Genomic DNA, 71,754 nt, shown 5'->3' with positions numbered 1-71,754 from the left:
GTAGATACGAGATCATTAATTGGATTTCAAATCCCGAAGACCAGAAGATCCTCCAATCTGTGTGATCCGATGGATTCAGAAACTTTTTTCTAGATCTGTGTCCAGATTCATATCTATAGTACCAATCCTTGGCATTTTACATGTAAACAAAAAGTTGCCTTCTGCCTGGATTGTTTCATGCAATACACTAGGATGCTGAGTTGGCAACCTATGTAATCTTTTTCTATCATGAAACAAACATCAAATCAAATCAATCATGGTGGGGTGGGAAAGTGTCTAGCTAGCACAAGTAGGCCTCATTTTTTCGCACTACCAACTACTTTTTATACATAAATTCATTGATATCTTCTTCAAAACAGTTTTTACATGAAAAACTTTCACATGGGCTAAGCCTACAGTACTTTTTAGAAAATCAGTGCTCATTCTAATTTTAAACATTTCCTTACGTAGAATGAAACCAAGCAGGCCTCAGTTGAATCTAGTCCACAAAAATATTTTAGAACCAGATTGAAACCTACATCACCAAATCTCATTTAGATTTGGCGTATTACAATTAAGATTTAGATTTGGATCAAACGTTATAACTGTACAAGTGTCAGCTCCTAACCCAAACCAAATTGGATCCTACTCTAGACTTGACATGATCCCAACCCGGTAAAACTTATGAGATTCAGCCAGTAGGATCTCGAGTCCAAATTGGTAAAATGGAAGACTAAGGAGTAAGTTATTCACTCTAGGAATAGAAAAGCGTTCCTTCAAGGAGACAACCATAGAAATTTGGAAAAAATCCTTAACAAGAATTCACAAGATGAAAAAAACTATTAAAAAAAAGTAATCTCACACCTAACAACCAGAAAAATCCGAGAAAACAAAGCATTTAAGAGGGAGATTGCATTTAAAGGTGTTGGGTCATCCATATATATATATATATATATATGAGAACTGAAAATATGAGAACTAATGTGTGAACCACAATGTTTATGAATTTTTTATTTTTTTCTCATCAATCTAACCGTATGAATGTGATCTACACGCTTGTTTCATAAGACCATGCTCTTGAATCATTGGCTCATATTCTTCACAAATATTCAAGCACTCAAAAATCAATTTTTTATCAAAAAATACACGATCCAATGGTTGATTCCTAGCAAATTCATCCTGCCAAGCGCATCCACATGGTTGGATTTGCAAAAAAAGTGTTGGAAATGTCCATATTTTCAGTTCTCATATTCTAGTGACTATCAGTGACACATAACATGGAATATATACACTATCAGTGGCACACTAGGGGTGTTGACAGGTCGAGTTTGGTTTGGACCCAAGTGAAACCAGTCTTGGACCATATTTTTGGGTATGGTATTTGGTTTAGACCTAAGTCTAATCGAGTCTTCTATAAGAAAAACCATACCCAGACCCAGCAATAAGAACGGCATGAACCATGTCTGAACCATACCCAGTAAAATAATATTTTTTAATCATTTTTACATTAAAAAATTATGGGTCATAATTGAAACTCAAGTCAGGCCCGAGTCTGATATAAAATTTCATAAACTATACCTGGGTCCATGTATTAATCAGACTTTCAGGTTCAGATTGGGGTCTTCTTATTTGTCACCATACCTGGACCCTATAGGATTTGCTCTGGGTAAACCCGACCCATTGACATCCCTATTTTGCGCTGTATGTGCGCAGACCAGGTCATTGAAAGAGAAGATGAGCTTGCGCATTGCCAGAGATTTGCATTCTAGGGTTCAAGGGTATGTTGGTCATTTTATTTACTACTTAACTATGGTCCACATTTAACCGTGTTAAATTTAACTTTACGTTAATGGAAGGATGAATTTATCTTAACAGTGAAAAAGGAATGGGTGATTTTCGCAATAAGATCAAGACAGGGATGATTATGAGAATAACCATAAGGAATGGACGATTTTAGAAAAATCCCAAGAAAATATCTCGTTTGGTTGTTTCTTCCCTTTGATAAATAGTATCTCCTTACTCATCTCTCTCTCTCTCTCTAGAAATGGCGTTGCTCGGCTCCCTCCCTCTCTCAGAGACCCTAATTTTCTCATCCCATTCTCTCTCGAGCCTTAGTTCTTCCTCGGCCTCTCGTGTTTCTCTCGTTTCTCCCTTCCTTCTCAACTCCTTGCTTCCCTCCCTCCGCATCTCCGGTGCGGCTTCGTCGCGGCTTCCGGCGCGTCGAAACGGGGTCCGAGCGGCTGTCAGAGACGCGAGGAGGGGGAGCGGCGGCGGCGGCGGAAACGAGCCGAGAGAGACAATACTGCTGCCGGGGTGCGATTACAACCACTGGCTCATCGTGATGGAGTTCCCAAAGGACCCCGCCCCTACAAGGGAGCAGATGATTCAGACCTATCTCGACACCCTCGCTACCGTCCTCGGCAGGTATTTGATCCCTCCCTCTTTCTCCCGCACTTTGGGTTTATCCAGAAAGTGGGATAAATGGAGATATTGGATTGTGGAACACATGGGGAGTCTCCCAACTTATCCCAGTTTTTGAGATGAGTGGGTGCGTCAAAAACACTCCCAAAGAGTAATTTCTTGAATGAGTAACTCTTTTAGGGTATTGGGGTTCATAGTTAATGAAAATTTTTAGGGCGATTTATGTATCTATGTTGTTCATTTGCTTGTTTTGTTTGTTTAAAGAGTCTGGGTAAAGTGCTCTTCAAAACCTCATTGTAGATGTCATAATCTTAGTTTTGGATGGAAAAGAGTTTTTTGCTAGGAGAACATGTGGGCACAGGGAAACTATGGAAAACCCGCCAATGGCATAGGTGTTTGATAAATAAAAACCATTGAAAATCAGATATTTCTGATTTAGGGGGATTTGTGCCCTCATAAGTGAAGGATACAGTAAAACATTAATAGGCCAAAATGAAACACGTATCAAGCTTTCTTAGATGCTTAATGATGTTTGTTTATATTACTGTTAAATTAGTATAGTGTGGATTTTTTGAAGGTATGTTACTAATTTCATAGGATTACCATATAGAGCTTCCACCATTTCGTTGTAAATGGGCTCTGGCATATGGTGCATTGAGATTTTCTTAGAAAGAAAAAGATGATTGGACATATATAGTACTACCATTGCAGTAAGCCTTTTCTTGGGTAATTGAGGAAAAACTACGTCACTCACCGAGCCATGGCATTAAAACCCAGTTCCCCATTGCCCACCAGGAAGTACTCGGCCTCCCATGGGTTTCTAAATCTTGGTGACATTGATGAGTCACCCCTACCAAATGAGTGAAGCCCTTGTGTGCACCCTTGCAATAAGCTCTGAAAGCAACTAATTGCCTTTTTAATTTTTTTGCTTTGAAAACTACATTTGTTTCTTCATACTAGTTCATGAGTTTTCTACTAATTAGGGTGCATTTTGAATGAAGCTATGTGTGACATAGTTGACCAATGGCGAACTCGTGACGCAAATTCGGATCACCGGACGCTTGACTCGAGTTAGTGGGTTGACTCAGTAACTCAGATGAGTTAGAACTATGTATTTTTTTGTTTTACTACCCAAATAAGATATAGAAAAAAGCAAACTCCAAGCTGCATAATCACTAAATTTAGCTCATGTCATCAATGACTAAGCTATACAAGTATACTACTATACATAATTGTTAATATTTATGACTTAAAAACATATGATTCTTTATAATAAGTATCTTTTTATGAACATTATGTATTAAAACCACAAAATGCATGACAAAAAAAAACACATAAGAGGCATGTGGATCGGTGGTCCTGAATTGATGATCCAGTTGGGATCCTATTGCCTGAGTCAACTCACTGGGTTTGCCAACTATGATTTGGGAATGTGGTGCATGGCTTCTACCTATGCAAATTAAAATTTTGCTGGGCTCGAGTCAATGTCAAGCTTTGATATTTGTGTATATGTTATTGTGCCAGATATTGATTACTGTAGCATTTATCTTGCTCTGTGCATTTGTAATTTTGGCTTTATTCCTTGTCAAAAGTCATTTTTGAAAGAGTATTCAGAAGGGTTGCTCACATGTTTTTATTGCTTGCATTGAGGAAGGAATTCCCTTTCATTTTCTTGTAATGGGTTGTGTTTGATTGCAGCATGGAAGAAGCAAAAAAGAACATGTATGCCTTCAGTACCACCACTTATACTGGGTTTCAATGCACTGTTTCTGAGGAAACATCAGAGAAATTTAAAGGTGAGCATCTGGAGGTGGTTCTGTTGTTTCATTTGCTTATTGTAATATTATTCCGCATATAAAGCACTTGTCTTTATATAGGATTGCCTGGAGTTCTCTGGGTATTGCCAGACTCATACATTGATGTGAAGAACAAGGACTATGGAGGTAGGTTACTTTATACTAACAGCATGGAATGCATTTTCAATATCTCTATATGAAAGTTGGCAAAAAACATCATCTGTTGATGTTGTCTTCAGGTGATAAATATATTAATGGGGAAATAATTCCTTGTAAGTATCCTACTTACCAACCTAAGCAGCGGAGCGGATCAAAATATGAGAGCAGGAGATATGAGAGGCGAAGGGATAATGTACCCCCTCCTGAACGAAGAAAACCCAGGCAAATTGTTCCTCAAACGGAGTCATCATCTGAATAAGGTAATGCTGAGGTTTTATTTTTGACATTTTCACTTTTGCTCGCATCTCATTTGATTTGAAATCACACGTAATTTCATCTCGGGCATTTTTTCAATGCCCTATGATTCTTGGATTTTCTCAAGATCCTGCACTTTCTCAAGGTTAGTTAAACATGATTGTCAACTGTGATTGTTCTTGCATTCAATCTTGTGAAAGTTGGTCACAAGATTGACCTTGTGACCAACAATCACAGCTTTTACTTTCTCAGCTGTGATTGTTCATTCCCATCTCTGACCAAAGCAAACAAGCCCCCTCATGCGATTCAAAATCACTAGGCAGAGAATGTGATTTGGAATCACATGAAGAGTGAGTAAATTAAGCCCAAATGTGATTTCAAATCTAACGGTCCCACTTTCTCTTGTTTGTTTGCACTTTGCACATAAGAAATGGAGCAAATGAGAATCATTCTCTCATTATTGTGAGCGAACAATCCTCATTTGGGGCCAAGCAGACGTGCCTTTTGTATTCTAGGTGTTTGTAATGTGAGGTTTCTTATAGCTTGGTTAGTTGCCCCATTCTGTTTCATCTCATGGTTTGCTCATGTTTTCGTGATTGGCAGGTATCCATTTCTTGGATTATAATGACAATGGCACGCCAAAATTTTCTGGAGGATTTTTGGATCCCTGAAATTCAAATTGCTTTTCCTGATTTCTAGTTTAAGAGTTAGTTATGGAAACTGTCATGATTTCTTGTGAATGTGTGAATTGTAGTCAGGGGACACCCTCTAAATGTTTTCGTGTTTTCATGCCTCTTTGTGCTTTACTTGGTACATGGTGTCTGTTGGAGCAGCAATCTAAGCTATTTAATGTTTATCAGTTTCCATATCATTGTGCTTGCCTTTTTGTGTACATGGTGTTACCTTCCTTTAAAAGTGTGTGTGCCTCTCTCTCTCTCTCTCTCTCTCTCTCTCTCTCTCTCTCTCTCTCTCTCTCTCTCTCTCTCACACACACACACACACACACACACAGGCAGAGAAAACCAAAAACAGAGAAGGGTTATTACACATGGCTTCCTTGTCCGCAGAAGCTGCTTTTTTGGAACTCATGCAATTGATGATTAGTAGACTGTGAGAAACATTACCGGATCATGCCTCTTATGTTGCTTCTAGTCAAATCTTGGCGTGTTATTTTCAACCTGATCGGAGGGATATATGTGTGTAGCAAGCTTTACAGAAAGTTGGTTAATTGAACTGTTCTGTTAAAGCCCTAAAATTTGAACTGTTAGGCTCATAAATTCTATCTTGGCTGCACATGAGCCTAGTGGAAGCCTAGACTGTAACATCTCTCCATGAACCTTGAAGCTCAAGGCCAAGTTCCTTCAGTTAAGCTTGAGCCCAGCTCGAAATTTAATAAGATTATGTTATTATGATTTTGAACTTTAGAGGGCTTTTGATTGCCACAGGCCTCAACGTTGAATCTGAGATCCGAGGATTAGAGCATAATTACCAAGATATGAAATAGATATGGAAATCAATGTGTGAAGTTGAAATAGAGAAGTGTGGAAATATAGCATAAAGCGTGAAGCAGGATTTATTTTGTAAGCGATTGTAGAAGAAAATAAAAATCAAAAGGAAACATGTGAAAAAGCGAGGGGAAAGTGAGTAGAAAGCGAAAATAATAAATATTAATATAAATAAAACAAGGAAGAAACGGTGGGAATTGAAGTGAGAGGGAAGCAAGGGGGAAACAATTTGAAAAACAATTGGAAATGCCATTTCCTCAATCGGAAAACGAGTTTTCCTATGGGGAAGGGGAAGCGTCACTCCCACTTTGGAAGCATGCTTTCTCCTCTTGTGGCGCTTCCGAATATGTGGAGTAGGGAAGTATGGAGCTCTGGCCCATTGGTCCTTCCCCCCACTCCAATACTCAGACAAAAAACGGTCCAGAGATCTATGCATTGTCCTTAAAATGCGAATCTAAAATATGCATTTTTATGTGTATCTTAGATTCAGCATTTGTTACGTTGGATCTAAAATGGGTCCCTTTATGGGATTTTTTGAGGGTTGAAAAACCAACAGCTTATGTCAGATTTTCAATCCTCAAAAAAACATATTTTTTATGTTAAAAAATATGCTCCAAAGGTTGATTGGTGCTATTTTGATCATATCGAACACATCAATGGGCTCAGATTTGGTGAAAACTACTTCGGTCTATAAGTTCCAACTAAGGTGAACCTTATCCACACGGCGTATCAAGTATTTTCTCATTTAAAATATAGGTGTACAACGTATGATAAGATTACATCTAGCCAGCTCAGTTTTCAAATATTTAAGATAAATGCTTACCATTTTAAAAAAAATTGCTCAAATGACCACGTGAGTTACTTTTCCTTTAACCAGGCTCTACTTAACTCTTCAAAATGGCACTTTTATCCTTTTTCTTATTTGAATTATTGAATGTCACCTTTGTTGCTCATTTTTTGCAACTACGGTTAAGGGCAAAATAAGTACTTTTAGAGAAACAAAGGAATACGGTCGGTCGCATGAGCCATTTCCTAAAAAGGTTGGAATTTGTGTTAAATAATTGAAAACCAAGACAGCTTAACTTAGATTCACCATACATTAGATGCCCATATCAAAATTACCATATGCTTAAGTATGCCATGTGTATCTGATTAAAAAAAAAGTACGAGCTTTAACAAGTTTCAGTGGGGTCCAGCTCAAAGTGGGTTATGAACCGAGCTTGACTGACCTTTATTGAGCTCAGTTAGGCTTGGTGTGCAACCCTAGTGGTTAGCCCAGGCTTAGTTATTCTTCTTGGGTTTATCAAAGTCATAGTCAGAGAGGAGAGGGGATCAGGTCAGTGGTATCCTTTTACTCGTGTATGTATAAGTTTTTGGTGCATACACATATGGTATCAATGAGTTGAAATTCATAGGAGCAAGTTGTTTTGACTTAATTTAAAACCATAGATGTGTTCAGCACATGGTTACTAGAAAAAAAAATGGATGGATACGAGAGAAGTGAGTGTTAAAAAAGTAGTATAAAGCAAGTGGAATGCGGTTATGAAGTGATTATGCAAATACAAGAAAAATAAAAAGAAAACACATGGAAAGCAATATGAAGCACGGACAGAGCCAATAAGAAATGTCATGAGCACAAGAATAAAACCAACATGTAAACTTTAAAAAAAAAATTTATTTTTTAATATGAAAAAACGTGTGAAGTTAGGGAAAAGCGAGTGGGAAGTGACAAAAAGGAAGAAGGAAATGATAAGGAAGCGCAATCGATTTCAGAAATGAAAAATAAAGGAAATTGAGTTTCTGATATTTCGAAAGTGAGTTTGCCAAAGCTGTCCCTCCTTTCGATCAAGCAAGTTTTTCCCTTTTGAAGCATGCTTTCCCATGTAGCAAGAACTGTGGTTCAGCATAATCAATTTGTTAGAGATCAACCCTTAACTCATGTTTTTTCAAAAAAAAAAAAAATTAAGTCATGAGAATTTGGTGGATTTAAAGACGTTGAGTTTTTAATCACCAAAAAACGTGCACACACACAAATTTTGGCGATTCAAAAGTCGATCCCCATCAAACAAATCATTTAAATCACAAGGTTAGATTCACTTAAAAAATATGAGCAACACGATATTGTTCATTTTAACTCATTGTTACTGTATTCGCATCTGCACCGTGTGTATCTATTTATATAGTAGAAATTTGAGTACTTTTGTGTGAATTGAGATTTTTGAGTTTTGTTTTTTGTTTTTTGTTTTTTCTTAAATCTAATTATATCGATGTGATCTTAATGCTTGGTTTTTTAAGAACTGACTTTCAGGTAATCGACTACAATGCATAGGTAAGATTTTTTAAGGCTTAAAAATCATCAAATCAAAACCTTCCTGAATGTATTGCAATGTTTCACATGACTATCCATGCTGGCATGAAGTTATTTTCTATTTGATTATACATTCTATGTGAAATTGTATCATGAAAACATGCTTAAAATGAATGTATCGTGATATATATATATATCAAATCATTACATTCACCATCAATGCATGATAAATTAGATATTTTCTTCATCATAGCATTATTATGATTCTCTTTTAACTAGTTAAGATAATATTCATAACATCATAGGACAAAATGATTGCAAATCGTGAATGGATGTATCGTATAATAGTTGATAATGAGGTGTCACTTAAATATATAGATGGTTTTGACAGTTTTATTGAATTTGCAATGGCAAGTGTCAGTACAGTGGATCCCACTGGTTGAATCAGGTGTACCTGCACGATGTGTAAGAACAATCGATTTGTAGAACCTCATGGCATTAGACATTACCTATACAGGAAGGGTTTTAAAATAATTTTGGATGCTTCATAGTGAAGAATTTTGAAATAATTTTGACGCACGAGTGGATGTGGTGCACGATAATCCATATGTAGATTTGATATTTGATGTTGTAGGACGAGAACTGGATTCTGCTATGGGTCCTAGTGATGTACCAACTGGGGTAGATGAAGAAACAACAAACGATGCAGTTAGTAGATTTTATGACTTACTTAGAGATGCTGATGAGTCACTGTGGAATGGTTGCGAGAGTCACACTATCTTATTTGTAGTTCTTCAACTACTGAATTTGAAGTCAGAGTATAATTTGAGTCAATCATGTTTTGACTGTTTGTGTTTTATTGTGAAGAGTATGTTGTCCAAAGATGAGAAATTGTCACAAAATTTTCATCGTGCGAAGGTTATGGTCAATACTCTAGGTATGAGGTATCAAAAGATAGATGTTTATCCAAATCACTGCATGTTGTATTTCAAAGATCAAGAAAATAACAGATCATGTCTGTCATGTGGGTATCCTCGGTTCAAGCCAAAGACAATGGGCAATGCTAGCACAAGGTCAAAAGAAGTGTCATACAAGTCACTTCGCTACTTCCCTCTCACCCCTAGATTGCAATGACTGTATATATCTTCGAGGGCAGCTAAATACATGAGATGACATGCAAATAAAGTTTGACATGATGAAGATAAGATCACGCATCATGTTGACGAGGAAGCTTAGAAACACTTCAATCATACTTATCAGACCTTCGCAATGGAAGTGAGAAATATTAGGCTTGGTTTATGTACAGATCAATTTAATCCATTTGGGGGTAGATCAACCCTATACTCGTGTTGGCTGGTATTTGTCACCCCATACAACCTTCCTCTAAGCTTGTGTATGAAGCATCAAAATCTTTTCTTCTCTCTATTGATCCTTGGTTCAATGTCTTCAGGTTAAAATCTTGATGTATATTTAAGGCCATGAACTAAAAATATTGTAGGATGACAGTGTTCTCACGTACGGTGCTCATAAAAAATAAAACTTCAATATGAAGACTGTTGTTCTATGGACAATTAGTGACTTCCCTGCATATAGTATGTTATTTGGTTTGAGTACACATGGGAGGTTGACATGTCCGTACTGCATGGAGGATACAAAATCTTTTAGATTGATGCATGGAAGGAAAGCGTGTTGGTTTGATTGTTACTGTCGATTTCTACCCATCGACCATTCATCTCGATGACACAAGAATGTGTTTCGAGCAGGCACAACTGAAATAGAAGGTTCACCTACACGGTTGTCTGGCATAGAGATTTTAAGACGATTGTAATACTTTTTATATGGACTCACAGATGCCCGTAGTGTGACGCCCTTCCTTGGATTTAAAATGGATCACAATTGGACAAAGAAATCTATATTTTGGGAACTACCATATTGGCTGACCTTATTGCTATGACATAATTTGGATATGATGCATGTAGAAAAAAATGTGTTTGATAATGTGTTCAATACGGTAATGAATGTCAAAGAGAAAATGAAAGATAATCCGAAGGCCCGTATGGATTTAAAAGTAACATGTAAATGACTAGAATTGAAACTACAAGAGTACAATGACAAAGTACTGAAACCAAAGGTAAGGTACGTGTTTGGACCAGATCAAGTAAAACAGGTATATCAGTGGTTGAGACAATTAAGATTTTTATATGGATACATCTCTAACATTGCTCGGGTTGTGAAGATAGATGGGAGACAATTATATGGGTTGAAGAGCCATGATTGTCATGTCATCATGCAACAGTCGATTTCACTAGCATTCCATGATATGTTAAAGAAACCTATATGAGAGGTATTATACGAGTTGAGCCAATTGTTTAGAACATTGTGTGCATCAGAAGTTGTAGTAACTGAGGTAAAGAATTTCGAGGATTTTGTAGTCACTACTATTTGTCAGTTAGAGAAGATATTTTTGCCAGTATTTTTCAACGTTATGGAACATGTGATCATACACTTGTCATATCAACTTAGGGTTGGTGGTCCTGTGTAATATCGGTGGATGTACCCATTTGAAAGGTATATTTTTATTTATATTTTTTTCTTTAATGCTATTGAGAATTTATTGTATTATGAGATGTATATTGTTGACAGATGCATGTTTGACCTAAAAAAAAGTTCAAAATAAAGCAAGAGTGGAGGGTTCAATTTGTGAAGCGTACACTTAAGAAGAGATTTCAAATTTCTCATCTACGTACTTTGAGCCTCACATTCCAACACGTTACACTTGCCCACCTCATAATGATGATGAAGAAAAAGTTATTGCGGTTGACAAACTATCGATATTTAAACAACTTGGGAATGTCTTTGGCAGTTGCTAGTCAAGACTCTTGAAAAATCGAGAGCAAGACGCAGCACAAATCTATATCCTTTTTAATTACTCAGATATCGACCCCTACATCGAGTAAATATACATAATATGTTACACTAAGTTTTCTATGTACATGATTCAATAATATAATTATTTGTTAAGTGCATACAATTTGATCTAGAATTGCGAAGAGAACTTTCACATCTCACTGATTCAGAAGTACAGAAAGAACGTGAAAATAAGTTTGGGGCATGGTTGAAAGAGTTGGTAAGGATGATGACATACATTCTTTTCGTGTAACAATAATATGTTACTTAATTGGTCATGTTTACAGTCATTGTTTATGCTTGTAGGTCCACCATGGTGATGTTAATGACCAAGGAATATGTGATTTACAAAATGGTCTGACCAAAGTTGTGCAATGTTACAACAGGTGTATCATAAATGGTTATTAATTTCATACAAAAGACTACGATGTAAACAAGTCAACGATGAATAGTGGCTTGTGTGTCAAGGGTAGCAGTTACAGTGAAAATGAACTTGACTACTACGGTGTTATTGAAGAAATAACGGAATTGACTTACTTAGGCATAAATAACATGGTAACTTTATTCAAGTATCATTGGTTTGATCGTACAACAACAAGAGTCGACAAAGCCTCAGGCATTGTGGAGGTGAATCATAAATCAAGGTTTGAAACATATGAACCATTTATATTAGCATTGCAAGCTCAACAAGTTTATTATACTTCATATCTAAATACAAGGAAGTGAGATAGAAATGAATGGCAGGCGATTTGTAAGGTGAAGTTTAAACTATACCCCGAGTATGATCAGTTATAGGAAGACAAGATTATTGAAGAGGGTGATTACTATCAATAAGATGATATGTATGACTTCTCTTATGGTCAAGATGTCACGCACGGTCTGCATGTCACATCTTCATTGTTCGATGACACACGTATGAAAGAATGTGATTTAAATGATATACCAAGTGGATGACCGCCGAATGAAGAAGAAGACGAAGAGGAGGAGGAGAAAGAATAAGAAGAATATAAAAGTTAAACAAGTGATGATGAAGCATACTCAAGCAAGTGAAATACATCTTGTAATACATACCACATCACTTTCTCATATGCACTGTCTACATGCATAGTATATCTTGCATATCATGTTACATTCTATGCATACTTAGCATGTACATGCACATTTCATGCATAGTTATAAAATTGATTTATGTAGGACCTTTAAATCTTTATATTTTATGCATATGTCATGTTCATGCTAAGATCAAGATTTATGTAACTGATCTAAAAAATATTTTTATTTGTTAGAATATAGTTCATGGAGGTCACAGTGGTTGAGCACCCAGTGGTGGAGGACCAAGTAGAGGCTGTGGGATAGCATTAGGTAGATATATTTGTGTTATATTTAAATATAGGCATTCATTATATTTTTGCTTATATGTTGATATAAAAATTGTTACTTATAAATCGTCTTTATAGGATCCCAGCTCAGTGATAGCCAGTCTGAGCCTTCATTTTCATGTAATGCTTCGATAGGTATATTATTTAAATAATTATATACTTGATTAGTTTAAATATGCATTGTGTGAATTTCTAACTCATTGTTCTATAGATGATGTTTCGCCTGCACATGACCCACCTACACCAGCTACTCATACACATCACGAGACAACGTCGGATGTTGGGTCTTCTCAGTCTGACACACGATGACTCATTCAAATAATGTATATCGATAGTCGGCCATAAGTATTTCATTGTCACTTGTCCAATACTTATTTTATAAATAGTGTATATCGATAGTTGATTGTTAATGTGTACTAATTCATATGCAGTGCGATGTTTGAGCTACAAAAAGTGATTCAAGAAATTAAGAAGTCACTAGTTTAACATCTTCCATAACCGGTCGCTCAATGGAAAGAGCACCCAAAGGAGGTGTTGGACAAGTTATGGTCCTCATTCATGGTATACAATCGTTTATCATAGCTAATGTGTTTTATATTTAATTTTTTGTTATAGTCATGTATACCAACTTTCTGAAATTATTTGTAGGCTTCGCGACTACGAAGGAGGAGCAGGATACGAGGCTAGTGTGACAGAAGGTGGTTGTTAGTCGATTTGCCGACATGCTTTATAATATGAAGACTACAACAATAAAAGTAGCTGGTGAGATAGATGATCCACTGCAGTGGAAGGGCCATGACCTTTCTACTATTAGGCACAGGAGAGTTCGTATCAGAGGTGAGAGTAACAATGTTATGCATTTATTGTATTAATAATCATTGTAATATACAAGTTACCATGAATTACATTATCATAAACATTGTAATTCTTAATTATTAATTCATATTGTAATCACTACTTTGTACGAGTTATACGAGCAACAGATGGTAAAGCGATATGACGATGACTCCACTCAGCATCTGTCTTTTGATCATTCAACATAGGTGACTATAATCGGTGAACCCAAAAAATATCGTATGTTCAGGTTTGGGAGTACTATGAACACCACACCAATCATTGCCACCTGCAGCTATGGCTCTCAGAGTTCTTCCGCCAGTATCAACTCCCAGCGTCCGATTGACCATGCTATTTCTTGGGATAGTGTCTGTTAGCTTCTTCAGGACAATGCGTGACTTTTTACATAAAGTCATTCCCAACCTTTTTCATAATGAGTTGTGCAACTTTTTTCGGGACAGAGAAACTTCATCTGCCTTCAATATGAGCTCCGGTGTCCGTCAGGTACGTATAACATTTATTTCAATACATATCTAAAGTTTCATGTCGTTAGATTTCAATACATATATGCATGATTGAATCACTGTGAAATTTTATTGATAGCATTAGAACACATGTATGCACGATTGAATCATTATAAAAAAAAATTGATAGCCTTAGAACACATATATGCATGATTGAATCACTATAAATTTTTTTGACAGCCTTAGAACACATATATAAATGATTGAATCAGTATAAAATTTTGTTGACAACCTTATAACACATATATGCATGATTGAATCACTGTGATTTTTTTTTACTGCCTTATAACACATATATGCATGATTGAATCACTATGAAAGTTTTTTGACAACCTTAAAACACATATAAGCATGATTTCATCACTATGAAATTTTTTTGACAACCTTAGAACACATATATGCATGATTGAATCACTATGAATTTTTTTGACTGCCTTATAACACATATATATATGATTGAATCACTACAAAAGTTTTTTGACAACCTTAGAATACATATAAGCATGATTTCATCACTATGAAATTTTTTTGACAACCTTAGAACACATATATGCATGATTGAATCACTACAAATTTTGTTTGACAGCATTAAAACATATATATGCATGATTGAATCACTATAAATTTTTTTGATAACCTTAGAACACATATATGCATGATTCAATTACTATACAATTTTTATGACAGCCTTAGAACACATATATGCATGATTGAATCACTATACAATTTTTTTGACACCTTTAGAACACATATATGCATGATTGAATCACTATAAATTTTTTTGATACCTTTTGAACACATATATGCATGATTAAATCACTATAAATTTTTTATGACACCCTTAGAATACATATATGCGTGATTGAATCACTATAAATTTTGTATGACACCCTTAGAACACATATATGCGTGATTGAATCACTATGATTTTTTTTTTGACAACCTTAGAATACATATATGCATGATTGAATCACTATGTAATTTTTTGGACAACCTTATAACACATATATGCATGATCCACTATGAACTTTTATTGACAGCCGTAGAACACATATATGCATGATTGAATCACTATGTAATTTTTTGGACAGCCTTATAACACATATATGCATGCTTAAATCACTATAACATTTTGTTGACAGCCTTAGAACACATATCTGCATGATTGAGTCACTATGAATTTTTTTGTCAGCCTTAGAACAAATATATAAATGATTGAATCAATATGATTTTTTTTTACAGCCTTAGAACACATATATGCATGATTGAATCACTATACTTTTTTTTGACAACCTTAGAACACATATATGCATGATTGAATCACTGTGAAATTTTTTGGCTGCCTTATAACACATATATGCATGATTGAATCACTATGAAAGTTTTTTGACAACCTTAGAACACATATAAGCATGATTTCATCACTATGGATTTTTTTGACAACCTCTGAATTTTGTTAATGGCCTTCACTTTATTGTCACTTTACAAGATATTTCAAATTTCTCATCTATGAACTTTGAACCTCATATTTCAACACGTTACACTTGCTCACCTCGTAATGATGATGGAGAACAATTTACTGTGGCTGACAAACTATCGATATTTCAACCACTTGGGCATGCCTTTGGCAGTTTTCGATCAAGACTCTTAGAAGATCGAGAGTAAGACGTCACACAAATCTATATCCTTTTTAATTGCTCAGCGATCGACTCCTACATCGAGTAAGTATACTTAATATATTACACTAAGTTCTCTACGTACATACATGGTTCGGTAACTCAATTATTTGTTAAGTGCAGATGATTTGATCTGGAGTTGCGAAGAGAACTTTTATATCTCACTGATTCAGAAGTAAAGAAACAATGTGAAAATAAGTTTGTGGCATGGTTGAAAGAGTTGGTAAGGACGATGACATATAGTCTTTCCATGAAAACAACAATAAGTTACTTAATTGGTCATGATCACATAGAGTAATGCGTAGGTGCTAAATGGGTTTTTTGATCTCCTGATGTTTTTTTTTTTGCAGTTCCGATGCCATAAATGTATTGGGCATGATTGACTTATGAGGAATCTACACCTGAATCATGAGTTTTCGATGAAAAAATGATATTTGGAGCCTTGAAAATTTACAAAGATTTTGGACCGTTGATTTTTTGAACCTTATAAAAACTTACCCATGTATCTTAATTGAACACTTAAAGAGCTGATCCCTATAAAATCAAGTACATAGATTACATTTGTAAGGGCAAAATTTAAAAATAAAACAAAAAAAACCCTAAAAACTCCATTTAGCACCTACACATTACTCATATAAAGTAATATATATATATATATATATATATATATATATATATATATATATATATATATATATATATATATATATATATATATATATATATATATATATGACTGGGTATGAAGTTGGGTCAGTCAAGAGCCTCAGGGTTTTCTTACCTGGTACCAACTAGACATGAGAACAGAAGCACGGGTTCATGTTCAGTCTGCAACAGTGGAAAGCTGCAATGCAACAAACCACGGCAAAGTTGATCTTGGCTTGTTTATGTCGCAATTTCTGGCTTTCTGTCAACATGGTCTTTGGGAACAAAAAGGTGAAACAGAATATTATACACTCCTATCGCTTAATCTTGCACCAGTCGTATGGTGTGCATTAGATACCCTCTACGGCCTAGTTTGTGTTTCTCGCAAGAGCTAGTGACCCTTGGTACTTGGATCTTTAACTATAATGACGCAAGAGCTACTGATTTTTTTTTATTACTGTCTCCACCAAAAGACCTTATCTGCAAAAAGAGATGTAAGATCCTCAAAAAAAGTCTTGCCAAATTTTTTGGCCAAGCCTGCCTAAATAGGAGTACATTGATTGTATCTTTTTCCATGTAATGAGTTTTTTAAATTCATCATCATCAGCTGCATGGGTCTGCTTTGTGAGTCCTATTTCTTTATTCGTGTCTATCTAAAGCAAGGGATGGTAAAGGAACTGAGCAGCTCGTGGCTCGACTCGGTTTGGCTCATCGCACACTCGTTTGTGATCAGGTGGCATAGATTGCTAGCCGAGTCACGAGCTGCTCTATAATATAAATATAAACGAGTCGAGCCAAAACATAAGGTGTTCGTCTCGGATCAGCTGGTGTGTAAGCTAGTGAAATAAAGAATATAAGGCCGATACCTATCACAAATTGCGTTCTTATCTAAGTTAGGGATCTGGATCGGGTGCAATATGATTGCACAAAATTTTGTGCATTAAACACTCCATCTTCCTCCATCAGGTCTTGGATCCTACACCTGACAGGCCCTGTCCCCAAGATGGAGGGTGATCAGGTGCTTAATGCACAAATATTTGTGCAATATTGCACCTTTTTCACTCTAAGTTAAGTGTGTTGGTCTCTCAAGCGGGGAGTTCCTGTTTTGAATCCTGTTATTCCCGCCTTAAATAATGCCTAAATTATTTTACACAAGCTGGCTTGAGCTCAGATCAAGCTTGGCTCATGCTCAGCTCAAGTCAACACGAGTCTAAGCCCAAGCTGGACTAAATTGTAAAAGAGATGATCCTGAACATCCTGTGTTCGGTTCGTTCGGCTCGTTTACCAGCCCTATCTAAAGCTATAACTTCCATCACTGATAACGCCTAAACACACTTAAACTGAAACACACGCAATATATAAAACTCTTGATTATGAATTTGCGTCTAACGGAGAAATATGAAAGTAAAATTACATTAGGTTTCATTTCTCAGCCTTTACATTTCTTATTTTTTCTGCAGACTGATGCAGGAGTGGAACAGCATAGAATACAGGACCAAGGGATCCATTAGGATCCACGTTTTAGCTTGGGTTTTTATTTATATTTGAATTCCAATGCTATTTAGATTTTTTTTTAGTAAGGTTTGAATCTACCTTAGATTCATGTTAGAATTTTCTATTTGGATTTTTAAATTAGGTTTGGATCTACCTTAGATCCATGATTGATTAGGGTTTTCTTTTTTGCCCTATAAATATTCATTATAGCCATTTTGTAAGGGAGATTGAGTGTGATTCTTCAAAAACTCTAAATTTGTTGGGATTTTGACTCAAACTATCTATGTATTTTTTTACTCGTCAGTTTATATTTAATTTAGTGGGTGTTCATTTATTCTTACAAGTTTGGTATCACATTTTAATGTATGTTAAAACTTTACTTACTTTATTAAGTGGGGTGTTTCTTTAATGGGCAAATCTCATCGAGGGCATATCAATTTGAACTTTGAACTTGGATTTTGATTTCCATTTGGTTTGGTCTTTGATCATTCTTTTTATAACTCAGGATGATTTTAATCCTCAAATCTAAGATTGATCATTGACTGACCTATTCATGAACCTTGACCTGGTCTTAATACTTGTGAAACAATTTTGGACCTTGACCAGACTTGCCCAGCATCCTTTTGAATAAGGCATTTATGGTCAAACAGTCCATTAGCCGCCCCTCATTAACCATGACCTGAAATCTAAACGTTCATGATCAGTAGGGTCGTTTTGAACCAGGGTGATATCATTTTCATCTATTGACATAGAGTTTCCCTTGCTAGCCATTTGAGCCATTATGGCTGACTCATCAGGGGTATGTCAATTTGAACCTTGGACTTGAGACTTTGATTTCAATTTAGATTTTGGTTTGGTTTTATTTGGTCTTTGACCATTATTTTTAGAACTTAGGATGATTTTAATCCTCAAGTTTAAGATCGATTGTTGACTGACTCATTTATAAGCCTTGACCTAGTATCAATATCTGTTGGAACCATTTTGGACCTTGACCAGACCAGACCAACCTCATTTTGAATAGAGTATTTATGATCCAACGGGCCATTAGCCACCCCTCCCTATTGACCATTGATCAAACCCCAAAATCCAAACATTCTTAACCTCGATATGTTTGTTTTGGACCAGAGTGTTATCCTTTTTGCCCATTGACTTGGAGTAGCCCTGCTAAACATTTGGGCTATTATGGCTGGCCGGTTGAACAGCCCAGGCTCTCTCTCTCTCTCTCTCTCTCTCTCTCTCTCTCTCTCTCTCTCTCAGTAAATCTTTCTCTAGTGTGCTCAGACCTTGACTTAGTCTAAGATTTGCCTAAGCCAAGTCAAGGGTGCCTACTCAAGTTGAGCCTATGGACTATGGTGCAGCCCATAGTCGATCGTAAGTCAACCTAACCTGGTCAATAGGCTATTCAAAAGGTGGTATGTGTCAAGTTGCTCAGTTTCACCGAGTGCGGAGTGTGGGCCGATCTTTGTGAGAAGCTCGATTGTATCTTGTGAGCATAGTTACATGAATACCCATTACATCAAGGACTTGAATTTTAGTGGGGCAACTATCGCTTGAAAGATAACGCATGCCTCTGAACACACCGGATTCAATCTCAATTGCCTTATCCACTTTATGAATTATTTTCCAGGAAAATTTCTCTACTCTGTTATTTTCCTTTGTTATTGTTATTTACTGATTAGTTGTTGAATTCCTAGTTTTCTTGTACTTAATGGTAACATAGTTTTTACTACCCCAATTTGATGTTGCTTCACATAGCCTTGAAAACTAAAGAAACACACCTTGCTTACACTGTAATCTTGATCATTTGGAGCTGTTGACAGTCCTGTATCATGTGAGCAACAACTAGGCAGAATGGAGCATGGCGTGTTTTGGGAGGAATTGCTTGACAATGCTGTTTGTAATGTTGGGTTTTCCACCTGTATACTTAGGTGTGTTAATGGGTTGGGTTTGACCTGAATCCGACCCATACCAAACCTTATAGGGTTAGGGTTTGGTCTCCTATTAGAATCTGGGTCAAAATCAAAGGGTCCAACTAATATATGGAGCCGGGTATGGTTTGTGAGATTTCATTTCAAACTCATGCCCGACCCAGTTTCCGACTAAGATCCACAAATTTTCAATGTAAAAAAGATAAAAATATATATATTATTTTACTGGGTATGGTCCAGGTATGGTTTGTGTAATTATTATAAGATTCAGGTATGGTTTTTTCTGTGTTAGGTCCGATTGGATCAGAGTTCAGACCCAGTCCCAGCATCTTAAATCAAATATGGGTTTAGTCCCACCTGAGTCCGAACCAAACCTGACCGGTAGGGTTTTCAATGGGTCAGGTTCGGTTTGGACCCAGGTGAAACCAGACCAAAACCTCATTTGAGATGATGGTACCAGATCCATACCTGAGTCTAATTGGACCCATCATAAGAGAAACTATACCCAGATCCTATAAAAATTACATGAACCAGACCCAGACCATCCCAGATAAAATAATATTTTTTATCATTTTTGCATTGAAAATTTGTGGATCTTAAGCAGAACTCTGGTCGGGCTTGGGTCTGGTATGAAATTTCACAAACCATATCCGACTCCATATTAGGGATGGCAGTAAACCGCGGGAAAGCAGGGCCCCGCCTCGCCCCGTTTGGACCGGGGATGAAGGGTATGAAACGGGGATGGAGGCAGGGACGAAGGTTAAAATCCATCCCCGTTCGGGGATAGACTTACACTTTTTCCCGCCCCATCCCCACCACGATCCCCGCCTAGCCTAGCCTAGCCTAGCCTCGCCCCGCCTCGCCCCGCCCCATCCTCAGTCTGAATCAACCCCGACCCATTGACACCCTTAACGTATATAAAAACACTGTGCATCCAATAATGGCAAATCCATGAATGGCTTTAGCATAATTTATTCTATAACTAAAATGAGCCTGTAAAATAATATAAAAATCGTCATTGGGATGGGAAGTTGGTCATCGTAACCCTAAATCTGCGGATGGAAAACTAGGCTGGACAAAAGTGCCCAACAGATAAGATGATAAGATGCTTAGCCACCAATTTAATCACACTTTAAATAAGCCTCCAATTTTTTAGACAATTAAATACACCCTCAATTTATAAATAGTTAAGCATCTAAAAATCATATTTTTTCTTAAAAAATACACGATCCAACATTCTATATAACAAATGGATCATGCCAAACATATCTTCAGTTTTCAGCAAATGCATCTAAAATGCTGCCTAGTTCACATATTTTCGATCGGGTTTAATGACAGATACCCAATATTCAGGATATCCCTTCCCCGAACCCATACTTATTTCCACGGGTATTAGTGTAACAAAACAAGTTCAAGTTTGTCAGAGAATGTAAGTATCCATATTTTTAAGCCACGACGAGTATATCGTGCCATTGCAAGTGGCCCTGCTTCTATTAGATGTAATCCAAGCAGGTTCAATTGCCAGAAGCCCATATCTACATGAACAAATATGATTGCCAAGATAAGATACTCCTTTCATTATTACATATTTTCAATTAACGAATTCTAGCAGCTCATATAATGCTTAATTCACACTCTAGTTCATGAACTGGAACACGTTTCATGAAATACAAGCATATATCCTAAAAAACAGAATATCCTATATTCATTCATAAAATGGGATTTGAAGGGAAAACCAAGTACACAGCCCACTGCATTAGCCCATAGAGAACGCCGAATCTAACGCAATGTCCCAGTTTTCTTTCATCTTTGAAGCATACGTGAATCTGAATCTAATGAAGTATTCCGGACTACCAGCAAAATTTCAGGAAAAAAGAGGACAGAACATCAAGAAAAATAAGAAAGGTACACTATAAAAAAACAAAGAAAAAGAAAAATGTAAGGGGTAGTTTAGGAAGTATGATTGTGAAACGGTAGAGGACGGCTGAAACTATGGCTTGACACGGCGCCTTTTTTTACAGATAAAGACATCGGAATTTCCTGCGTTTTCTGCGCTTTCCTATCCAAAGCAACCAATCAAATCACTAATTCCCTGATAAACTTCCTTTCCCATGAGAAACCCTTTCTTGCCCTTCCCCCTCACCACCTTTCCCTTCATGCAAATGTCTAAAACTACAAATACCCTTTACTTTGCCATTCATTTACAACAATGTACACCTGCGCATGCTCTGACCCTCTTGACTGGTCACACTCTCTGTTGTGATGTACTTGGACAAACCCAAGTACTAATGCTCAAGAATATATATATATATATATAGAGAGAGAGAGAGAGAGAGAGAGTATGTGTGTGTATGTTCTTATATGACAAACCAGATACAAGCCTTTAGATTGCCAGGTTTTGGCTGTCTAACAATGAGAGAACAAAGTTTCAGTGCTCTTCCACTTCTAAACTAGGTTCAAATGTTAGATTAATAGGTTTAATAAGTTGCCTGAGTTAGGCTCTTTTCGCAACTTGTTTTAGCAAAATTAACCAGGCACAATGCTCATAAGGACTACACTCATCTGGTAGGGGTAACTTGTGAATGCCATCAAGTGAATAGGGCATTAGGAGAAACCCAACAGCCGTCGTAAGGTCAAAGCTGAGTGTTTAACAAAAATAGCTTAAACAAAAATCGTCCTCAGTACCAAATGTACGGTCATCTAAAAAGAAAAAAAAGGTAGGCATGATGGAAGCAGAACTGCACCGTTATCCTGAAAGATGATGGAAAATGTAAAACCCTATTGAGCATATCTAAAAAAACCCAGACATGATTCATCAAGGGCAATATAGTCACAAATGAAAAAAATACTTGGAATATGTAAAGTCCCCACTGCCCCCGGGTGGCCGTTCCCAAAATTCCCAAACACTAGCTCTGGCCAAAATAATAGAGCTACACTGTTTCACCAAAAAACAAACTCTTTTTCTCATGGAGTCCAACAGATTTACAATTGTAATCAGTCTCAAACGCTCTGCTTAAAACCCTCCTTGAACCTCCTCTCTCTCTCTGCCTCTCTCTCTCTGTCTCTCTCTCTCTCTAGCGATGGCGCCCTCTCCCTTGAGAAACAGAGCCTCCCTCTTCTTGGGGCTCTTCCTCTGCCTCCTCCCGATCGCTTACTGCGATACCATCCACGAGATCCTCCGCAGCAAGGGCCTGCCGGAGGGCCTCCTCCCCAAAGCCGTGAAGTCCTTCTCCCTTGACGTGAGCGGCCGCCTCGATGTCTTCCTCGACCGCCCCTGCTACGCCAAGTTCGAAAACAGGGTCTTCTTCGATAGCGTGGTGAGGGGCAACCTCAGCTACGGCGCCCTCACCGGCCTCGCTGGCCTCTCTCAGGAGGAGCTCTTCCTTTGGCTCCCCGTCAAGGACATCAGAGTCGAGGATCCCGGCTCCGGCGTCATCCTCTTCGACATCGGCGTCGCTCACAAGCAGTTCTCGATCTCCCTCTTCGAGGATCCTCCCGATTGCCGGCCGGAAGATGGGGTTTCCGGGGTGCCATCCTCAGGTTCGTGGCCGATTCGTCCCCATGCGTTCCTCTTTTCTTTTAATTCGATGTGGCTGTCGCTTGTTTTCGCTTGAATCGTGATGTTTCTTTTTGGTTTTTTGATTGGATCTCTTGGGTTGTCGATTGGTTCTTTTTTTATTATTGTGGTGTGAATCTACATTTACAAGCCTATCTTTTTAAGGGTTTTGGGTTCTTTTGATTCGTATCTTACCTTTTTCAGGTTTTTATTTGAATTTTTGTGCCTATAATTTTGATGGGTTTTTTACTTTTTTTTCCTTTTATTATATTAGGCTGTGATCTTGTAGAATTTTTTTAGCAGACGGGTGCTGATTCTTCTTTTTGTAGAGGAGTTACTGCCTTGTTTCTTTCTGGGGATGTGTCATCTTTAATTTTCTTGTTCAAGTTGGGAAGAGATTGCATGGACTCTTCGTTTTGATATTTCAGCTGTCTTTTATTTTTGGTGGAATGTAGATGTTTTATGTGGGTACAATCTTTGTTTAATTAACCCTTTTACTGCAGGTTTTCTTGGAAGGAAGGCTGGAGGGGAAGGGACAGCTGAACAAAGATGAAGATATCAGAGTTCTTGCTCTGTTTTCAACTTCTTTTTTTTGTTGGTTTTCTTTGGACTATAGTTGTCAGCCCTACTGATTTAGGCTTGTAAATACTATAACTTTTTCTGTTTGTTATTAGTATGTAGGGTTTTGGTGGTTCTTTATGTTGCATGATTGTATGTCTGAGCGGAGTCAATTGATGCTGATTTCCCATGTGAGGATTGGACACACTTTCTTGTGTAGGTTTTGAGCAGCAATTGTTGAAATTACGGCCAATATTTTATTCGTTCGCGGTCTTCAATAAGGTAGAGCATATGTTTGTTTTAAGCGTAAAAAAGAATCTGCTACTTGTTGTAGGCTGTTCGTTTCTCACTTTAGAGTAGGTCGTAGGGTAGACTATTAAACAGAGAGAGAGAGAGAGAGAGAGAGAGAGAGCTTTTGTACTGGGAATTAAATGGATGAATGTGTGAGGAATGCTATTTTGCAGGACATTGGGATTTGTATTTCTGTTGTGAGAGTACAGGTCAAAAAGACTCGAAACTGTCTGAGAAACACTCTGATAGAGATGGTGTTTCTAGAGAATCTGAAAATTAAATTATTACTATACTTTCTATGAGACGATGGTGGATTTACAGGACTGGATGATTGGATGATCTGCTTTTTAGACAATCTAAAAATAAATTATACCCTTGATTTAATTTCTCTCTCTCTCTCTCTCTCTCTCTCTCTCTCTCTCTGACCGGGCTGATTGATCACGGGACATTGAAATTCTGAAGGTCTTGTCTTGAGTTGCGAGGCATTTTGTCACGAAAATGTTTGGTTACATTGTAATCGGTGGTAGTATTGGGGCGTGTGTTGGGGAACACACATGCACGGTAAATATTTTATTATTATTGAAGGTACCGAAATATTGAGCTTAAAATGAGAGGTGCATATTTGGCCAATGCTGATGTGTTCAGCATGATTTATTTGTTGGGGATCACACTTTGGATCATATTTTTCTAACAGAAAAAAAAAATCAAATTTAGGGACATTGTCAGCCGTTGATTTTGTAAGCTATTGAAAAACATGCTTGCACGTAGCAAACACATAATTCAAAACATGATTTCTGCTAAACAAATCATGTAATTCACATCCCTAGCGGCTGATTTACAGTAGAGTTCAAAAAAAGAAAAAAAAAAGATTGATGAGCTCAATAGCTTGGTACCTTCAATAGTAGCAAGTATATACACGAGCACCATATCCGACTAATTGGATAGCAATACCATATCCGACTAATCTGATGTTGGCTAAACGGATTTCAATTCTGATTCGGGTTTGAACTGTTAAAACCTCGTACCAAATTTGCCTTTTTACATGTAAACAGATTCAGATATCCGTCAAATTCAGATACAGTGAATTCGGTATCAAAAGTGAAAACCATATCAGCAACAGCTTATAATTGAATATGGTTTTCAATTACCAAATCCTGTTAACTAAATCAAATTCAGCCAAATATCAGATAAAATCCAATCAATTGACATCCTTACCCGTAGATGCTTTAGAAGCATAGTTAAGGCTGGGTAATGAGATGAACAGCTCATCGCTGTTCTTGAAAATTGAGTTTGATGAGCCGAGCTACGAGTTAGCCCGTTTAGGTAAACAAGCCAAGTATGAACATGGCAAGCTCGGCTGGTATAAGCTCGTTTTACATATTTATACTTATGTATTATATATATTTTATACATATATTATATATTATATATATAGTATGTATATTATATGTATTTTATACATTTATTATATATATTTTATATAAACATTTACAAATAATTTTTTAAAGTAAACGAGCCAACTCTTGATCACCTCGCCAAGCTCGGCTCATGACAAGCTGACAAACTGAGCTAGACCTGGGGTGTACCCTTAACAATCCGAACGGCTCAAGCTCAGCTCGTTTACCAGCACTATACATAGTGGCATATCTTGTTCTTGGGAAAATATTGGTGAAGGAAAATGTCATAATATATTCAAGAACTGAGTTTTTCTTGGAAAATATCGATCTACATAAAATACAAAATACCCACAAAAAAATATAAAATATTGAAACACAAATAGTACAAAAACTAGGCAAATCTTGTTTTTATCATGTTGATAATCGGGTTAAAAACACGATGTTTCAAAACAAACAGCATCTAAAAATTATGCATTTTTTTATATAAATTCTTTGCAAGATATTTTTCAAAATATTGGCAGTATTTGTGAATATTGTTAGACGAGTTTGGCATAGCTAAGCAGATGAAGACAGCAGAAACCTAGGAGCGTGCAAACAAAGCAAACAGGGAAATTATTGAATTTTTTTTTGTACTTGCTGGTGGATCAGATCTGTTGGTTATTATTATGGTGCATAGAGACTGCCAACGAGGTTGAGCGTGCATGGGACATTCATCACTGCCCCACGTCCACAACCCTTTTATTATGGTGAGGCTTTTTGGCTGCCTCAGTGAAGCTGGAAAATGGGTTTTGCAGTCCCAATTACCTGTATAAGGGGCCTTCAACTTTTTGTCATTATGATAGCACCCTTTTAATGTCATAGAGAACTTTTGATGCTTTTGAAGAAAGATACCTCAATGAAATCAATATGAATTCAAGTTTACAAGAATGGCTCCTAATTTACGTTTTTTTTTTAATTACAGAGCCCCGGCAGCAGGTAAAACTCAGCTAGACCCTCCAGAGGTAAAACTTCCTGGCTAGTACTTATTTGTTAAAAAATACAGCAATTCAGGAGTCATAAATTTCTTAGGACCTGTCTGCTTCATGAGAAAACCAGCCATTTTCGTATGAATAGAGATGAACATAAAGAAACCTACAAGCATTGAGGTTTGATGAATTTCTTAATATAGCAATGCATCTGTCAACACGTTTAGAAGGACTGGGATCAATCTTCTTTTTGTTAAAATGACTGGAAGATTCTATAGGTTTGATTTTGGAAAATGGCCTACGATCTGGGATATTACATTTTTCATTCCACTAGCTGAAGCCAACAATATCCTGGATTATCCCAAAGAAGTCGATCTGTATCCATCACAACCTAAAACAGAGAGCAAGTGATTCATTAAGTGGAAATGAAAATATTAAACCAGAGAAACTTTTGAAACTTCAAAAATCTACAGAAAATCTCACAAAAAACCTTCGAGCTTAAGAAGTTTGGCCACAAGAAAATCTTCCTGATTAGCCAGCTTTAGTGCAAAAACTGGCCATTCTGGTGAGGCGATAAAGATAATGGAAAAGTTGCCAAATATTCAGCAACATTTTTGCTTCTAAACAGATATTTAACAAGATATTTTGCCGAGAAAATTTGGGTAGTTCTACTTTTGTTGGGCGACCCGATGTCATGTTGGTATTTAACATCTCTTGTTGATGCTCAGGTGCCCTGATCTTCCCTCTGTTCCCTACCATAGAAACGAGTTCTAGCTTGAACAATGATTTGATTCAAAGAGCTCCCATAGGTTTTGATGTATAAGCACATTTTTCCATCTTGTTAACCTTACTTTCATGGACCATCTTCTTTTTTATTTCTTCTTATACGTCTGCATTTTTCTCTCATCTGTAGTTTTATTGTTTTTGTCAATATAATCATGTTTTTTCTTCAATTTATTTTATTCAGTAGAGAGTGTTCTGTTTAATGTCAGGCCCAGCAAAAGCTGAACCTTAATCAATTGCAATCCATAGTCTGAGCATTGATTTACTCGATTCTTCATCCTTGTGTTTGCAGGAATGTTTCTCTGCCTGCAATCCATAGCAGTAGTGGACTTGGTGGAAACCATTATAAGTCCAAGTCTAGAGTACTAATTAAAACAAGGGAAAATATTGGCTGTCCTCGAGTGTGCCATACACTCTATTACAAACAGCACGTTCCTTCGCATTTTCAGGATTTTTGTAGATCAAACCCTATGGATGTGATCTATATAGTTTGTTTAGTCAAAAACATAGATCATCCGATTATGTTGCATAAGCACAATTTTTTGAGGGTTGCAAAATTCAACGGTCCACAATATTACAAAAATTTCATGATTGACAAAATTATGTTTTAATGATGAAATCACTTGATCCAAAGTGCATTTCGTACCAAATACATATTTTTGAATGCATCCATAGAGTTGGAATTGTTAAATAAATCTCGCACTTGTGAGATTTGGTTAGAGAGTACAGTGTTCTAGAACGTAGCCAGTATTTTCCCCTAAAAAAAAAGTCACATAAAAAATATAGCCATGTTGATGACAGGATCTGCCTTTGCTTCCAGCTAAGATATTCAGAAAAGATCACTTTACTGTAGCTATCGCTACCTCCTCTTTATGTAACATCACAATACAAAAACATACCTTCTGTAAGAAAGTCCAATAAACTTTTTTTTTTGTAATGAGACATTCCAATTCCTGGTGTTGTCAGAACTGCAGAGTGCACTAAAAAATTGAAGAAAGGGCTTCTGTCAAAGGCCTTTTATTGTAAGCAAGTTGATGCCATGAAGGTGACTTAAGCCAAGTGATCCAACAACCGGTGACTTGGCCTGGTCCCCCTTTGTCAGGTTCCAAAATGTGGGCTGTTAGGATGTGGATTTTTTTTTTTTACTTTTCATTAATAAAAATGTAAATATCCCTTGTCACAAACTCGTTCATGATCGGTTCATATAGCTTGTTTTTTTTTTAGCTTAAACAAGTCGAGCCCCAACAGGAGAGCTCATATAGATAAGATATACATATATTTATATATAGTATATATTTTAAATATAATATATAAAAAGAAGAATATATAAAATATATATACAAAAGAGAGGTGAACAGAAAATATATACATGAAATAAAACTATTAAGTATAATATATAAAATATATATATTCTAAGTATAATATATAAAATATATATATTTTATGTATAAATAATAATGAATGATTTTACACTTTACACGAGAGCTTGAGCTAGGCTCTGCCAAACACGAAGACAAGCCAAGTCATGAGCTCAATCCATTGGTAAATGAGCCAAGCCTAAACAAGGAAATCTTACAACAATGAGCTCCGAAGTGAGATGGGATTTTTCAGTTAATTAAAAAAAAAAAGAACTAACTAGAGCATGTTTTCCTCTTACTCATTGCCCATCATTCTAGCAAGCCAACAATTGCCCAAACTAATAAATGACCCAAAAGAAGGCAAGAATCATTTAAATAATAAAATAAAAAGAAAAAGAAAAAATAGAACATTCATAAATTCTTCGTAAACTTTACAAAAGAAAGAATAACATCTAGAAAAAAAATAGGCTAGGCAAGAGAGTATAAAGAAAAACGAAGATCCCAAAACCAAACAAACACAAATCCCTAACAAAACTCATCTATAGCAAAAAAAAAAAAAAAACCCATAAACTTTACAAAAGAAAGGATAAGTTTTACAAGAAATAGAAAGAATGAAAGAACCAAGAATTACATAGATCCCCCCAAAACACAAAAGAAGCCACGAACCGAAAAGCTCTCATTTACAACAAAAACATTCCTCGTAGTCTTGACATCCAGTAGTCTTTACAAAAGAAAACATCAAGATTTACCAAAACCAGAAAAAATGAAAGAATCAAGAAATCCAAAGATCCCCAAAGAACACAAACGATCCCAAACAAAGCCTCATCCACCAAAGGCGCAGCCGGAGATCCTGACCGTACCGAACGCCCTCGAGATGCCGTGGACGACGAACCCCGCGGCCGAGAACAGGTCCGGCTCGACGACCTCCACGCCGCTAACGGTCAGGAGCTGAGTCTCGTTACCGCTAGCGGTCACCCTCAGGTCCATCCCGGGCACCAGCGTCCTCATCGACCGGCCGACCGGCAACCCCGCGAGCTCCCCGTACGGCACCCTCGCGGGGAGGACGTGCAACCGCACGATTCTGGAGAGCAACGGCGAGGGCGACGCCACGTAGGCGAAGCCGTTGTCCGGCGGCGCGAAGACGGTGACGGCGGCGAGGTTGGCGTAGTCGTCGAGGATCCCGTCTAGAACCGCCCGGAGGCCGACGGCGAACGAGATGTAACCGTTGGAGATCAGGAGCTTTTGAATCCGCCGCCAGGGGACCCTGTTGTCGAAGCTAGCCGTTGGGCGGCAGACCGGGGAAGGGACGAAGGTCTCGATGAGGCGGAAATCGTCGCGATCGAAGGAGTAGAAGGGGGAGGGGACACCGTGGATGATGAGCGGCTCCGATTCGAAGATCTCCAGGTGGGAGACGCGAACGCCGTTGATCTCAAGGGATCGTCGGTCGGGGTCGACGGCCGTGAGGAGGAGGTTCTTGCCGTGGAGGAGGGTGGGGAGGCAGCTGCCGGCCGGACGGAGGAGGAGGGCGGAGGTAGGGAGGCGGGAGGGGGAGGTGTGGTAGCGGACGAGGTCGCGGAGGAGCCACGAGGGGAGGGCGGTGGCGTTCATGGCCGAGTCGTGGATGGCGAAGAGGGTGGTGGAGTCGGTGATGGTGGGGGAGATAAGGTGGTCGCGGAGGAGGGCGGCGGTGGCGGAGAATCCGGAGCGGCGGAGGGCGCGGGTGGCGTTGGCCAAGAGTCGGTGGCGGAGGGAGGGGTCGGGGACCGGGCGTAGGGGGAGGGGGGGCTTGCTGGTGATGGTGGTGCTGGGGAGGTGGGTGGTGGCGGAGATGGCGCCGACGGCTAGCACGACGGAGACGGCGATGGTGATGGCGGCTTGGCAGAAGCCGGAGCAAGGGGTCGCCATTGGAGAGAGAGAGAGAGAGAGAGAGAGAGAGAGAGATTTGGCCGAAATCGATCGGAGAGTTTCTTGCGACGAAAGCGGTGGAGGAAGAAATTTAGAGCTTTACGAATAGAGACCAGGTGACCTCCTTGAACACCCACAGGTCAAGTTCATCATGATGTTGTAGAATTTTAGGGATATACGTTGATTCAAAATAAAATTGAGATACTCTTGACTCTTGAGAATATAAACTTATGGACTTAATGGATTGCAGAAGTTGGGTTCTGGAACTTGTTTTCTAAAGTCATTAGTGAGTCAAGGAACTATTTTCCTTTTGGATATTTGAAATCTGAGAAGAGCGGGTTTTTTTCAGGTTAGTAGTAGGGAATGAAGTTTGCCCTGAACTAGGCTGTCAACGGGTCGGGTTTATATCGGGCACCCAACCCGACCCCAAACCAAATTTTCGGGTATGGGCATTAAAAATTGTGATCGAATAATTTTGGGTCAACCCCAACCCAACTCGAGCCGGGTTTGGGTCTTGATTTCTCCCATATACCCGACCCAACCTGGCTTTTTTGCAGGGTACCTGACCCGAGTATTTTATACGTATTTTTAATTAAAAAAAATCTGAAATTATGCGGGTCAGAATATGAGTTTCCATCTTCGTGACTTTACAAAACCCAAACATGAACAGGAACTGGGTGCCCCCAACCCGATGACAGACATACCCTGAACTGGACTACATGGATTCCATTTGTCTGGTCCAAGTGACACGTGAATGTTTCTGAATTGAAAGGTCGCTAGTTCGACACCCATGAGCGTGTCCCTTATACGTGTCAATATGACACGTCCCAATGACGCGAACAGGTTTCTTTCCCGAACTCAAAAGGGGGTGAAGGTGTAGCCCTCTCCTGAATCAGAAGTAGCCAATTTTGATCCAATACTAAGTTTTCAAGGAAAATCATAGTGTCTTAGAATAATATCACAAATATCCATCATTCAAAAACAATATATGTTTTTTTTTAATAAAAAAAGCATATACAATCAGTCGGCTTGATTGTGGCTAACTTGATGTTAGAGATGATGAAAAATGAAAATTAGATCCATTAACATTTCATGGTAATACACGTCAAGTACTATAGATAGGGATGTCAAAGGTAGAACCAAACTTGGACCAGATTTTCGGGTATGATATCGGGTTCAAAACCAGGCCTAATCGGGTCTACTATAAGAGAAACCCTACCCAAACCTGATAAAAACTACATGAACTATGGTAAAATAATGTTTTTTTATCATTTTTACATTGAAAAATTGCAGGTCTAAATCGGAACTTGGGTCGAGCCTGGGTCTGGTATAAAATTTCATAAACTATACCGGGTCCATGTATTAATCGGACCTTCATGGCCGGATCCGAGTCTTTTTATTTGTCATCGTACCCGGACCCTATAGGGCTTGGTTCAGGTCAGATCCGGGTAAACCCTACCCATTGGCACCCCTAGCTATGAAGGAGTTTGTGCTCAAGCCTGTGTCCACATCGATGTTGTCAAAATCCTAACGGCTATCAAATCGTTTGGTCAGCCATTCAGGTGAATCGGCCAATACGATTCGATTCTCAAGTGAATAGTTCTGAATCGGCTAAAAAATAATTCAAACATATTCCATGTCAATCATAATATGACGTGTTAAAAGCATTAAAATAATATTAAAGAATTAATTTTAAGTATTTTTTTTTACATTTATTGAAAAATAGCAGATTCAGGTTAGTATCGTGTGGATTTTCTGCCGATACAATACGAATCGGCCGATTCACACCGATACTGATAACATTGGTCCACATAGCGGAAGCTGAAAATAGAATCCGTTGATGATTGAACTGAAAATGCAGGAAATTAAAAGCAATGAAAATGGAAGAGTTTGTAAGAAGTGAATCACATTTTTTTTAATCTCACTTCTCTTTAGGTTCCATAAACCATGTGATACTAAGATCATTGAAGATGATAATGTGACAGTCACTGTGAAACCAATGTAAAAATAATAAGCTTTAAGATAAGTAAATAATAAGCTTTAAGATAAGTTGGTGATACTTAATTGAGATAAAGTATACTTTAGCGATAAAGCTATATAAATCCGCGTTTGCTCTTTAATTTCACAGGGCACCTTCACTAATATCATCTCAGGTAAAGCATCTATTATCACCTGATTCCATACAATCTAGGTACAAATCGACTGTTGTTACTACCACTTAATTGGGTTTCCAAGAAATGGTTAACATATGATGTCATATCATCTCTAAAGATCATCGATGCAGCTTGTTTTGACCCAATCAGACCTCATATGTGTTCAGCAGAATGTTCTAAATGCTAAGGATCGTCTCTTGAATTGTGTTTTTTCGATAAAGAAAGTATGTTTATTATGAGAATCAGACCTGTTCATCTGAATGTTCTCCACATTTCCCACTTTTTACGGATAAGTGGAGCACGTCCAAAAACACGTCTTGGATTGTACAGGCCGTCTTCTTCCTAAACAGTTACATGAAGAGGACCCCTCTTCCCCGAACCTGAAAGGGGGAAGGCAGCATTCTGAATCAAAAGAAGCCAGAGAGAAACGACATCAAAGAAGAAAATGGTGACGGAGAAGGAAGGATCTCCTCAAGATTACAGCATCAGAACGGAGGAAGACCATCCTAACTCTGAGAAAACAGAGGGAAGAAGACTCCCCACCATGAGGAAACCGAGGGAAGAAGACTCCCCACCGTCCCTTCCCCTCCCCACCCTTCCTTTCGACCTCGTTGTAGCCATCCTCTCTCGTCTCCGATCCAAACCCCTCCTCCGCTTCAGGTCCGTCTGCAAATCCTGGCTCTCCCTGATCGATAGCGACGATTTCACCACCACCCATCTCGCCCAATCCAGGAAGGCACGCACCTACCTTCTGCACGCCAAGGGAGGGAAGGAGTTTCGTTACTTCGAGAACCGAGACCCCCTCACCGTCGCAGTCTTAGAGGAGATACCCATCTGCTTCCCTCGCTCCGAAGCGAGCTACATAAGGCTGGCCTCCTCCTGCAACGGCTTGCTCTGTTTCAAGCAGTACCATCGAAGCGAAAAGGTTTCGTCTTTTCACGTGATCAATCCGGCGACGAGGAGGTCGATCGACCTCCCTCGCGTCTGCTGCAAGGCCGTCGATCTCTGCCAGTTGGTTTTTTCCGATGGATCGGGCGTCTACAAGGTGCTTCTCGTCTTCGAGAAGGAGGGCACCCACTCTCTCATCTTCAGTCTCGGCGTCGACGTCTCGTGGAGAAGGATCCATAATCCTTACAAGCATTGGATGTGTAGTTCCGAGGTTTTGCAGTATCCGTGCATCAATGGCGCAATTCACCGCGTATACGATGATTTCTTCCATGAAACCGAGAATGGGCGGAGGCACACAGAGTTCGTGGCCGCATTCGATGTCGAGGAAGAAAGGTTTCGGGAGATCGCATACCCAAATTGTTGCCAAGAAGATGGTTCTTGTACCAGGAACTTTCCGCAGCACCATTCTGTTCATGTGGTTGAGCTCCGGGGGCTACTGTCTCTGCTGCACTTCGACGTCTCCGGGAGCGTCCTCGAGACGTGGTTACTGATAGACTATTCCAATGGGGTGTGGATCAGAGATCACACTGTCGATCTCGGTTTTATACACAATGAAGTGCCGATCGACTGCTTGGAAATCCTTCCATTCGCTGCAGTTGATGAGGAGGTTCTCGTTAAGATGACCAATTTGATTAGATCTACTCGAAAGATTCATGCTCTGTTTCTTTCGTACAATTCGCGATTCAAGTCGATGCAACGGGTGAAGTTGCTTGGATTGGAAAATGAGGATCTTGATCGTACTACTACTAGTACGTGGGGTGGCTCTTATGTGGAGAGCTTGGTATCGCTGAAGGATGCGAATTGTATGATTGAGAAGGTATGAATATGCATTCTTGATGAGAACATATAAATGGTTGAACTGCAGATGTCAAAGTTTGTTTTATTGTCTATGAATGGTTCTGCTTTGTTCTTGCTTCCAACTTCTATTTACATATGATTACGTTTTAGACACTGTTTTGTTCCAATGCTTAATGTTTGCAAGGCAATCATAGTGTATCTTATCATAGAATGGTATCATGAATTTTCATCAGAGTCGACAATATATGTAATAAAATCGGTTTCATCACTGTTAACTTGATGTTAGCTAACCACCGAGGAACCATGCCAAGATTGGAGCGATCTAGCAAGTCTAGATAGTTCACAAGCCACACGTGAAATTGTTGCTTCATGCAAATGATTCAGTTTACATGTAGACAGCTATGATCATTAAGTTATGAATGAATATCTGAGCAACAATCTAATAACTGCACAATTGTCTAATGATATTGTATGAAATGTCAGCAGTTGCAAGCACCATGTTTGTAACTTTGTATTATATGCTACACCGTAAATGATCAATGCTTTTACTGAACTCTGTGATTTCTCAGATAATTGTGGGGAATAGTGCAGGTCATAGGCTGCATTTGAGGGGCTCTGGTTCTTTCATCATAAAATTTGGACCAATTTCAAGATATGACTATTTAGGTGATCTAACCTTTTGTTGGCAATTTCCATTTTATGAAGTTGAAAAAGCTAGACTTTCAGATTCACCTTCTGCATAGGCCTGATATACCAAACTTTTTTACTGCCTTACCCGCAATCTTTTTCACCTACTCAAAGAACCTGTATTATGTACTTTTACTGAACTCTGTAAAAGTCAGGTGCTAGCTTTTTGGATATGAGCTTTTGAAAAGGCAGGATTTTCTTTCACTTAAATATGGTTGTTGAAGAATTACAAGGGTTGCAAAGACTTCTCTTTACTAGCATTCTAGTTGCTGAATTGTACAGCATGCCTTGCGGGCTTGTGGCATGACAATATGACCTTGTTTGCACATATAAATATTTAGAGATGTATTGATATCAAATTCTCTCATCATGTGAAAATCTTATATATACTGTCAGTTCCTGACAGATGAAGCCTCAGTTCAAATTGGAATTCAGCATAACTTGAACAGGACCACTAGTTGCATCACTCCTTCGTGGTGGAGCTAGTTTTTCTGTTACAATCTCCATTAGCAGAGACACTTTACCAAATGAAATGAAAAAAAGGAAAAGAAAAAAACTAGACCTGAGCAGTTATAATCGAGCATTTCAGATAGTTTATGATTAAAGACTTATGTAATTTCCGATGGGACAAAAAACTTCTTTCAGCAAGAGAAGATAATACTGTCAACTGGGTACAAAATCTGAAGCTAACTTTGCATCCACAATTTCAACTCCAACACCAAGAAAACAAGAAAATAGAGCAGCATTATTCTATTGACTATTGGAACCACCATCAACAGAGGCACCAGAGATCTCAATCTTACCAGAAAATTCATCTAAAATGCATCTACAAACTGTGCAATCATCTTCCTCACAATTCACGCATCTATCAGGGTACCACTGAAAGAACTTTAACCATGGATGTTTCAACTGCTCCTTAATGTCTTCAATCACAGCCTTACCACAACCAGAAAAATACATGCACTCCAGCTCCTTGAAGGAGTCTAGTATGGTCAGTAGCATCTCAGAAGAAGCATTTGGGATCTTCGTCCTGAGAATCTTCAGTTTGGGAAGTGCTTCTGGGATCATGGAAAACCTTTCCATTGATAGATTGCCACGAACCCTGAGTTCCACAAGGTTCTTGCAGAGTTGGCCAAGATGCTGAAGGATTATGTTGCATATCAGGTGAGGTTCTAATTCAACACCTTCTAACTTGTCCCACTTAGAAAGTGCCTGGACAAATGCTGCTTCTGATACCCATTCATCCACTAAGGATAAGAATTTCAGCTTAGGGCACCTTCAGATGACAGTGAGATAATATCAATTAGGCATATTTTCTCAACTCAATCTAAGCACGGACACATCTGCCTACATTATCAGAAATTCTCATGTTTTTCATTTTTTTAGATCCTTTTATCAGGGCAGAAAATTATTGAAATAAATGAATTGAATACAAGATGCAATAGAAAAATGGAAATAAATCAGGAGTATTTTTGAGATACTGCAGTTAGAACATTGTGTGGGAAAGGTGATGTATTCCAAATAAAAGGGGCTCTACCTAGAGGTGTCAACAGGTCGAGTTTGGTTCGAACCCAGGTGGAACCAGACCCAAACTTCATTTGAGATGATGGTACTGGGTCCGGACCTGGGTCTAATTGGACCCACCATAAGAGAAACCATACCTGGATCCTATAAGGATTACATGAACCAGACCCAGACCAACCCGGTAAAGTATATATATTTTTATCATTTTTACATTGAAAATTTGCAGATCTTAATCAAAACTAGGGCTGGGCCGGGTCTGGTATGAAATTCCACAAACCATACCTGACTCCATATATTAATAGGACCCTTCTGGTTTGACCCGGATTCTAATGGGGCTTTCTTATTTATCACCAAACCCAGACCCTATAGGGTTTGGTATGGGTCGGGTCCGGGTCAAACCCAACCCATTGATACCCCTAATTCTACCTGATCTGTTTGAGTCCCATTGCCATTGGAGGCCATTGAGTGCCGGATAATGTGATATGCCGTTTCATGATCTTTGGTGTCTAGTCATCAATGAATTGACAGCAGCACCATCCATTCAAACGATAGATTGACCCCCATTGTTCGTACAATGAACGGCAGAGATGAACAGCAACGATGCCAAAATACCGAGGATATGTGATTCGGCATATCACCTGATTCGGTCTTGGGTCTATCCCCAATCTTTTTTATGGTGAGAAACCCTCGCCGAGAACCGGGTAGGCCCGCTCCCTGCGATGCAAACCCCGGGTGGGGTCACCCTCACCCTCACAAATAAATAAATAGATAAATGATGGAAACTCAATCTACCTGTTGGCTGCATACAACAGATCTTCATCACGAGTCATGTGAAACACAGGGAAATGGATGGAAGTGATGCCCTCATTGCCACGATCCACCCCAAACCGTAGCATCCTGTGAGGGTCTGCCTCCTTGTTACCCACTTTATGAATCTTGGCCGTCCATGCCCTGAGATTGAAGTTCTCCCAGCTGCGTGGATGCTTTGAAGCACTGGACCATTTACGGCACACCAAGGGTGCGTGGGGCATGAACTCCTCAACACCCATTTGATGGAAAATGTTGGCTACAACCCCTTCATCCAAATCCTGCCATCTTGGTTTTGACTCTTTCAGAACGTCAGACATTGTTAGTATCAGCCTGTGAAGAACCCTTCCTCACCTCCTGTTTCAAAACTGAGGTCTTTGTGTGATCAACAAGGGAAAATAGGGTTGTGATTCTCTCTCTCTCTCTCTCTCTCTCTCTCTCTCTCTCTCTCTCTCTCTCTCTCTCTCTCTCTCTCTCTCTCTCTCAAATGTGGTTAAAAGAGAAGCAAAATGTCATTTGTAAATTTGGTTGCTTTTAAGTGAAGGGTGGAGGAGTAGATATTAGATACTGTTGGTTCAATCTTTCGGTTTTGATCTACCTTTTCTTTCGCACTATTCATCAAAATTAACCTTTTTATATAGGTACCGGAAGATCCATCTTTCCATACTTTTCGATTCCCAAAGTTTCTTCCTTGGAGCGCTCTCTCTCTCTCTCTCTCTCTCTCTCTCTCTCTCTCTCTCTCTCTCTCTCTCTCATGCGTATGTAAGGCAAGTTTATTCACAAAACTTTCATTTGGTAATGCCCAGGGGTGAACGAGAATAGAGCCTAAATAGAAACCCATAATGTCATGCTGCAACATTTACAATAATGAAGGTGTGTTACTAGAGGGCTCTGCAACTGTCTAGGATGCATCAAAAGTTTGAAACTTATGGCGTGTTTGATTACTTGTCCAAGATTGAACAGAACAGTAAAACAAAATAAACACAACACGTGTTTTGTTAACTGTTCTTTGTCCAACGTTTATTTCGACTCAAATAGGAAATAATATTTTTTTATTTGAAAATAAATAAAATTCAAGAAAATAAATCATAAATAAACCCTAAACTACAAAAAAAACCATAAATAAACCATAAAATCAAAGAACCTATAAATAAACCATAAAATTAAATATAAAAAAATCCTAATTCAAACCTTAATAAAATAAAATCAATGTAAAAAACCTTAATCAAATTAAATATAAAATTCCTAATTAAAGAAATTTGATTCAAAGCCCTAATAAAGATTTTTATTTTTATATTTAATTCAAAATATAAAATTAAAACCAAAGACAAGCCCTAATTCAAACTCTAGAACGAAAATCCCTAATTTGAAACCCTAAATCAAAAAGCTCTAATCAAAAGAGAGAAAGAAAGAAAGAAAAGAGAGAGAGAGAGAGAGAGAGAGAGAGGAATGAGGGGGGAGTCGGGGGTATACCCCCCTCTGCCCTGACCTTTTTTTAACCCGTGCTCCCACCATCCTCATATGCAGCGTAACAGGGAGAATGGTGAATCATATAGGCTCGGCTCATATAGGCTCATTTCACATATTATATATTGTATACATACATTATACATATAATATGCATATAATGTGTTTTATACATTTATTATATATTTTATAGGTTAAAAATACTTAAAATATTTTTTTAAAGAAAACGAGCCAGCTCATTATAGGCTCACCAAACTCGGCTCATAATGAGCTCAGGCTCGGCTCGAGCTGGGGGTGTACCCTTAACAAGCCAATCCCGAACAGCTCAAGCTCAGCTCGTTTGGCTCGTTTACCTGCTCGAGCCAAAGCTTGAGTGTTTGGTGGTTAAGGGCGGGGGGTGGCTGTTTTATGCCAACAAACACTCTGAACATGGCATGGTTCAAAGGGTTGTACCTTTGGACCACCAAAAACCTGAGGGTGCTTTTGGAACTTGAGAGAAAATGTGGAGGGGTAAGAATAGTATTTGTTTTATATTCATGTTTTTCAAAACTCTAATTAGTAGAAAGCTAAAGTACACCCATATTTCAGTTTCACAGTATGAGTTTAATAGAAAACTTTTCTTGTGAACCTCATATATAAACTAGGCTCCATACAACTGCCTTTCCTCATGAGTAGTGCAACAGTGGAAATGTGCTTCAGAACTAGGCTCCATACAACTGCATTTCCTCATGAGTAGGGCGCAATGGATCCAGTTCACTTGGACCGCTGATCTGAATCCAATACATTATTTTTTAATATGGATTTTAAAATGGAACTAGAGTTGACATCTGGTTGAATTCAGACTTATGTGATTGCAGGCCTACTGCAATATCTATACATGTATAGGATTGTTGTGGCCTATACCCTTACCACTGCAGTCAGCATGAGGTATGATTCTCTCTCTTTCTCTTGCCCTCTCCTATATATATATATATATATATATATATATATATATATATATATATATATATATATATATATAATCTAACATTAAAATAGTTGTGTTTAACATCAGATAAATTCAGCCTTATGAATAACTAAAATATCCTTAAAAGAATAGTACTTTTGGAAATGCATCACTACTTTTTGGGCATTACAGTTCCTTTGAACTTAAAGGGAATTGAAAAATCACACTTTTTTCAAAAAGCAACTTTATGAATCCATCAAATTTACCCTTTTTTACTTCAAAAAGTAACCATATGTTTTAAAAAATGCCACTTTTTAAGAGTATTTTAGTCATTTTAATATGATTGAATTCATCTAATGTCAAACACAACTAGTTTAATGTTATATATAAACAAACTGATGTTTATGAAACCAAGTTAAAACTTAAAAGTCTTGTTTATTTAATGTTGGGCTATTTGGAGATCAAATTGTTACTGCAGGAATGGACATAATGCAGATTGTCAGTTTGGGAAAGTCTACATGATCATGTTTGGGGTAATTCAGGTATTTTGCTCTCATCTCAAGTTTTAACATGAGTTGGCTCTCTACGGTTGCTGCAATCATGTCCTGCTGCTATTCAACTATAGACTTAAGCCTTGGAATAGCTAAAGTAATAGGTGAGAGTCCCATGTCTAATAACTGGAAAATGTTAGAGAGAGAGAGAGAGACCTTGCTTTTTTGCTGAAATTGGAAAAAAAGGATATGTTTCCTTTCAGATAACAAAATAATTTATGGGGATATTAGAGGAGTTAAAATGTCTACAACAGCTCTGAAAGTGTGGAGGGTCTCTCAAGCCATTGGATACAGCTTTCTCTTTTACTTACTCTTTTGTCCCTTTAGAGATTCAGGTGTGTAGTTTATGAATTACTTATAAGCTCCATTTTGACTTCAAACGACACTTTGCTTTCACTGAAACAAGAACAGAAACTAACATGCAATTACTGACAATGCAGGACACATTGAAGTCTAGACCTCCAGAGAATTTAACAATGAAGAGAGAGCATATGTTGTCTCTGTTGCCATAACAACCTTATTCTATCTTTGCTGTGGATGCTTTGGATATGCGGTGTTTGGGAACGATGTGCCGGGAAACCTCCTCACAGGGTTTGGATTTTATGAGCCATACTGGCTCATTGACTTTGGCAATGCCTGCATTATACTGCATCTAGTTGGTGGCTACCAGGTAATTTGTTGCTTAAGTTAGAGATCATTGTTAGCAGATTAAGCACCACCAAGCATTTCTTTAGTTGCAATCTCATACTTTTACTTCAACTGGGTAATCTTGCAGTAACCCAATTGACTTACTAGAGACCCTGTTTTCAATTCTATTGTTTCATTTCTTCACTTTCAGTAGCAATTTTGATTTCATCCGAGGTGTATATACTTTGCAGGTCTTCAGTCAACCAGTGTGTATTTTTTTGAAGAATTAATAGCAAGGAAGCTCCACAAAAACATGATGTTTCTAAAGAAGGAATGCATCATTGGCTTCCCATATCTTCTAGTTTACCACTTGAAACTAATCAGGCTGTGCTTTAGAACACTGTATGTGGTCTCTATCACTGCACTGGCCATGCACTTCCCTTCAACCGAGTGTTGGGGGTCTTGGGTGCTCTTAACTTCTGGCCTTTGGCCATATATTTCCCAATAGAGATGTACATGGTGCAGAAAAGAGTGAGCACATGGACAACCAAGTCGTTGGTCTTTGAGGCATTCAGCTTTGTGTGTCTTCTTATCTCATTATTTGCTCTTGTTGGCTCAGTTGAAGGCCTTGCAAGGGCAAAACTAGGATAGGCTTCATGGCTGAATTCCTGTGTAATTATTTCTGTTAATGCTAACATTTTCTAATCAATAATAGCCATTTAATATTGCATCGATCATTTAATCAATTCAACGCTGCATTGTTTATCTGATCCTTAAAAAAAAGGAAAAAAAAAAGAAAAGAAAATGTGTGCTTATTGACATCCAAGAATGTTAGCAAAGGAGAACATTTAGTTATAGATCTGAAAACAGAGCATTATAATAGAAAGATGCATTAGATAATGAACTATTAGTATGTTCTAAGCATTCTCTGGCCACGAATCAACAATTCGAAGTGCTTTTTATAGATGCAGAATGATTTATTTGGGCCTAAACTGCATTAATCTGGACCAGCATAACATCAATGCAAGATTTAGCGAAGTTGGTACATACGACTAAGGGTGCAAATTGATAAGATTCAGTTAAATCTCAGATCCAAGTCTGACACACTGTTCTAGAATATGAATCTTAAAATAAGATATGAATGTATATGTGTCAGACTCAGACTTACATGATCGGACTTTCTTCAAAATCGAATTTGAATTTGGATCTGTACTATTTGTTGGATCAAATACAACCTTTTCAATTTTGCATGTACAACCCTTGTCTCATCCTTTTTATGGATCCAATTATCATTTAAAAAAATTCCTCAAAAAAAATTTGTCATCTAAAATTTGGATCTAGATTTAACTGTATTACATTTGTTTGCATGCCTTTCTCTGGTGGACTCCATAAGGGTTTGGGTGTCGGTGACCCCCGGTGGGGAACTTCATCATAAAAAAAACTCTATTACATTGGATATAGCCAAGATCTAAATCTAGACTGAGACTTACGACCCAGTATTTAAATTCAGATTCAGATCTGCCATGATCCAGCCCATATCTGTCTTGTGTGCACACTTCCAAAGGACACAGTTGCATGAGGTACGTTGAGTAGGGTCATACACACGAAACGACAAGGGATGATGTGTGATACCGTGACACAATATGAACATGCAGAAATCCAGTAATTCTGCATATATGTTTAATATTTTTAAATCCCAATTATGTTTTCTTAGTAATTAAGAATTTAAGCATCGAGTTACCGACACATGTAAAATTGAATATATATATATATATAAGATTTGCTACGTTTGTACGTGCAAACAACCTAGCAAATGGGGTAGAACCCCCTTGCTTGGGTTTTTTTCTCACATCTAACACTATAGATGTGATCTACACGTTTTGTTTAGTAGGCACCGGCTTTTGGATTGCTGAAATCTGATGGGTATTTATGTTTTTGTGGCGATCCAAAAATCAACTGACGGCTATGAGAGCATTAATTTTGTCCGACTCATAAAAACATGATTTTCAATGAAAAACTTGATCTAAAAGTTAATTCTTACTAAATCAATCATGCTGAACACATCTGTGAGGTTAGATTGTGCCAAAACTATTCACATTGTGAGATGCAAATTAGATTATAGGTACGTACCAAACATAATATATGTGTGTGTGTGTGTGTTTTCTTGGTGCGCTGATGTTTTTGAGGAATTACGTACTTATACATGTTTTGTGTCCATGAACATGTGAAAATACACAGTGATTGAGTTCATGACTCAAAAAACTTGATTCATATAATCTTGGCTAGTTGGCCAAATTTAGTGGATTCCTAGACTGGGCCGTTGAACTTAAATCAGACAGTATTTTAGACCAACTTAGGCAACAAAAAATTTATGTCTTCGCATAACATGCAACGACTCTGCTTCATGCAACGTCCACGCAGTCACTCATCTTGGCATTTCTGGAGATGGACGTGGTCTTCATCTAAAGGTTGAGATGTGTGCATAAAAAGTGCCCCCAAAATTTATGTTTTTATCACCAACTGAATGAAGAAAAAAAAGATTTAAAATGCCAGTGATTTTAAACAACAATAACATTGAGGATAAAACGTGGACGGCAGGATTCGAACCTGCGCGGGCAGAGCCCACATGATTTCTAGTCATGCCCGATAACCACTCCGGCACGTCCACGGACGATGGTAGTTTATATTTTTATATTTTTATTTAATTCTTATACTCACACTTGAGAACATCGGTCCATACGGGTGCGCAATATCAACCAATAGAATATCTATCCCAAACGCACTTCAACAACCACGTCCGGCAATCGAGCCATGGCATATGGATCCATACTCCAACATTATGCACTGGTAGGATCCGACCAATTAAGACAGCTAGGTTTGAAGGAGAGTTGATGGAAACAAGGTGTGGGGGCAATGCATGATCCGTTCATATTAGGTGAGGCCCTAAGGACCTTCCAAACCAAGATACAATAAAGTTTTTAAAATAAATCGAACTTATTTTTTCTTTTTTGATAGACATTGGGAAAACCCCCTTGTCACTGATTAGGTGAGTCCCTATATGGATATGTGGGCTAAGGGCCTTCCCGACCAAGATAAAATATAGTTTTTAGAATAAATTTCTTTTTTTCTTTTGCTAGACCTTGGAAAAACCTCCCTTATTACAGACTGCATATTGGCAGGCTTTTGGTTGGTAAAACCCTCGAGGTCCCCTGTTGCCCATCGCAGAGTGCATCCAGCTTCGACCTCGTGGCAAGGGATGTTCCCTGGTAAGTTTAGAACCCATAGCGTCCCATCTACTTGGTGACATTGCTGTAATTGTAAACCAGTTTGAAAGGGAACAAGGCTGATCAGACTCGTTTCTCGTGTCCCGACCAAGTCCAACACCAGATCTGGTTCTGATGATACGAAATCCAGTTTGGTCACTTTTTGTTACAAATCTAAACCAACTCCAAGCCTTGCAAAATCAAGTAGGATTTTAGGAAGCAAGCCAATACGTAACATAAGCCCTGGGAGAAGGGGTCCTAGCTTCAGAGTTTTATGCTGACAGCACAATGGATGTAGGTACAGCAGGCTGAGACAGTGCGACCAGGTCTTCGTGCCGAGTGAGATTTCTTCGAGATATAATTTAAAAAAAAATGTAGAATCTTAGTATCTTGAGAGCATAACAAGGTTGAGCTATCACGTTTACTTCAGTAGCACAATACAGACCAGACTTAAGGACACATCTAGGCAAAACGGCTTCAAGGAAGTTGGTATAGCAGCTTGATCGCTTGTCAAGCTAAAAAGTTGACAAACTTGGAACCGAATTATCAACCAAGCAAAAGAACAAGGAAAAGCTTTTCATTAGATCTGTGCCTGAAACCATTCTTTACCACCACTGACATAGATACGGCTCTGGATATAAGAACACAACCATTATCCTGAGGTTTTTTTTCCAACATGATTATTATATAAAGAGACATTATACATAGGGATGGCAGTGGACCGGGGGACAACGGGCCCCGCTCCGCCTCAACCGTTTAGACTCGGGATGAAGGGCATGGAGGCAAGAGATGAAGGTTAAAATCTATCCCCTACGCTTTTTCCCGCCCCACCCCATCCCGATCCCAATCCCCGCCTCACCCCGTTCCGTTCCCAATCCTTCAAGGCATGACTATAGACCAAGCGGAAATGAGCCCCACCCTTCCTCACCCTCGTCTGAACCAGGTATGAAGGACATGAAATGAGGATGGATGCGGGGGTGGAGGTTAAATCCATCCCCATGCGAGGATGGAGATTCGGATTTTGAGACAGGGCAGGAGTGGAAACCTTGTCCCCCGCCCCCACCCCGGTCCACTGATGGAGTATCCATGTGACATGCCCTCAAGCCAACAAATGTTGCAAACCATCAGGGCCGGCTGGCCTCTTGATATTTGAGGCCACCGCCTAAGGGCTAGGGCTTCAAATGAAAAATTATATTTACAACGCTTATATTTCACATGCTGAGGGCCTCCAATGAAATATGCCTAGGGCCTCAAACTTCTTTTGAGCCGGCCCTGCATATACCATATACTCAACCAGAGATAGCACCAGGCCGCCACCAATTTAGCCATGATCTTACATTTCCCTGATGAGTAGCATCAACAATTAGCATGCTTTAATTCAGTGATTTCTATCTCCAGCTGCAGAATGAGTCACCACATACCAATTGGCCTACACCCGGTTACAATCAACCCTGCTCTATGTCACAAGCTTAGAGGGGGTGAAGGCAAGAATCCGTGTATTTTCTTAATCAAAGCAAGTAGCATTCTACTGTAGTGGTTGACAATGGGCAGCACAGCCGAATTACAGCAACAGGTGGACGGAAAACTCTCCAAGTTTCATGTTAATGCCATAATAATTAGGCATCGAGTAAAAGGTGGGATAATGCAAAGAGACTACAAATGATGTCACTGAACCGGACATTATGTGGGCATCATGCAGATATCATGGCATCCATCAATTTTATTGAATCAGATCATCCATCAAAGAGGACAAGTGAAAAGGAAGCAGAATAACACATGGTTTAAGGAACTATTATTATGTTAATCAGGTAAAGAAGTGATCACTTCTAAAGACAACAAAAGGCAGAAACCAGCCATCACCATCTCCAACTTGAAACCAAAATAACTATAAAAGGCATTTTACATGCAAAAAACTTTAAGTTTGTACATATATACTATAGCTCAGATAGTTTCATCAACTTTCAGGACATGTAAACATTGTAAGATATCCCTAGGTCACCTGAGTCTTGCAAAACGCCAAACGGAGAGCACAACCATCTATCATTAGAATGGAGAAAAGTGTTCCAGATCAGGGTGTGTACCGCTTCCAGGTCGCCGTGGATTTCTGCGTGAAGTACCAAAGAATAAAGATAAGAGAGGAGAAAAAACCAGTAACAAAAATAAGAAGACCATCGAACCTCCGATGGTGCATCCACTACAATAGCCCTACAAGCACAAAGGGTAGACAAAATACTGAAGCTTTTACTCAAAAATCTGACATGAACCAGCCTGGCCAGACCTGGCAAGAACACACATACAAATCAACGTGTCGGCTTGGCTAGATCCAGTAACATGAGCTAGGCATCAGGCATGGACAAACCAGGCTTAAGTCTGGCCCGACCAACATGTCATGCATGACGACCATCACACACACATACAAATCTATGTGTCAGCTCAGCTGGATCCGGTGCCATGAGCTAGGCATCAGGCCTGGCCCAACCAACATGTCATGCATGAGGACCATTAATTTATAAGATTAACCTGCATACACTTCACCTCTTCTACCCCTGTTCACCACATCTCTAGAATCCTTGTGTAAATTTCTATCAAAGGACTTTTTAAGGGTATCCTGACCAAAGCTGATCCTGATATCTAATAGAGTGGCCCCTCCCAAGACAGATTCGAAAAAGGCAATGTCTGCAGATGCTGATTAAGTTGACAGCCTAAATAACTTCATGCCACTTTAGTGAAGCCTCGGCAGAGATAAACAATGGTCAAACGACCAACTCATAAATGTTTGGGTTAGGGACAAAAAAATAAGGCCCAAAGGATGTGATTCAAGTTAACTCCAGGAAACTCTGTGTCCTAGCAAGGTTCACATCAATGATGAGGAGCTGCAGAATGATAGAATAGATACCAATAACGATAAGCTTTTTCCAACTCAATGGTCAATACAACACAGCTTGACAAGAGAAAGACTTTGAAGCAGGGGTGGAGCCAGGAAACTAAATTAGGGTGGGCACAAATGCACAGTAAAGGACTGTTGCTGGTGCTGCTCCAATGGACGGTGTACTGATGCAGTAGTGCTCAGAGAGAGAGAGAGAGAGATTTTCTACATCACTCCAAACTCAGCATTTTGAGAATGGTTAGTCTAAGTGGAGAACTGTCTTACTAAACTAGGATTACTGGTTTGTCTCAATAACAAACACAACTTTGAAAATCATTTTTAGTCATACTGAGTATGTCAATTTGATGCCAACTGAGCTGGGCCTATGCCACTATCTAATGGAATCAAAATAATCATCAGTCCAAGGCCCCAAGTTTTACCAAATAGCCAAGTTGTACTTACAAGACTAATTGGTTTATGTATTTCCAGCCGATGTTGGTCCGAGTTGGCTCAGCCACCAACTCGAGTCAGTGATGTCAAAAATTTAAGTTTGAATTCGAAAAGGGAAAGTGTTTGTACCAACCACAGTTTCCTGTTAGTTTCATGGAACTGTTCCACTTTGAGATGTGAGGTTGGTTGGTACAAACTACGAAAAGGACTCGGGGAGTCAAACATTCCACCTTTGATTCGCTTCAAACTGGGTTAAACACTTTTCCAGCATCCACTGGCCCAGACCCCTAGACCCTATCCCTTTCCCAGAACAGCGTTTTAGTCAGGGTGGGCACTCTGAACTCCTCTTTTGGGGACTTTAGTGTCAGGGTGGCACTGCCCACCCTAGCCCCTATTTGGCTCCACCCATGCTTTGAAGAACAGTTAATGGCCCAACCATGATTATGGAATGCCTTTATTATTGCTTTGTGCTTCCAGTAAACACAATTTGCTGAAATAAATTCATATAACCCTCCCTTTCAAGGATCAAAATATGCTCTTTTCTTAAAGTGGGCAAATTGGCACAAACGCCCCAATTACATTCATCATCATAAATCAGTCACTAATCCACTGCATTCATAAACACAGTTTTCCAAACCAAGAAATACCTCACAAAGCGACTTGGTTCAAAACCAGGAACACCAGGAGGGCCATATGGATCGAAGCGTGCTCCAGGAGGCACAGGTCTGTTAACAGAAATAGCACATTAGAATATGCATCAAGATTGGTGTTCTAATAAAAATTGGCTGAGAAGGACAATACTTACGGGATTCCACCAGGCATAAGATCATGGTCTCCACCTATGGAACCCCAACGTGGATCATGCGGTCCTATTAAAGCAACAAGAAATACATATGAAGGTTCAAAATCCATACATACAGGCATCATTCCTAGAAACTAAATAGAGTTCAGGTTCTACAAACCTAAAAGCATTCCGCCATAACTTCCAAAAGTGTCCCTGAACAAACAACAATGAAAAAGAATGTCAAGTATCAAGGACTGATCCCATCATGTAAAGCATGCTTTCTTAAAAAAATGATGATACTCAAACAGTTTGGGTGGGTCTAGGACTAAACCTTCCAGGGTACATGCCAGCACCAGGCCCTGGGAAGAGATCACTGGTTCCAAGAGGGGGGACTGGGAATGAAGCAGGCGGATTGCTGAAAGTACAAAAGACTGTTAAGTCAGAAATATGAGTTATAAGCACACTTAATGAAACAAAGAACACATATGCAGATGCAAGAACCACACGTCTAAACATCAAATGACAAAAAATAATCATATTACACAATTTGTCTTAAAATGCAACAATAATCATATATGCTCAATGCATACTAAAATACAGAAATTACATAAACATCACACAAATTGAACAAAAAATGGGATGAATCAAAGAACATTCTGATTCAGGCTGAAAGAAAATTCAGGAAGACCGTCACAGGAAATGTTTTCAAAACAAAGGACTAAAATTTGCAAGTTTCAAAATAACGGATGCGGTTAAAAACATATGGTAATCGTTACATAAGGTGGACATCAAAATGAAGTCATTTAAGAACTGAAATCTGTGTTCATCCATTAACAGAAATGGACCAGAACTGCACTGAACAATTGCATCACGCTTCAGTCACAAAATCATTATCCTTTAGATGTAGTAATACTGTCAACCACCTGGGTCACATAATAATGGAGGTTCTGAATATTGGAGTAAAGTTAAGGAATTTCCACCTTCGTGTAAACTGTTAAATTGTAAAAGGCTTCCTTAAACCATGTTTTGACTTTTGACCATTTGATTTGCTTTTTATCCAAAGAAAAGGCAAAGCAAACAAATATATGAAAAGCAGGGCAGACTTCTCAAATCTAACAAGTACAAAACCACAGTAAAGTATATGGGCATGCAAGCTTGTGCATCACCAGAAACAACCAAGCAAGATCCGTATATGACAACTGTTAAAATATGATGTGTGTGTATATATATATAGATTATGACACATACACATATATATTATCATATATATGTCTATGTGTCTATCTACATATATAAATATATATATTTATTTTGTAATACCCGATAGGGGTAATTCTGTCATTTCACTTGTACACGCATATCCTAGATATGCTTTCTTTTCTTTTTCCCTTTTATTCTTTTTACTTTTTCTTTTTTTATTGTTTGAGAGGGGTCCACATAGAGTCGTTGGACCCCTCCAACGGTCATAAATATCAAATATGACCGTTGGAGGGGCTCCAACGACTCTATGGGAGCCCCTCTTTGGATCCCTTGCTGTGTATAAATAAGGGGCATGGCCCCATGTATTCTTTAAGCTTCTTATGAAGCATTTCATGAGTGAAATATATTTTTTTACCTCTTTGTGTGCTTGACCACTTTTTGTGGTTTATTTTGCCCATTAGTGGCCTCTTGTGTATGTGCGTGCTTCCGTGTTCTCTCTTGGAGATTTCGCCTCTCTCAATTGGCACTTCATTACATGGTATCGGAGCCTTGGTTGAGTAGGCTTCATCGGATTCTCTCTTGACAAGTAATATCTCTCCTCTCTCTTGTCTTCAAAATTCTTTTTCTATAAATGGCCAACAAAGATGCAAAAATCGATCTCGCATTCAAATTGGATGGGACCAATTACCGCATGTGGGCGGCCGCTATGGAAAATAATCTCAAAGGTAAAAAACTTTGGGGTTAGGTATGTGGAACCATTCCGGAACCACAATTGAAGTTAACTAAGTTTGAAGGAGATGAGGAAAAAGCATTGAACGAAGAAGAAAAAGAAAAAGTTATTCTTGATTACTCTTCTAAAATGGAAGATTGGGAAAGTGAGCATGCTAAAATCTTAGCATGGTTCATGAATAATGTCGAATTGAAGATTTGTGCAAATCTTGCAAAATTCAAGAAGGCTAATGAAACTTGGTTTTTTTATGAAAGGCATGTACACCCAAAGAGACCTTGCTAGGCACTTTTTTTCTACAAGAAAAGGTAAGAGCCACCAAGCAAGGTGATATGAGTATTAGGGACTACTATAATGCTCTATCCTCTTCATGGGATGAGCTTGTTCTTCTCGAACCGCAATGGGAAGGAAGTGTTATTGTCATGAGACAAGAGCAAATGGAAAAAGAGAGGTTCTTTCAATTTATTCATGGGCTTCGTCCCGAATTTGAGCAACTTAGAGGATCTCTTCTTCATAGGGCCTCTACTCCTCTAAGTGATATTTTGGCAGACTTATGTCAAGAAGAAACCCGTTTGGCCTTGAAAAAAGATGTTGATGAAGTTCATGCCGTGTCTAGACCCGGCAACAATGTAAGATCATATAAACCTCCACATTTTTGGAAGAATAATGGTGGTGGAGGAAGAAAAATCATTTGTCATAATTGTAATGAACCGGGCCATATTCGTCCGGATTGCCCTAAATTCAAAAAGAAGGTGGCTTCCGTGGGAGAAACTCCTCCAATCATCAATGAAGATTCAAAGAAGGATGGTGACATAAAGGAGTCCACCGCTCATCTAACCGAAACTCTTCAACAATTTATAAAGATGAACTCCTCTACATCATCACCTTCACCTTCCACTTCCGGTGCCGCCATCTCCTCCTTTCCAGGTATGACTTCTTGGATTCTTGATTCGGGTGCCTCTTTCCATATGACTCCAAATGCATCACTTTTGTCAAAACCAAGTCTCAATAAATTTAAATCATATGTATCCACCGCCGATGGAATGGAACATCCTTGAATGTTGAAGGCATTGGAAATCTTGAGAAAACTTATGACCAAAACAAAGAATTTTTTGTTCCCAAAATCCTAATTATTCCAAAACTCAATCTAAATCTTTTTTCCGTTTCTCAAATTACCGATTTTGAGTGTAATGTCTCTTTTTCACCAACCCATTGCTATGTGCAGGATCTCCGGTTCGGGAAGCGGATTGGGCAAGGCCATAGAAGAGGGGACCTTTATTATATGAATTTTTTGTCTTTGCCATCCAAATCATTTTGTAATCATGTTCAATCTAAAGATATTGAGACTTGGCATAAGAGACTTGGACACCCTAGTATTTCCAAGTCGTACCTCTTTCCATTTTTGGAAAAATTTTGTAATACAAATACATTTACATGCAATAATTGTATTCTTGGGAAAATTCACTCTCTTTCATATTCACATAGTAATTTTGTGTCAAAAAGGCCTTTTGAACTTGTGCATTCCGATGTATGGGGACCTGCACCCGTTATGTCCAAAGGGGGTTATTCTTACTATGTTTCTTTTATTGATGATTTTACTAGATACACATGGGTTTACATTATTAAGAATAAATCCGATGTCTTCAATAATTTTAAAGTATTTCACATTCTTGTTCAAAATCAATTTCAACACAATATAGCCATATTTAGATCTGACTCGGAAGGTGAGTACATGTCTAAAGATTTTCAAAATTATTTTAAAACAAATGGAATTTTGCACCAACAATCTTGTCCTAAAACTCCGCAACAAAATGGTCTTGCGGAAAAGAAACATAGACATTTAATCGAAACCACAAGAACTCTTCTTGTGTCTAAAAATGTTCCTAAAAACTTTTGGGCCGAAGCTCTTCTTACCGCAACATATCTTATAAATCGTATGCCCTCTTCTTCTTTAAAAAATGTTTCACCTTTTGAAAAATTATTTAAAATTACTCCAGATTTTAATAGACTAAGAATCTTTGGATGCAAATGTTTCGTTCTTAGTCAAGGACAAGATAAATTATCACCTAAAGCTCTTGAATGTGTGTTCATTGGTTATGGTGAGAATAAAAAAGGCTATAGATGCTATGATATTTGAAACAATAAACTATATGTGTCGAGAAATGTAAACTTTATTGAAGAACAAAATGGTTTCGATATCCACACATCTAGGGAAGACATTGACTATTCTTTTCTATTTGACTTAGCTCCTAGAATTGAGTCCCCTGAGGCAATTATTTGTGATACTACTTGTGATGGCATTTTACATTATAATGATATACCACAACATGATAATGTTTCCCAAAATGAAAATCTTAATGATATAAATGTCTATACCCGGCGGTTAGGAAATGAACATCAACCTGCTATTGACAGATACTCTCAAGACTTCTCTTTAGAAGAACCTATTAACAACAATCCACCTAGGAGATCTTCTCATACTAGTAGGCCACCACAAAAGTTTGTGTCTTATGAATCCTTTTCTCTGATTTACAGGACTTGTCTCATGTTAATACATTCATATCATACCTACCTCTTTCAAGGAAGCTAAAGATCATCCACATTGGATTGAAGCTATGAAAATCGAATTAGAGGCTCTTAACAAAGCCCAAACCTGGAGCATTATTCCTCAACCTTTAGGGAAAAAGGCAATTGGGTGTAGATGGGTATATAAAGTCAAAACCAAATGTGATGGGTCTCTAGAAAGATACAAAGCTTGTTTGGTTGCAAAAGGCTATGCCCAAGAATATGGGATTGATTATGAAGAAACCTTTGCTCCCGTAGCCAGAATGACTAGTGTACAAACCTTAATTGATTTAGCCTCCATCAAGCAATGGTCGATATATCAACTTGATGTTAAAAATGTGTTCCTAAATGAAACTCTGTGTGAAGAAGTTCTTATGGACCCTCCGCCGGGTCTTGAAATTGGGAAAGGAAATATTCTAAAATTGAACAAAGCTCTTTATAGTCTTAAACAAGCACCAAAAGCTTGGTATGATCTTTTTAGCAAAGTAGTTCTTGATAATGATTTTTCTTCATGTTACACAGATACTGCTTTGTTTGTTAAATCTTCTAATGAATACATAACAATTTTGTTGTTATATGTTGATGACATGATTATCACAGGTAATAATAAGAAAGGTATTGACCTTATTAAAAATATTCTTAAGAAAAATTTTGATATGTCTGACCTGGGTTTTCTAAGGTATTTCTTAGGAATTGAAGTTGCATACTCCCCCAAGGGTATGTTCTATCCCAGATGAAGCTTGCCTCTGACATTATTGCTAGGTCTGGGCTGACAGGTGACAAAAGGGTGGAGACTCCAGAAGTAATCAATGCCAAGATGAGAGCCAGTGATGGCACTCCTTTAGCAGACCCCACGCCTTATCCTCAATTGATTGGATCTCTAACATATTTATCTATCACCAGACCCAACATTTCACATGCAGTTCATAGTGCAAGCCAGTTTCAGACTGCTCCTTCTACTATTCACATGGCAGCAGTAATGAGGATTATCAGATACTTAAAAAATTCCATAACTAAGGGAGTATTCTTATCCTCTTCTTCACCTCTTACTTTACTTGCATATACTGACTCCGATTGGGGGGGAGAACCCCGATGATCGTATTTCTACCATAGGTTATTGTGTGTTTATTGGTGAGTCACTCATCTCCTGGAGGTGTAAGAAGCAACATAAAGTCTCTCTCTCGTCTACCGAAGTAGAATATCGTGCGATGGCCACTACCACAACTGAGATTGTATGGTTAAAAAGCCTGCTTAAATACATGGGTGTCTCATTCTCAACTCCTTCAAAGCAGTGTTTTAAAACTCGTTGAGTCAACTCGTTGACTAGGCTCGGCTCGCCCCTCCAGCGAGTCAACCCGGCAAGGCAAACTCGGTTTGCCAAAACTCGGGCTTGACTCGGGCTTGACTCGGGCTTGACTCGGGCTTGACTCGGCCTGACTCGGCTTGACTCGGCTTGACTCGGCCTGACTCGGCTTGACTCGGCCTGACTCGGCTTGACTCGGCCTGACTCGGCCGAGTTTTGGGATGTTTGAAATTTGTTTTTTGAATTTCAAATTATAATTTTGAAATATATAAGTACATATATTTTAACAAGGGTTACCCCCAGATTTTGTATAAAAAAGAAAATAAAAATCATTTAAAGATAAAAAAGCATTTAAATCCTTAGAATAAAATCGCCATGTTGTTCGAACTACTGTTCACCCTGTGTTATCAACTTATTCTAGCAAAATATTTTAAAGAAATGATTCTCACTATATATGGCGGGTCAACTGTGCCTATGGGAAGTCACATTTAGGTTTCATCATCCATTTGTTATGTGAACAAGCATTGTACATATTCAAATATTAGTAGTCTTTTTATAGTTGTGCCATTAATATATTTCCTGCATAGTTTTATACATGAGAAAATTGCTTGTTTATGTTGATATTGGGCATTTTGTAAACTTTCAATATGCACATATATCCCTGTTTTACATTTATGGATTTGTTAGAGAGGGAATTAAAACTTTTAAAACAAGCTAGCATATATGATTGGCCATTTTAGGAACCTTAGGTAGTAGCAGACTGAACTCATGGTGACCAAATCCTCTAATTCAAGTCATGAATTACTCAAAGTGCTTGTATAGATATCAAATTCAATTATTCAAGCAAACCTCTATAGCTCTTTGCAGTTGTTTTTATATTCTTACAGACATTTGGAGACTATGTTTACTCAAAAACATGGTTTCAGACAAATTATATATTGTTTTTCTTTTAAAATCAAAAGTTAACAAAACCCGGTCTGAGTCACCGAGTTGACCCGCCGAGTCACGAGTCAATAAAGAACGAGTCGAGTTCCGAGTCACGGGTTTTAAAACCTTGCTTCAAAGTTGTGTTGCGACAACAAGAACTCTATCTATATTGCTAGCAATCACACCTTTCATGAACGAACAAAGCACATTGAGATGGACTGTCATTATGTTCGTGATGAGTTCTTACGGGGCACCATTCAACTCCCATATGTTCCTACCGAATATCAGTTGACGGACTTCTTCACCAAAGCTTTGCCATCGCCTCGCTTCTACTTCCTTCTTAGCAAACTCTCGGTGATTTCACCGTGTGTTTGAGGGGGGGGGGGGGGGGGTAATATATATATTATGACACATACACATATATATTATCATATATATGTCTATGTGTCTATCTACATATATAAATATATATATTTATTTTGTAATACCCGATAGGGGTAATTCTGTCATTTCACTTGTACACGCATATCCTAGATATGCTTTCTTTTCTTTTTCCCTTTTATTCTTTTTCCTTTTTTACTTTTTAGTTTTTCTTTTTTTATTGTTTGAGAGGGGTCCACATAGAGTCGTTGGACCCCTCCAACGGTCATAAATATGACCGTTGGAGGGGCTCCAACGACTCTATGGGAGCCCCTCTTTGGATCCCTTGCTGTGTATAAATAAGGGCATGGCCCCATGTATTCTTTAAGCTTCTTATGAAGCATTTCATGAGTGAAATATATTTTTTTACCTCTTTGTGTGCTTGACCACTTTTTGTGGTTTATTTTGCCCATTAGTGGCCTCTTGTGTATGTGCGTGCTTCCGTGCTCTCTCTTGGAGATTTCGCCTCTCTCAATTGGCACTTCATTACAACAACTACCCCCCCCCCCCCCCCACACACACACACACAAGCACGTGAATATATATAACATGGTACTAGTGGCCTGCAAACGTTAATGCCAATTTAGCCAAACAGGATCAAACAGAACCTGATGCCAGATGTCACTTCAAAATTTGAAAGAAGAGAAATGCAACCAAAAACTGGAAAAAAGGACAAAGGCTCGCTTAAGAAGAAAAAAACGTAAGGAAATTGAAACCAAGTTGCCACAAAAATGAATGCTCATCAGAATACCTCATAGAAAATGGCTGAGGCTCTGAAGTAATTACCATATCAGGCCGCCCTTGACCATGCCCTTCTCCCATCTCCAACCTATGAGTAACCACAAAAATTGATTCAAAGAAGACAATTTCATCATATAACTCATATCAAACAAATCCCTAATAACGAATCTACAAGAATACCATATTCATAACATGACAATTGGATGAATAATTTCTTTCACTAGTTTCTCCATATACTTTTCAATCTAGTTTAGGAAATTATTTACCAAATGATCTTTTTAAGCAATTCCCAAAGCAATCTACCCACACATGCCCTCCACCCCAACCCTATAAATAAAGAGTCACATAACTAAATCAGAATTGCTATTTTTTTTTTCAATTCAACCTAGCAAATAAGCACCAAATAACGATATATTAATCTCCCAAATGAATAAATCAACAGCTAAGAATGTAAAACATAGAAAATCTTAATCAAGAAAACTAATATCTAGCTCCATTCGCCTTGCCATTTGAACATCGAATATCAGTACATAAATGTAAAAATCAACTAAACAAAATGCACCATTTATAATATCAAAAAAATAATAATATAAAAAAATGCACCGTTTATATACTGCTCAATGAACAGGTAAATCACATTGCTGGAAAGAAAGGAACACACACAAATGACGGAAGAATCTTAATTCAGAAAAAAATCCACCTCTGTAGTTCTCAATATTTAGCTTTTAAAGTACTCTTTCATTGAAGGAGTGAGTCATCACTTTTTGCAGATTCTGTCTCAATTCAAGTCAAGTTCAAGAGGTGGAGCCCTAGGTTCTGTCTCAATTAAGATATCTGGGTGTTTGTTTCACCTCATTTTCCTCTTTTTCACCATTGGTGAAAAGAACCACACTGAGAAATAAGTGGCAGGGCCAATTTCTTGTATAGGCAGCCCTTTTGTTTGAAAGTGGCTTCCCATGGGTGGTTCCATGACAAACGCACCCTTAATTAAGGCAAATTTTTTGGCAGAGGTAAACTAGAAATTCATTGTTGACCCAAACATCTTACCAATCTTGATAAGATGCATTAGGATGGCATGCCGCATGTACCAAGTTAAAGCATATTCATGTTTTGTCCTAACAAACATGTCCAGCACCACCATGTGCAAAGACACAACTGACCAGTATGGGTAGCCTGTGGTGTAGGGAAGATGAACCTCATCACAGAATAAGATTTTGGTCCATGATCTCTTTAGTACCATCACATCATAAGCTTCCTTCCTCTGCAATCCAGCAAGTTTGAATCCTTAGCCAAGGACCAACATCTCTTGCAGATGCTTAAAAGGGTCAAGAATTTTCTCATACAAACATATTTTCAATACTCATAATGGTTTTTTCTCATACTTGGAGTATGCATCCATCAAATCACCGTCACTGGCTGCTAATTCATGCAACAGTGGCTGCCATTAAGAAGAATCGGTATGGAGTCTGAACGCATTGTGTGCATAATTTAGTATCTTTTGCATAATTGGTATCAACAGAATTGCCCATCTTGACTACGGAATGCTAAGAAGTATCTCAATAAAAGAAGATTAGAAGTTACACCATACCTAGCTTTCGTTGAACTAGTACCCTCATCCAGCCGGTTCTCAAGTTTCCACAGAATCGAACCATTAATCTTATCCACGAGTTCTGGCACATTCTTAAACAATTCGCTATAATTTGCTGAAGATCCTTCACGGACGTAGTCGCCAACCCTACAAGCAAAACGCATCAACTCTCAAGAGAACAATTCATTGAGCGAAAACCCAAGTTTTCAGAGCACATGAAAAGAAGAAGGGTTTAGGAGGTAACGCAAATACTTGATTTGCAAATTCAGTGGTGTTTTCCACTCCTCATCACCAATGGAGACGGCGTCCACCGTCAACATATCCCCAAACGCCAAGCACTTCACTAACACCGTCTTCTTCTTCCCCTTGTCATCTGTTTTCTGATAAAGGAATCCATACGAGTCCTCGAGTTCATTCCATCCTTCTGTCCCCACTTCATCTTCACCTAATCAAATCCCGCAAAAGGCAATCTCAGAGAGAGAGAGAAAGTAAAACCCACAAGGGAAACGCCAAGAAACTACAAACACCCACAAAAGGAAATGAGAGAGACAGAGAGCTCACATACCAATGGAGAGGAGGGAGGAGGGGTCCCCGAGGACGGGTTTTCCGGTGGCGGTGAGGGCGTAGCCGGAGGAGAGGAAGGAGGCGTGGACGACGAATGCCACCTTGTCGTGGGGGTTCCGAAACGAGGGCCTCGACGCCCTTATCACCGCCATCACCGACTTGTCGCTCGCCATCGTACCCTTCTCCTTCCCTTCTCTTCTCTTACCTCCCTCCACTCTCTCTTAGTTTCAATTCGAACTCGCGATGGTGGTACGCACGATTGACAAAGAAACACAGCACAGTTGGGAACCGCCTCTCTCTCTCTACTGCAACTCGACAAGCGTCCCTCTCTCTCTCTTACTTTCAACTCGATCCTCTATTGCTTTTCTTGGCAATGAGGCAAGGGGCATCAACAGGTCGGATACGGTCCGGATCATAATAGATACGAATCTAGATCCAAATATTATGACAAAGCATCCGAGTTCAGATATGAACATGAAGTTTGTTTTGGATTTATAACCCTACAAAAAACCGAGAGGGTGGTGTATGTTCGCCCCGATGATTCACTGAATCCCACGTCTGTGTTCGGGGCTTTGAATGAGCACCACGTATACAAGCACATGGAGCTCGTATTCCCGTGTATATTGACATAACTTTGCATCGGACTCTGGTGTTGTTGCAAAGACTTAAGTACCCTTTCTTGCTATTCTTCTCATAAAGTGATGGTTTGAGAAAATGACAAAAATGCCCTTCATTCAAAAAAGAAAAAACAAACAGTTCAAAAAAAGGACAAACATGTCCTTCATTCAGAAAGTCGAGAATGATGTTGACTCTTCAAAGTCTTCTTCTTTTTCTGTTCAAAAAAAGGACAAACATATCTTCTTCTCCTTTCTCCGTAAAACACTGTAAAACCCTCTCTCTCTCTAGAGAAGAAATCAAGGGAAACAAAGAGTTCTTCCTGGAGAAGGCCATGAACATCAACCCTCTCACTCTCACTCTCTCTCTCTTCTCTCTCTACTTCTGTGCACATCCAACAGACGATCCTACATTGCTCCATCGTCATCTTCTTCTTCTTCCTTCTTCGTAAAACACTGTAAAACCCTCTCTCTCTCTAGAGAAGAAATCAAGGGAGGTAAAGGGTTCCTCTTGGAGAAGGCCATGAACACCAACCCTCTCACTCTCTCTCCCTTCTCTCTCTACTTATGTGCCTGATTTAGAGTTTTTGCCCTTACAGGAGGGGGGTCCGGGGGTTCATCCCAGCGTGGGTAGCATCATTCAACTAAATGAGTTGTAGATCCTGATTCAGAGTTTTTACCCTTATAGGAGAGGGGTCTGGGGGCTCCTCCCAACGTGGGTAGCATCATTCAACTTGAAGAGTTGTGGAGTCTGATTCAAAGTTTTTACCCTTACAGAAAAGGGGGGTCTGAGGGCTCCTCCCAGCGTGGGTAGCATCATTCAACTTGATGAGTTGTGGAGTCTGATTCAAAGTTTTTACCCATTCATATTTTAAGGCATTAGATCTCATGTTTGAACATCCACGCAAGTACAGTTTGCTTTTATCATGTTCAGTTGCTTTCTAGATTATACTTTGAATTCTTGTGCATTTTAGATCTATCGATTTGTATGTAATCAGAGTTTATTTTAATCTGAATTTTTTACTGCAACTTCATGCATATGTCTTCATGCTCTCCACCAAAAATCAGATCATTCTGAGTTTGTTTGACCCACTTTAAAAATCGAGATTCAAAACTTATTATTTTGCACCGTCAGGATTTTAGCAGAATCAGGACCAACTTGCGGAAGTGATTTCTCCTTAACCAGAGACGATCTTTCTGATCCGTAAAATGGGTTGTTTTCTAAATTGAATCTAGTTTGTTCATACTAAATTTTAGCGATTTCTATGGTGTTTTCATACCAGTTTCAGGTCAAAAACCATAACCCTGTCACCCTGTGTCATTTTAACGGCTCAAAGTTTGATCCATTTTGTTTGAATTTTATTTTCCTAATGGGAGATCATTTTTCAATTCTGTAAAATGGGTTCTCTTCGTTTATGTGTCTAGTTCATTCCTGTAAATTTTCAGAATTTTTCATGGTCAATTACTATTTTATTTTGATTAAATACCAGAACCTTGTATCCAGATTTTATAAATGTTCTGATTTTGGCCCCCATATCATGACTGTTGTAGCACTTCTTCAACAAATCGTTATTTGATTGACAATATTCTTCAGCAAATTGTTGTTATGATTTTTTTGAGTCTCTAATGAGTCCCTACTATGATTTGTAGTATTTTTGGGTCTCCAACGAGCCTCACAATGATTTATAGTGTTGTCCGATCTTTTAACTATGATTTATAGTGCTTTGGGGTCTCCAACGAGCCCCATAACGATTTGTAGTGTTTTTCGGTCTTTTAACTATGATTTATAGTGTTTTCGGGTCTCTAACGAGACCCACAGCGATTTATAGTGTTGTTGGACCTCGCTATAGCGATTTGTAGTGTTTCTCGCTAAACACTACAGCGATTTGTGATACAAATCGTTATCCGAATCAGGACCAACTTGTCAGGGTCATATCTCCCTAACCAGAGATCGGATTTCAAATCCGTAAAAAGTGGTGTCTTCGTTATGAAGTCTAGTTTATTCCTGTAAATTTTCAGAGATTTATATGGTCATTTGATACCCCATTTGGATCTAAAACCAGACCCCTATCAGTCTGTCTTATTTGAGTGACATAGGTTTTTATTTCAATTTGTAAGAGTCATATCTCCCCAACGGAAGAACATTTTTCAAATCCGTAAAAAAGGTTTTCTTCCTCTATATATCTAGTTTATATCTAAAAAGTTTTTTAACTTTTTATGCTCATTTGATATTTCAAACCTGTTAAAAACCGAGACATGTTATAAAATATTATAAAACTTAAAAAGTTTGAAACTTCCTCTATGTGTCTCGATTTTTAACAAGTTTGAAATATCAAATGAGCATAAAAAGTTATAAAACTTTCCAGATATAAACTAGACACATAGAGGAAGAAAACCCTTTTTACGGATTTGGAAAATGATCTTCCGTTGGGGAGATATGACTCTTACAAAATGAAATAAAAACCTATGTCACTCAAATAAGACAGACTAATAGGGGTCTGGTTTTAGATCCAAATAGGGTATCAAATAACCATATAAATCGCTGAAAATTCATAGGAATAAACTAGACTTCATAACGAAGACACCACTTTTTACGGATTTGAAATCTGATCTCTGGTTAGGGAGATATGGCCCTCACAAGTTGGTCCTAATTCGGATAGCGATTTGTATCACAAATCGCTGTAGTGTTTAGCGAGAAACACTACAAATCAATGTAGTGTTTAGCAAATTGTTGTTATAATTTTTTTGAGTCTCTAATGAGTCCCTACTATGATTTATAGTATTTTTGGGTCTCCAACGAGCCTCACAATGATTTATAGTGTTGTCCGATCTTTTAACTATGATTTATAGTGATTTGGGGTCTCCAACGAGCGCCACAATGGTTTGTAGTGTTTTTCGGTCTTTTAACTATGATTTATAGTATTTTTGGGTCTTTAACGAGACCCACATCGATTTATAGTGTTGCTAGACCTCGCTATAGCGATTTGTAGTGTTTCTCGCTAAACACTACAGCGATTTGTGATACAAATCGCTATCCGAATCAGGACCAACTTGTCAGGGTCATATCTCCCTAACCAGAGATCAGATTTCAAATCTGTAAAAAGTGGTGTCTTTGTTATGAAGTCTAGTTTATTACTGTAAATTTTCAGCGATTTCTATGGTCATTTGATACCCCATTTGGATCTAAAACTAGACCCCTATCAGTCTGTCTTATTTGAGTGACATAAGTTTTTATTTCATTTTGTAAGAGTCATATCTCCCCAACGGAAGATCATTTTTCAAATTCGTAAAAAGGGTTTTCTTCCTCTATGTATCTAGTTTATATCTGAAAAGTTTTTTAACTTTTTATGCTCATTTGATATTTCAAACCTGTTAAAAACTGAGACATGTTATAAAATGTTATAAAACTTAAAAAGTTTGAAACTTTCTCTATGTGTCTTGATTTTTAACAGGTTTGAAATATCAAATGAGCATAAAAAGTTAAAAAACTTTTTAGATATAAACTAGATATATAGAGGAAGAAAACCTTTTTTACGGATTTGAAAAATGTTCTTCCGTTGGGGAGATATGACTCTTACAAATTGAAATAAAAACCTATGTCACTCAAATAAGACAGACTGATAGGGGTCTGGTTTTAGATCCAAATGGGGTATCAAATGACCATATAAATCTCTGAAAATTTACAGGAATAAACTAGACTTCATAACGAAGACACCACTTTTTACGGATTTGAAATCCGATCTCTGGTTAGGGAGATATGACCCTGACAAGTTGGTCCTGATTCGGATAACGATTTGTATCACAAATCGCTGTAGTGTTTAGCGAGAAACACTACAAATCGCTATAGCGAGGTCCAACAACACTATAAATCGCTGTGGGTCTCGTTAGAGACCCGAAAACACTATAAATCATAGTTAAAAGACCGAAAAACACTACAAATCGTTATGGGGCTCGTTGGAGACCCCAAAGCACTATAAATCATAGTTAAAAGATCGGACAACACTATAAATCATTGTGAGGCTCGTTGGAGACCCAAAAATACTACAAATCATAGTAGGGACTCATTAGAGACTCAAAAAAATCATAACAACAATTTGCTGAAGAATATTGTCAATCAAATAACGATTTGTTGAAGAAGTGCTACAACAGTCATGATATGGGGGCCAAAATTAGAACATTTATAAAATCTGGATACAAGGTTCTGGTATTTAATCAAAATAAAATAGTAATTGACCATGAAAAATTCTGAAAATTTACAGGAATGAACTAGACACATAAACGAAGAGAACCCATTTTACAGAATTGAAAAATGATCTCCCATTAGGAAAATAAAATTCAAACAAAATGGATCAAACTTTGAGCCGTTAAAATGACACAGGGTGACAGGGTTATGGTTTTTGACCTGAAACTGGTATGAAAACACCATAGAAATCGCTAAAATTTAGTATGAACAAACTAGATTCAATTTAGAAAACAACCCATTTTACGGATCAGAAAGATCGTCTCTGGTTAAGGAGAAATCACTTCCGCAAGTTGGTCCTGATTCTGCTAAAATCCTGACGGTGCAAAATAATAAGTTTTGAATCTCGATTTTTAAAGTGGGTCAAACAAACTCAGAATGATCTGATTTTTGGTGGAGAGCATGAAGACATATGCATGAAGTTGCAGTAAAAAATTCAGATTAAAATAAACTCTGATTACATACAAATCGATAGATCTAAAATGCACAAGAATTCAAAGTATAATCTAGAAAGCAACTGAACATGATGAAAGCAAACTGCACATGCGTGGATGTTCAAAAATGAGATCTAATGCCTTAAAATATGAATGGATAAAAACTTTGAATCAGACTCCACAACTTTTCAAGTTGAATGATGCTACCCACGCTGGGAGGAGCCCCCAAACCCCCCTCTTGTAAGGGCAAAAACTCTAAATCAGGCTTCACAACTCATCAAGTTGAACGATGCTACAATTAGTGTGCAGGTCAGTCGGTGTTTGATGGAGAAATGTTGGATCGTTTGTTGGATGTGCACAGAAGTAGAGAGAGAAGGGAGAGAGAGTGAGATGAGTTTTTACCCCTCTCTTGTAAGGGTAAAAACTCTGAATCAGGATCTACAACTCATTTAGTTGAATGATGATACGCACGCTGGGAGGAGCCCCCAAACCCTCCTCCTGTAAGGGTAAAAACTCTGAATCAGGCTTCACAAGAGTCAATGTACAGGTCAGTCGGTGCTTGATTGAGCAATGTATGATCTTCTAATGGATGTGCACAGAAGCAGAAATAGAAGAGAGAGAGAGAGTGTGAGAGGGTTGATGTTCATGGCCTCCTCCAGGGGAGATTTCTTTCTCGGATAATCCTGCATTGCAGAGACTGAGTCTTAAATAATCATCTTTGGGGCACTTAAGTCTTTACAACCACTCCTTTTCAAGAACCGCCATTTTTTTTTGCACCAATGGAGGAAAGGGTACTTAAGTCTTTGCAATCTTATCAAACTCCAACGCTAATTAATGCTGACAAACATGGGGATACGAGACGCACATGCTTACATACGTGGTGCTCTTTGGGACCCCCGATCATGAGATGTAGCTAACTTCCCTGTTCGGGGGGGGGGGGGGGGGGAACATATAACCTGCTTTGCAAAAAACCACACCCGACACTAGGGGTGTCAACAGGTCGGGTTTGGTTCGGTCCCAGGTAGGACCAAACTCAGATTTGATTTGAGATATTGTTATCAGGTCTGGACTTGAGTCCATTTAAACCCACAGAAACCATATCCGGGTTCTATAAGGATTACATGAACCAGACCCGGACCATGCCCAGAAAATTTATATTTTACGTTGAAAAATCGCAGATTTTAGTGGGAACTCAGGTCGGGCATGGGTCTGGTATGAAATTAGTGCTTCGATCATGTTTCTTCAGTTTGTATGTAAGATTTTGTAGGAGTTGTCAGTATGTGTGCCGTATCGAACGATACGTATCATATTACCAGAAAAGTTATACGATACTGACCAGAATCGGACTTTTAATAAATATAAAAAATAACTTAAATTAATTTTTTAATATTATTTTAATGGTTTTAACAAATGTCATGTTCTGATTGACACGTAATATTCTTTAATTATTTTTTAGCTAATTCAGAATGATACACTTGAGTTGCGCATCGGTATCAGCCGATACACCTGAATCGTTGGCCAACGATACAGATCCGATTCTGATACTGACAACATCGATTGGGTGCTGAAGTCTTTTTTTAATGTTTAAAAAAATTGATATAATACTCCCACCATGCACATGGCAGAGCATAATTTTTTGGGGGTTTGACGTCTTTTTCTGTTGTCTACATAAGGTTTTCGAAGCTTCCCAATGTTTCCCCCTCTCCATGGTCAGGTTTGACCTGGACCCGACCCATACCATACCCTATAGGGTCAGGGTTTGGTGATAAACAAAAAGGTCCAATTAAAATCTAGGTCAGACCTGAAGGGTCCGATTAATATATGGAGCAGGGTATGGTTTGTGAAATTCATATCAGACTCGTGCCTGACCCGAGTTCTGACTAGGATCTATAATTTTTCAATGTAAAAAAGATTAAAAAATATTATTTTACTGGGTATGGTCCGAGTCTGGTTCATGGAATCATTATAGAATCCGGGTATGGTTTTGCTTATGGTGAGTCTGATTAGACACAGGTCAAGACCTGATACCATCATCTCAAATCAGGTTTGGGTTTGGTTCTACCTGAATCTGAACTAAACTTGACATGTTGATACCTCCCTCTGGGTTTCTTCATGCTAAAAATGGCCATAGCAAGAAGAAGAGTGATTTGTCTTCATCTATTCCTGGTTTAGGGTCTTCAGGTCTCAAGAGTCGTCTTTGCTCTCCCTTCCCAACCCAAAAGGAACCCATTTTTGGATCGGGTAGGCAGTCTGTATCATCCAAGTTCAGGGCCAGACACTCTCTCTCTCTCTCTCTCACACATAAGGTAAAGATGGTTGAAACTATGAATGAGTTACATTGCATGATAAACCCTAATGGACAATATCACATTTTATTGGTTTGAATTCTTATTTTCTAAGGGCACAAATCATGAAAAGCATGCAATGTCGTTGATGTCCCTATATAAGATCCGGATTGTCCATCAACAATATGGTAACCTCTCTAATAAATACCATGAGATTTATAAAAAATCTTGTGATAATATCATGAGAAATTGCCTGAAAGTTTAAAACGGCAATTTCTTGCGAGATTTTCAAACCGTGACAAATATTGAGATATTTATGGTTTTAACAGATATTAATTTATCACGAGATTTTTATTTTTAAATATATTTTCATATAAAATTTAATTTTTTTAATTTATTTTTTATTGCCAAGATTTTGCCGAAAAAATGCAAGATTTATGAAAATTTTTCTTAATGGATCTTATTATTTATTTATTTTACTCGTGGGATCTCTCGACCTTGCCTGCTTGCTTGGTGGATGATCGCGATGAGCCAGATCAGATTCTATTGGTTAATTTGCCTCATCTATGTAGAGAGAATTAGCTTTAGTGATTTTAATATATGTGTATTTTTTTTATACATAGAAACCGCCCTCAGGATCATAGGCCTAATTGGGCTGGCTTTGCCTGTCGTACTTATGATCACTGTCCTGACAACATAAAACTCTGTGGGTTTACCCCCCGCGGATCAGGTCATGCTGAACATGCGCGTTTTTTCTCATGCTGACATCATGATCGTCCGATTTGCATTTTAAAAAGCTCAAAATCAACAAAACCACGTGGCATTCATCCAAAATGCAAACAGACGGCCACGATGTCTGCATGAGCAAAAACGCTCATGTTCAGCATGACCTGATATGCGCCCTTGCCTCCGAGGCTTAGTTGGCTATGACCACTATGAAATCCATCAGGATAAGATGGATCCGAATGGACCCTGTAAACCCGATAGTGTTTGGTGCCTTCTCTTGCTTGAACTTCCCATCTCAAATGCATAAACTCCTATCCCAACTATTAGTTTCCAAACATTCACCACAATGTGGTTTCACCAGAGACATAGTGTAGCAGTTAGGAGGACCATTGGAGACTATAGGACATTTGGCTATGGCATGGTAGTTGTAAACTATCACCTCCATGGAAATGGCATCAATTAGCAAATGCACCCTTAACACCCTCAAATGCACCTTTTTCACTCTTCCAGACAATGATTGACTATGGGAATTTCACAGTTCCTCTCCAACAGTCAGCTCCCAAACGAAGCCGTAGAACGATCATTCTTTCTTGCAGTAGTGCACCAATTATATGGGGCTTTGATCTTAAAAGTTTAATAGACAAACAATGCCATGGAACCATTTCCTTTGCATTTTAAAGAGCAAAGTTGGTGCATTGATGTTATGGATCTCATATTGTGTATTTGTTAATGGCTTGGATGGACCCAACCCAGATCTAACCAATAGTGCTGCAGCCCATAACTGGACCCACCCAAGCCGATCAGGTGGGACACTGACTTACCCACTCCATTGCAGAATGGATTTGGATAATCTTTTGTCCATTAATAATATATCTGACAGGACACAGTTTCAACTCTTTTTTGATGGGTGTGAAATTGGCTGCCTCGGCCTGGGCCCATTAGGGCTTGGTGCGACCCAGACCATTAATTGATGGATCAGGTTCATTCTTTATTTCATACCTAGTTCTTATCACACTTTGGTCAAAGATGTGGTCCATGGTCCACTGTAGTCGGCAGCCCCACTAAATGAGTAAATCAGTAGGGGTGTCAGCAGATCCGGTTTACCAGGACCTGGACCCAAACCTAAAGGGTCCGGGTATGGTGACAAATAAGAAGACCTGAATAAGACCTGGGTATATACTGACCCGAAGGTCCGATTAATACATGGACTCAGGTATGGTTTGTGAAATTTTATACCAAACCTGAGCCCGACCTGAGTTCCGATAATTAAGACCCACAAATTTTCAATGTAAAATTAATAAAAATTATTATTTTACTAGGTCTGATTCATGTAGTTTTTATCGGCTCCGGGTAAGGTTTCTCTTATAGTAGACCCGATTAAATCCAGGTCCTGACCCGATACCATACCCAAAAATCTGATCCAAGTTTGGTTCCACCTTGGCCAAACCAAATCCGACCTGGTGACACCATAGGTGGAGTTTGGGGGGGGGGGGGGGGTGCAGTCCTGCCTCCCGGCCCAGTTAAAAAAAATTAAAATTAAAAGCCCAGTCCTAGCCCAGCCCTGATTGTGTAAAATGATTTTTTTTTAAACCTAATATTTTATGAAAGTATTCAAACACTCATTGGACTCTTGATGAAACTAGGCAACTTGCTTATACCTATAGAAGCATTGGAGTTCTTGAACTTGGCAGGTTTCATGCTAGTTCCACACACATCCTGTGAAGAAAAGAAGAGATGTTTGAAACATCCAAATTAGAAAGATTAGATACTAAAAATAGATGCAAATGAAACTAAAGAGCTACATCTTGTTGATTGATTATTGAAGCTTACATTGAAATTAAAAAAATCCCTCAATATTTGCAAGTGAATGCATTTGAAAAAATCTATACAACTGCAATGTATTATGCTATTCCCATAAATGTTGATATGATCAACTTTCTCCACCATTGGATCCTGAGACCGACCGCCACGATACCAATGAGTGGTCCTCACCAGCAATCAGCCAAGCTACCACTGGAACCAACAACTCACTGTCATCACTTTTCACTACATGGGCAAGTGTTAGGCCTTCTAGTGACCCGAATATAGCAAAATATGACAACTGCAGCAGCGACACCGAGCCCGCCGAGTATTGCACAACCACCCGCTACCGACCCATCACCCGCATGATGACGGCCAAGTCGCCGACTAGTCGCTGCTCCTGCATCATGTGGCTCAACTTGCACATGTTCACTATATGGGTGTTTGAAGAAACTGAACCACCTCACCTTGTCGCTCGAACCAAGTTGCTGCGGGCTCGGCGTGGGAGCGTCTGCACCTGCAGAGACTACACACAGCAGTGCTAGAACCAGGAGACTCAGATGCCACCAAGCCATTTGGACACGATCAGAGGCCCTATAGCTCATGTTATAAACAAGAAGAGAGCAGAGTGTATCCTTATATAGGGAATATAGTACGTTTGGGTGGTGGGTGTGGGGGGACCATAAGGTGTGAACAACTGTTTCTGAGCTAGATGACAGAATGCAATTCGGTTCTGCAAGTAATGAAAACGCGGTGTGTAAGGCTCTGAAATTTCACTGTATCTTTGTCATACAGCTAGAGTTTTGGTAGGGCCCCCTTTAAATTGTTGGTCATATAATTTATATGGGGTCAAGTAAAACATACTCAAATTGATGTTTGGACCTACATTGATCTGGAAATATGGGCTATTAGAATTATTTAGATTGACAGTCCTGAAGCCAATACTCAAACTAAATCTGAGTAGGGTATTGATGATAATTATTTGTTGTCTTTTCATGTTTAAGTTTGGGAATTGCTTAGAGACTAGAGAGTGACAAATGAAGTGACTCGTACTCCAAGGTGATGCCCATTGGAGTGAGTTACCAATATTTAGGTAGGCTTAGTGGCACAGTTTAATTTTTTGCAAGCTCATGCGGCGCCACTTGAACCCAACCAGGCTAGCCTAACCGCCTTATGGCTCGTATATCACCATATCTACGACTATCGAACGATCATTAATATTGTGCATCACCCCCATGTGCAACTGATTAGACAACTGCTCACGCACCTCTGGACCAACAATCGAAATTCAACAGCAACGTCATGTTACCAAGATAGTGATGTGGCCACATGAAAGCATCACTCAGGCGATCACCAATTAATAGTTATATGTTTTACTGAGCAACACTACCCAAATCACTTAACTATGCTTAGGCACTCACTTGCCGGCCCCATGCCATTTTGCATGGTTAGAACCATCTAAGGTGATCCCTCAAAATTAGCCCTAACCTACACTCACCTCCAAAGCATCTTCCAATCAGTTGGCCAAACTTAATGCAGAATAATAAACTATATATGTACCACCACATATCGTTACAACAACATAATATTGGTGCTCATTCTATGACATGCTACTACGGCATGTCACCGATAGCTCAATGGATACAACCTGCTGCCATGTCCTATGTAATTAAAACAAACCACTACTCACACGATAAGGAACAAATTGCAAAGGCACAAAGAGTTTAACGTGGTTCGGTATAAACCTACGTCCATAGATAATCTCTCTTTATTCTAACTCACAAATAGAGGTTCCCTTAGGTTCTCTTTATGTGTATTACATTGGGAGTCCAAAATAGCCAATGTTACATGAGGATAGGGAGTTCTTAACTTAGTCATCACTTGATCATCATTATCATCTTGTTTTGATAAAACCATATGGATTTTATTGAGCTTATGGACTCTTCTCTCAACCAAAATATCATGATCTTTTGGAAGCTCATTTGCTTTATCATGCTCTTCATTAAGATTCTCAGCAGTCGTACCTCTCAGTGGGACTCTTGTGGAGTTCTCCAAAACCATGACTCTAACAACATCCTTCAAACCGAATGGGTCTTCACGCATATCGAGTTTGAACTGCAGAAACAAAAATCGCTAAGTCGACAAGGGTTTAGTGAACACGCCAGCCAGTTGATCATGAGTATGTAAATAACCAACTTGCAGCTTCTTCTTGGCAACTTTGTCATGAACTAAATGAACATCGATTTTGATATGTTTTGTACGTGAATGAAACACCAGATAAGAAGCAAGATAGGTAGCACCAATGTTGTCACACCAAACGATAGGAGGTGGACCAGTGAAACTGAGTTCCTATATAAGATATCCAACCCATGTGACTTCAGCCGCAGAATTAGAGAGAGCATGGTACTCAGCTTCAGTAGGAAACCGTGTGTTGTTTCTTGGAGCTCAAGGAGACTAAATTCGGGCCAATGAACACTGCATACCCGTTGGTGGATTTTCTTTCGTCAGGGCAACCTACCCAATCTGCATCCGTGAATACTAAGAGATCAAAATTAGTGGATTGGTGCATAAGTAACCCATAGGAAATCATAGACTTGAGATAGTGAAGAATACGCTTGACAACTTGCCAATGATCGAGAGTCAGATGATGCATGAACTGACACACCTTATTCACTACAAAGGATACATCTGGTTGAGTTAGTGTGATGTATTGCAAGGCTCCCACAATGCTGCGATATAAAATGGGATCTTCAAAGGTTGTGCCACTGAAGGTCGATAAGACTGGTTGCCATTGGAAAAGTAATGGGTTTGACCACAAGCATGTTAGACCGATTGAATAGATCCAAAATATACTTACGTTGGCATAGGATCAAACCAATAGAAAGAGGATGAACCTTGATGTCGAGTAAAAAATGTAGTGAACCCAAATCCTTGAGAGCAAACTCACACCCCATATCGTCTATGAGAGACTGAATGTGTGATGAAGAGTTGTCGGTCACAATAATGTCATCCACATAGATAAGCATGAACATAATAACAGACGATTTCCAAAAAATAAATAAAGAAGTGTCCATCTAGGAACCAATAAAACCCATTGTCGAAAGGAATGCACTAAAGCGATGAGAC

The 71,754-nt window shown here is 38.6% G+C and overlaps 6 protein-coding genes, 1 non-coding gene and 1 pseudogene across 9 annotated transcripts; 4 read left to right on the top strand and 4 right to left on the bottom strand.

The window, feature by feature from the left end:
• The first annotated feature begins 2,011 nt into the window (after positions 1-2,011).
• Positions 2,012-5,475, top strand: LOC149844476 (multiple organellar RNA editing factor 9, chloroplastic-like). The gene is made up of 5 exons (XM_089997232.1): positions 2,012-2,403; positions 4,099-4,196; positions 4,278-4,343; positions 4,436-4,615; positions 5,214-5,475. The coding sequence occupies exons 1-4, from the start codon at positions 2,024-2,026 to the stop codon at positions 4,612-4,614; spliced, it is 723 nt and encodes a 240-aa protein (XP_089853358.1). The 5' UTR covers positions 2,012-2,023; the 3' UTR covers position 4,615; positions 5,214-5,475.
• A 17,329-nt stretch (positions 5,476-22,804) lies between these two features.
• LOC149844475 (uncharacterized) lies at positions 22,805-24,083 on the top strand. Its single transcript, XM_089997231.1, has 2 exons — positions 22,805-23,350; positions 23,870-24,083. Exons 1-2 carry the CDS (start codon positions 22,891-22,893, stop codon positions 23,917-23,919), a joined length of 510 nt encoding a protein of 169 aa, XP_089853357.1. The 5' UTR covers positions 22,805-22,890; the 3' UTR covers positions 23,920-24,083.
• A 5,257-nt stretch (positions 24,084-29,340) lies between these two features.
• On the bottom strand, positions 29,341-30,764 carry LOC149844474 (fasciclin-like arabinogalactan protein 21). The gene has a single exon (XM_089994547.1). It carries the CDS (start codon positions 30,621-30,623, stop codon positions 29,541-29,543), a length of 1,083 nt encoding a protein of 360 aa, XP_089850673.1. The 5' UTR covers positions 30,624-30,764; the 3' UTR covers positions 29,341-29,540.
• Positions 30,765-33,221: 2,457 nt separating this feature from the next.
• On the top strand, positions 33,222-34,547 carry LOC149844473 (putative F-box protein At1g32420). Its single transcript, XM_089997173.1, has one exon. It carries the CDS (start codon positions 33,222-33,224, stop codon positions 34,545-34,547), a length of 1,326 nt encoding a protein of 441 aa, XP_089853299.1.
• Positions 34,548-35,959: 1,412 nt separating this feature from the next.
• Positions 35,960-37,860, bottom strand: LOC149844472 (F-box/LRR-repeat protein At3g48880-like). The gene is made up of 2 exons (XM_089997172.1): positions 37,526-37,860; positions 35,960-36,485 (listed from the first exon to the last, which is right to left on the bottom strand). The coding sequence occupies exons 1-2, from the start codon at positions 37,858-37,860 to the stop codon at positions 35,960-35,962; spliced, it is 861 nt and encodes a 286-aa protein (XP_089853298.1).
• Positions 37,861-38,446: 586 nt separating this feature from the next.
• Positions 38,447-41,782, top strand: LOC149844471 (putative amino acid permease 7; annotated as a pseudogene).
• A 1,935-nt stretch (positions 41,783-43,717) lies between these two features.
• On the bottom strand, positions 43,718-43,799 carry TRNAS-AGA (transfer RNA serine (anticodon AGA)). Its single transcript has one exon. It is a non-coding gene; the product is annotated as a tRNA-Ser (tRNA).
• A 2,375-nt stretch (positions 43,800-46,174) lies between these two features.
• On the bottom strand, positions 46,175-58,885 carry LOC149844469 (proteasome inhibitor-like protein). Of its 3 annotated transcripts, XM_089994535.1 has the most exons (9): positions 58,531-58,885; positions 58,218-58,410; positions 57,966-58,112; positions 56,388-56,465; positions 48,826-48,909; positions 48,673-48,707; positions 48,516-48,579; positions 48,358-48,435; positions 46,175-46,498 (listed from the first exon to the last, which is right to left on the bottom strand). In XM_089994535.1, the coding sequence occupies exons 1-9, from the start codon at positions 58,700-58,702 to the stop codon at positions 46,438-46,440; spliced, it is 912 nt and encodes a 303-aa protein (XP_089850661.1). In that variant the 5' UTR covers positions 58,703-58,885; the 3' UTR covers positions 46,175-46,437. The 3 variants fall into 3 exon arrangements, with proteins under 3 accessions (XP_089850661.1, XP_089850668.1, XP_089850666.1); XM_089994542.1 differs by lacking the exon at positions 48,358-48,435; XM_089994540.1 differs by lacking the exon at positions 56,388-56,465.
• Positions 58,886-71,754: the final 12,869 nt, after the last annotated feature.

This window comes from Nuphar pumila, chromosome 2 (assembly GCF_984573655.1).
Source record: "Nuphar pumila chromosome 2, dmNupPumi1.hap1.1, whole genome shotgun sequence".
In the NCBI taxonomy this organism is placed as follows: Eukaryota; Viridiplantae; Streptophyta; class Magnoliopsida; order Nymphaeales; family Nymphaeaceae; genus Nuphar; species Nuphar pumila.
The sequence above is the reverse complement of the archived record's forward strand: the minus strand, read 5'-3'. Positions and strand labels throughout refer to the sequence as shown.

Excerpts from the sequence above, each read along its gene's own strand:
- LOC149844472 (XM_089997172.1), bottom strand. The coding sequence starts at position 37,860 with ATGTCTGACGTTCTGAAAGAGTCAAAACCAAGATGGCAGGATTTGGAT. Across the intron at positions 36,486-37,525 it reads CTGTTGTATGCAGCCAACAG|GTGCCCTAAGCTGAAATTCT; the intron begins GTAGATTGAGTT and ends TGTCATCTGAAG.
- LOC149844473 (XM_089997173.1), top strand. The coding sequence starts at position 33,222 with ATGGTGACGGAGAAGGAAGGATCTCCTCAAGATTACAGCATCAGAACG.
- LOC149844474 (XM_089994547.1), bottom strand. The coding sequence starts at position 30,623 with ATGGCGACCCCTTGCTCCGGCTTCTGCCAAGCCGCCATCACCATCGCC.
- LOC149844476 (XM_089997232.1), top strand. The coding sequence starts at position 2,024 with ATGGCGTTGCTCGGCTCCCTCCCTCTCTCAGAGACCCTAATTTTCTCA. Across the intron at positions 2,404-4,098 it reads CTCGCTACCGTCCTCGGCAG|CATGGAAGAAGCAAAAAAGA; the intron begins GTATTTGATCCC and ends GTTTGATTGCAG. Across the intron at positions 4,197-4,277 it reads AACATCAGAGAAATTTAAAG|GATTGCCTGGAGTTCTCTGG; the intron begins GTGAGCATCTGG and ends GTCTTTATATAG.
- LOC149844469 (XM_089994535.1), bottom strand. The coding sequence starts at position 58,702 with ATGGCGAGCGACAAGTCGGTGATGGCGGTGATAAGGGCGTCGAGGCCC. Across the intron at positions 56,466-57,965 it reads ACTAGTTCAACGAAAGCTAG|GTTGGAGATGGGAGAAGGGC; the intron begins GTATGGTGTAAC and ends GGTTACTCATAG. Across the intron at positions 48,708-48,825 it reads GCTGGCATGTACCCTGGAAG|GGACACTTTTGGAAGTTATG; the intron begins GTTTAGTCCTAG and ends TTGTTTGTTCAG.
- LOC149844475 (XM_089997231.1), top strand. The coding sequence starts at position 22,891 with ATGGCGCCCTCTCCCTTGAGAAACAGAGCCTCCCTCTTCTTGGGGCTC. Across the intron at positions 23,351-23,869 it reads TTCCGGGGTGCCATCCTCAG|GTTTTCTTGGAAGGAAGGCT; the intron begins GTTCGTGGCCGA and ends CTTTTACTGCAG.